The 72,089-nt window shown below is 36.3% G+C and overlaps 1 protein-coding gene and 1 pseudogene across 1 annotated transcript; both read left to right on the plus strand.

Annotated features, from left to right (window-relative positions):
* The first annotated feature begins 26,173 nt into the window (after positions 1-26,173).
* On the plus strand, positions 26,174-36,766 carry LOC114378864 (annotated as a pseudogene).
* A 5,633-nt stretch (positions 36,767-42,399) lies between these two features.
* On the plus strand, positions 42,400-46,708 carry LOC114378281 (receptor-like serine/threonine-protein kinase SD1-7). The gene is made up of 7 exons (XM_028336851.1): positions 42,400-43,825; positions 44,405-44,557; positions 44,634-44,830; positions 44,997-45,207; positions 45,301-45,538; positions 45,650-45,797; positions 45,991-46,708. The coding sequence occupies exons 1-7, from the start codon at positions 42,556-42,558 to the stop codon at positions 46,309-46,311; spliced, it is 2,538 nt and encodes an 845-aa protein (XP_028192652.1). The 5' UTR covers positions 42,400-42,555; the 3' UTR covers positions 46,312-46,708.
* The last annotated feature ends 25,381 nt before the right edge of the window (positions 46,709-72,089 follow it).

Consider the following 72,089-nt stretch of genomic DNA (forward strand, 5'->3'; position numbering starts at 1 on the left):
CAGACCTACGTAGTTCTTGCAAAAGCAGTAAAGTTACATGTTGATTTTATGCTTTTGAACGGTCCATGTTAACCGATAAAAGCAAACAAGACCGTTTAAGGCGTTGGACCTTAAAATGGTTTTTGGTGATTTTTGTGGACAAAGCTTGATTTGTGAGTTGATTTTAGCCTTAGTTTCACTTTGGTTATTAGTCAATTCATTCAAGGAAACTTCCAAAGAAAAACGTCCGATTGATTTTTTTTGATTATTTTATTCAAAGATATTTCGATTATTTTATTATTATTTTGCCTTTTTTGGTTTTAAACGTGGTTACGGCGTGAATGATCAGTTGGATTTTATTTTAATAGAGATTAAACGATATTACAACTCAAATAATCGGTAGAAATTCATTTTATTATTTATTAGGAGAGAAAATGACTTAAATAAATGGTTTAAAGCACGTCAAAAGGGGATACGGAAAACAAACGAAATAAAAATAAAAGCACGCGAAACAAGTGGGGACCACTAAGGGTACATAGAATGAATTGAAAGATCAGTTTTCAAGAACTTACTGGTTGAAGACCGAAGAATAAACGAAGAACGGTGAAGAATCTTCACGAAATCGCTCACAGAAACGTCTCGGAAGCGTTATGGAAGCGCCTCGGCTTGAATATTTTCCATGGAAACATTTTTCGTCACTAATTTTGAGAGAATCCTAAATACCAGAAGGGCTGAACATTTTTATTCTGCCCTCTTTCCCCTATTTATAAGGGAAAAGAGGGAGGTGGTTGCCACCCAGCTGGCCCAGGCGAGCTGGGTTATTTCCACCAGAAGTCACCGCCTTCTGTTGGAACCCCCTGGAAGGCCCAAGTGGGCCTGGTCGCTATTTGCACCCCCTTTTGCTTTTTTTTTGCTGATTCCTTTTCCGAAACGTTACTGAACTTTACAGATTACGTAACGACACCTATTTTCTTTTCGTAGTGTCGCGAAACTTTATGGATTATGCAACAATGCCCTTTTTGACTTCCAGAATGTTGCGGAACTTTACAGATTACATAACGATGCTTCCTTTCGACTTCCGGCATGTTGCGGAACTTCACGAATTGCCTAACGATGGGTGTCAAGTACCTCGAGGCGGTCAAGCGAAGGTTGCATGCCACCAAACAATGGTCCCCAAACGAAATTAGGGTATGACGGTTGCCCCTCTTTACTTATCTTTTATCGGAGATAAAAGCGAAGTAAAGATAAGACACTAATTTCGTTCGAGCGAAACATTGTTCGGCCGATCAATATCCCCACCAGCGGAACCTATCATTCAAAAATAAAAGAAAAGGCATTAGAAGCGTCAACAAAACTTCAGTGTCTTGAAAGCGATAAAGTTCGACAACCACGACACTTCCCCATGCCATCGAACTTGATCGCCCGCCGCCCAGCAGAGAAGAATCTTGTGCGTGATCAAGCTTGAATGTCTCTGGACGACGAGAGTAAAAACCTGCAAAAATTTTGAGAATAATCGGAATCGGACGACCAACATCATCCTGATACCGTCAAACTCATTCGCCTCGGTTGACGAAAGGTGCGGATGACCATATGGTATCTCCGCCTGCCACCTGACTCCGTGGGTCAGGATGACAAAAGGTGCAGAAGACGATGTTAGTCTCTGTGTGTGAATAGGCTCGTTTGCCCCTGATTGACGAAAGGTGCGGATAACCATAAGGTATTCCCCGCATGTCACCAGACTTGTTGTCTCTGGATGACAAAAGGCGTAGAAGACGACGTGGGTCTTTACGCGTCAACGGGCTCGTTTGCCCCTGGTTGACGAAAGGTGTGGATAACCATAAGGTATTCCCTGCATGTCACCTGACTTCATGGGTCAAGACGATAGAAACCATTTGTACAGATAACTGCTTGGGTATCTCCGCACTTCACCTGACTTCACGGGTCAGGATGACAGAAACCGTTTGTATGGATAACCGCTTGGGGTATCTTCGTACGTCACCTGACTTCACGGGTCAGGATGACAGAAACCGTTTGTATGGATAAACGCTTTGGGTATCTCCGTACGTCACCTGACTTCACGGGTCAGGATGACAGAAACCGTTTGTACGGATAACCGCTTGGGGTATCTCCGTACGTCACCTGACTTCACGGGTCAGGATGACAAAAACCATTTGCACGGATAACTGCTTGGGGTATATCCACATCACCTGACTTCACGAGTCAGGATGACAAAAAGCGCGGAAGAAGACGTAAATCTCCGTGTGTCAATGGGCTCGTTGGCCCCGATTGACAAAGGGTGCAGAAGACGATGCTAGTCTCTGCATGCTACCGGACTTTGAGTCTGACGGATAGCGAAAGAGTGTTTATACGGATAACCACTTGGGTATCTCTGCCTGCCACCTAACTTCACGAGTTAGGATTAACAGAAATCATTTATACGAACAATCACTTGTTTATCTCTGCACGTCATCTAACTTCACGATTCAGGATGATGGAAACCGTTTGTACAGATAACCGCTTGGGTATCTCCGTACATCCCCTGACTTCACGGGTCAGGATGACAGAAATCGTTTGTACGGATAACCGCTTTGGGTATCTCCGTATGTCACCTGACTTCACGGGTTAGGATGACAGAAAGCATGGAAGATGATGTAAATCTCCGTGTGTCAACGGGCTCGTTGGCCCTGATTGACAAAGGGTGCAGAAAACGACGTTAGTCTCTACATGCTACCAGACTCTGAGTCTGATGAATAACGAAAGAGTGTTTATATGGATAACCACTTGGGTATCTCCACCTGCCACCTAACTTCACGGGTTAGGATTAACAGAAATCGTTTATGCAGATAATCACTTGTGTATCTCCGCATGTCACCTAACTTCATGGGTCAGGATGACAGAAACCGTTTGTACGGATAACCGCTTGGGTATCTCCGTACGTCACCTGACTTCACGGGTCACGATAACAAAAGGTGGGGTGGTCGACAAAAGCGGGGCTTTTGCTCCTACGTATCCTCCATTTGTGATGAGGAACTTAGACCTACGTAGTTCTTGCTCTTGTGATGTGCGAGACTAAAATAGTCTCTACCGGGAGACGCTGACATCTCCGGAAAGGGTGTAGATGACCACATTGGCCTCTGCTTGTCAATCAAACTTGGGGTCTCCGAATGACGAGGTGCAGATAACCGGAAGGTGTTTCTGCATGCTACTAGACTCTTGGGTCATGATAGCAAAAGGTGGGGTGGTCGACAAAAGCGGGGCTTTTACTCCTACGTATCCTCAATTTGTGATGAGGAACTCAGACCTACGTAGTTGTTTCAAAAGTGAGACTAAAATAGTCTCGGTGTTCCTTCACTAAAATGCGAACATGCTTTAGTAAAGAAACAAATCTTCCAACTGATCAGAGCAACACATGATTTTTGGTGAAAAACAATGTGTCTATTGGGGAAAGAGAGTATGCTGATGAAATTTTCTCATAACCATAAATGAGATTTTGGATGTTAGCGTTTCGTTTCCAAATGATCATTTAGAGGAAACACTGGATCCAAAAAAATAGAAGAAAATCACTCAAAGTGTATCAATCTCACACAGGTAAGTGTTTCATCCTAATTCTGAACCATAGATATGTCATGACTTGATTTTGCAAATCATTTCCTATCAAATGAAAGATTACATGCATGATCATCGATCAATACGACTTTTTCTTGGGGAATAGTGTTTTTGGAGGGGAATTTGACTCTGAGTGTTTTGGCCTTTTCCTTTTTTGTTTAGTGCGAGGCGAAAAAATCACCGACGCACAGGATTTTGGTTGGCAATCAAAGGGAGAGGACCACTTCAGGTCGTGGTTTCCTTTCTTTCCTTATTTGGTGGTGACAATTCTGTATTGTTCAGATATTGTCTGGTCCAAAGATCTTTCTGCGTATTTCTTCTATTTTCTTCCGATCTTTGATCAGGAATTTTCTTTCTTTTTTGCTTTCTCCCAATATTTGATTGGGAATTTTCTTCTTTTGCTTTCTTCCGATCCTTGATCGGGAACTCTCTTTTTTTCTTTTTGTTTTCTTTTGAGGGCAAGGATGGGCATTCTCACCCTGGGTCAAGGTTTATGGTGAGTTGGCATTTTGGCTCAAGGCTTGTAGAACGACTAGACATGATATATGTTAGAGTGTTGGTTTGGCCAGTGGTTTAGGGATAAAGGGGATGTCCCACATTATTTCCATGACACACATGCAACAATGATGATTAGGAAATTTTATGCAAAACTGGTCATGCATGCACCCATGTGGACACTCAAGCATCAAGTTTTTATGGTCATGTGACACTAGGGCTCAAGATTCATTTTCCCTATTTAAGTCAACCCAGTGTTTCCAAAACATGTTCTTTTATCAATTCATGCATTCATCCGAGTCCATTTTGGGGATTTTGGGAAAATTTTCACAGCATTCACCCTTCAGGTGCGTACACATTTTTTTCCAACAAAGCCTTTGTTTTGATCGGTGAATCTTTTTCAAAGAAAAGTTGGAAGTTATTTCTTTTCAAAAGTGTGTTGGCTTTTCAGCCGAAAGATATCTTTTTTGTTTGTTTTTGTTGTTTTTTTTCTTCAAAAGATTAAAAAAAGCTTGTAACCTGGGCATGGCTGATGCCCGAGATCACATCTTTTTGAAAAAGGCATGCGAACGAAAGTGCACAAGACCTACACACACATTTTTTTTTGTGTTTCAGACAAATCATCGTAAAGTAAGTACGACCATATGCCCAAAGCGATAAATTACTCGCAATGCGACAGATAACTACATGTTCAGTTTAATCACAATGGACATACTAATTGAAAGAAGATAATGTCAGATCACAAGAGAAATAACAAAATAATAGAAGAACTGAAAACATTAATGAAGGATAAATCACAAGTTTGGCGATCCCTGTTGTCTAGCTCCGCCTCCTCCAAGGAAGTGCGAAAATTATCATCTCTCAGCTGCCCCTGTCTCTGTCTGAGGAATGAGTATCCTTTGATGGCCTCGAAATGCTATTGATGTTCCACGCTCCAGAATTGGTGTTTGTCAAAGCCTGTGCCAGCTTGTGGGGACACACTGGAATCCTCTTTAATGGTGCCCTTCCTAGACCACTTCGCAGGGAGCTTCTTCGTAGAAAATTCTTGGTTGCCTCCTAGTAGCGCTTCTTTAACGTCTGGAGCCGAACGCATGATTACTTGTTGATCACAAGCTTAGTACTTTTTCTTACCTTTGGCTTTGGACTTGGTCGCCTGCTGGTCGGCCACGGGTCGTAGGCAATGCTCCAGCCTTTGTAGATGGGCTGAGGGGCTCTGGAGGTGGCGGCGGTGCATCTGTTGCCCGCTGTTGGCCATTCCCTGGCTGCTGTTGTGTCTCGCCATGCGCCTGCCTGGGGGCGCAATACTTCTTGATGAAAGCTTGGTTAGCAGGAGGCCTGATGACCTTACTGGGGGCGACGGGCACTCCGTAGAACTGACAAAGGCCTATAATCAGAGCTGGAAACCCCAGGACCCTGTTGGAATTCTTCGGGTCCACTGGGTGTCTTGTGGGCACGATCCCGGCAAATAGTGGATGGCATCAGAAATCAATTGAGCCATGTGCATACTTACCTATGTCATGACGGCACAGACCAACTGATAATTCTGTAGGGGGAGATCGACAAATTGGTCATTGGGCATAATATTGCTAAGTAGCAATGTCATCCATATTTGTGTAAGAGTGTTCATGTTGGTGCTCGCATAGTTGGTCACCCTCCAATATCAGGGGGTGGCCCAGGAACTAATAAAAGGAAACTACTGGCCCCTTAACCGGGAGCGCAAGTCTCGGTTAAGCATTAAGGCAGAGTACCTTAAATTCTCTTAAGGTGCGAATGTAGAGCCCACTAAAAGTGAGGATGCGTAACCCTCTAAAGGCGAGGGTGTGCATCCCTCTGAAGTCAAAGATGTGTCGCCCTTTGAAGTCGAGGGCGTGCAGCCCTCTAAAGGTGAGGACGTGTAGCCCTCTAAAGGCGAGGGCGTGTAGCCCTCAGAAGGAGAGGACGTGTAGTCCTCTGAAGGTGAGGGCATGTAGCCCTATGAAGGCGAGCACGTGCAGCCCAATGAAGGAGAGGACATGTAGTCCTCTAAAGGTGAGGGCGTGCAGCCCTTTGAAGGTGAGGACGTGTAGTCTTCTAAACGCGAGGACGTGTAGTCCTCTAAAGGTGAGGACGTGCTGCCCTCTGAAGACGAAGGCGTGTAGCCCTGTGAAGGTGAGACCGTGTGTAGAAGCAAGCTTCATGATGAATCAAGATTGATTCAAAGAAGTTTTGATGATAACAAAGGTGATGACAAAAAGCTCAAAAGTCAAGAACACTTCATGATAACAAAGATGACGATCTCAAGAATCAAAGAATGAGTTCAAGATTTAATCAAGAACACTTCAAGGTTCAAGAGGAAATTTGATTTCAAGAATCAAGAATCAAGTTTCAAGATTCAAGTTCCAAGAATCAAGATCAAGATTCAAGACTAAAGTGTCAAGAATCAAGAGAAGACTCAATCAACATAAGTATTAAAAAGTTTTTTCAAAAATGAGTAGCACATAATTTTTCTCAAAAACCTTTTACCAAAGAGTTTTTACTCTCTGGTAATCGATTACAAGGTAATCGATTACCAGTAGCAAAATAGTTTTCAAAAAGCTTTCAACTGAATTTACAACGTTCCAATTGATTTCAAAATATTGTAATCGATTACAATGATTTGGTAATCGATTACCAGTGTGTTTGAACGTTGAAATTCAAATTCAAATGTGAAGAGTCACACCCTTTCACAAAAAAGCTATGTGTAATCGATTACACTGATTTGGTAATCGATTACCAGTGGTAGTTTTTGAACAAAATCAAAAGTTGTAACTCTTCCAAAGGTTTTCAAGTTTGTCTAAAGGTTATAACTCTTCTAATGGTTCTCTTGACCAGACATGAAGAGTCTATAAAAGCAAGACCTTGATTTGCATTTGAAGAACACTTACAACCTTTACAAGCAATTTTTCCACATTGATTTCTGAGTCTCTTGGAACTTCTTCTTCTTCTTCCTTTGTCAAAAGCTTTCTAAAGTTTTCTGGTTTTCCAAACCTTGAAAACAAAACTTGTGCTATTCATCCTTTTCATTCTCTTCTCCCTTTGCCAAAAAGAATTCGCCAAGGACTAATCGCCTAAATTCTTTTTGTGTCTCTCTTCCCCCTTTTCCAAAAGAACAAAGGACTAACCGCCTAAATTATTTTGTGTCTCCCTTATCCCTCGTCAAAGATTTCAAAACGACACAGTCTGAGAATTCTTTTGATTCTTCCCTTTCCCATATACAAAAGATTTCAAAGGACTAATCGCCTGAGAATTCTTTTGTATCCCCATTCACAAAGTTTCAAAGGTTTAACCGCCTGAGAACTTTGTCTTAACACATTGGAGGGTACATCCTTTGTGGTACAAGCAGAGGGTACATCTACTTGGGTTTGACTGAAAACAAGAGAGGGTACATCTCTTGTGGATCAGTTCTAGTGGAGGGTACATCCACTAGGTTGTTCAAAGAGAACAAGGGAGGGTACATCCCTTGTGGATCTTGTAAAAGGATTTTTACAAGGTTGAAAAGAAATCTCAAGGATTGCAGGTCGCTTGGGGACTTGATGTAGGCACGGGTTGTTGCCGAACCAGTATAAAACTCTTGTGTGTTTGTCTCCTTCATCCCTACTCTTTTAATTTCCGCTGTGAACTTCAATTCTTGCTTTTACTTTTGGTTAAGTTTCATTTCTATTCTTTATTTTCTTAACAACATAGTTAAAGCCTAAGAAGGGTAATTTTTAATTAGTAAAGGTCTAGTAATAATTAATTCAACCCCCCCCCCCTTCTTAATTATTCGGAGGCTACTTGATCCAACAAGTGGTATCAGAGCAGGTATCTTGTAGAAAGTTTAACCACTTCAAGATTAATGGCCTCTTCAAATCCTTTGTTTCCTGAAGAAAATTCCATTCATAGACCACCCATTTTAAATGGAGAGGGTTACCATTATTGGGAAACCCGTATGCAGATTTTTATTGAAGCCATAGATCTAAACATTTGGGAAGCAATAGAAATAGGACCATACATACCCACTGTAGTAGATGTAAGTACAACCACTACAACACAAAAACCTAGAGATAAGTGGACAGAAGAAGATAGAAGAAGAATCTAGTATGATCTCAAAGCCAAAAACATTATTACTTTAGCCCTAGGAATAGATGAGTATTTTAGAGTGTCAAATTTTACAAATGCCAAGGAGATGTGGGATACTCTCCAACTAACACATGAAGGAACCACTGATGTAAAAAGATCTAGAGTCAATACCCTTACCCATGAATATGAATTATTTAGGATGAACCCTAATGAAAATATCCATAGCATGCAAAAAAGATTTACACATATAGTAAACCACCTTGCCTCTTTAGGAAAAATCTTTCCTAATGAACATTTAATTAAAAAAGTTTTAAGATGTTTAAGTAAGGAATGGCAGCCCAAGGTAATTGCTATTTCTGAAAGCAAAGATCTCTCTTCCATGTCTCTTGCTACTCTATTTGGAAAATTGTAGGAACATGAGATGGAACTCCAACGTCTTAATCAAAATGAAGAAAATGACAAAAAGAAGAGAAGTATAGCCCTTAAAGCCTTATCATCAATGCAAGAAGAAAATGAAGAAGAAGATTCAGATGATGAAGAAGATTTTTCATTCTTTGTGAAGAAATTTCAGAAATTTATCAAGAAAAGAAGAATTGACAGGCGTCAGAACTTCAACAATGGAAGAACATCACAAGAAGATTCTCAAGTCCTTAGGTGTTACAAATGTAACCAAATTGGTCACATCAAGGCCAATTATCCTTCAAATGAATAATGGCCTGAGAAAAGTGAAAAGAAAAGGTATGATGAAAGAAGGACCAAGAAAGCCTACATTGCATGGGATGACAATGATTCATCCGATGGTTCAGAAAAGGAGATTAATCTTGTAACCAAGGATTATGAAAGTGATGAGAACATTTCTCAAGAATGATAAACAAAGAGAAAAAGTAAGATCCTCATCTTTGAAGATCTAGACACCCTAATCATGAAAAAGGTAATATCAAAACCATTCTCTTATTAAAAATTTTCTTAAGTTAAAATTTTTCTTCAATCAATTTGATTATGATGACTAACATTTTTATTTGTTTGTTTTGATTGTTTGAAATTATGAGTATGTGTTCTTGATTGATTTTATCTTATTTGCATGAAATTTTTATTCAAATATTTTAATAATATCTATAATCGTTATTCTTCAATACTTGTGTTTGATTGCTTTGATATAATTGAATATCTACATGTTTAATGTTTGTGTATGATATGATATGTGAATTCCATGATTAACAATCATTCATCAAGTATTTTTAATATATTTCTTCTTTAAAATGTATTTTGATAATTATTCAAAATTTCTTCTCTTCTAAAAAGTCTATCAGCTTTTGTTTTCTAGCTAAAATAGCCTCTAGTAATCGATTATCATAATAGTGTAATCAATTACAAGCAGTTATTTTTGGCTATGTTGCTCTCTGGTAATCACTTCAAATGGCGGATCCATCAAAGAAGCAAAAGGGTACTTCGAGTCGGAGTCAACGACATTCCGGGTCACAGGAAACGCCGATTCTTTCCTCTATTCCCTCTGGATCATTGTTTTCATCTGAGGAACAGCGGATACGGTACACAAATCTCTTTTCGTCTCATTCCATTATTGATCCAAAATTCATTGATATGGATTTCTTTTCAAATGAGAGATTTGAATGCATTCAAGCATTTGAAAATTCCAATCTTATTCCTTTCATGTCTTTAAAATTCCCTGTTTATTATGATCTAGTCAAAGCCTTCTATTCAAACTTAGAAATCCAAGAAGGCACCCTAATGTCTGAAGTTTATGGCATTAAGATGGTCATTGACCAATCCTTATTCTATGATTTAACCCAATTTCCAAGTGAAGGTGTACCATTTGAAGGTACACTGATTGACAATTGGAAGTTTGATTTTTTTGTGCATGATGCCTACCGGTTGGTTTGCACCAATCAAGCGGATATGATCGGAAGGCTTCTTGCCGGTTCATTGGCTTTTGAAAGCCGCATCCTTCAATATCTAATTGTTCGCATCTTGCTTCCGAGATCTTCAAACTTTGCACAGGTTTCTGAAGAAGATCTCATTGTTATGTGGGCCTTTCATAAAGGTCTACAAATTGATTGGGCACATCTTGTTAGATATCGCATGCATAAGCCATTGCGATTGAATGCTCCATTGCCATATCCACATCTAGTCACTCTTTTCCTTCAACACTTTAACATCCCTCTTGATTCTGAACCTTACGTTCCAATCAAGAGATCCTTCCTAATAGGAACTTTAGTCATTGCATCCTTTGGTTATCAAAAAGAGCATGATGGCTCTTGGGTGAAAAAGGGTGCTAGACTTGTTGGTTAAGAAGGACATGATGGAGAAGATTCATCTCTTCTTTCAAAGATTTTGGACAGGTTTGATGGTCTTTAAACCTTTGTTGGTGAAAGGTTTGACACTTTGGAATTACAAGTGGACATGCGCTTTAATGAGATGGAGTCAAGAATCACCAAGGTTGAAGAAGATGTTTCTTATATTCGTTCAAGCTTTGATCTACCACCACCGCCGCCACCATCATCTTAGTTTTCTATTATTTAATATTACTAGTACTTTGTTTTCCAGTTGTGTATTTGGCTATATTATTATGCTATTTGAACAATTTACTATTTCTTTATTTGCATGGTATGTTTGAACAAATATTAATTATGTTATTTGACTATGTGGTTTTTATATATTTGATCTATTCATGGTTCTTGCTTCATGATTTGGTTTATATTTTTCCATGAATGTTGTGTGGATGCTTAGTTGTATTTGAATGCTTCAAACTTGTTACGCACTTTGGTTTTTTGTCGATGCCAAAGGGGGAGAGAAATAGGGATTAAATCAAGAACTCACATGAGTAATCAACTTAATTTTAAGAGAAGCATAAATTCAAAAACAAAGGGGGAGAATGGAAATTTATGTGAGTGATCGACTAGGAAAAAGTGTGTGTGTGTGTTTCTTGATTTCAGAAGTTGTCATCATCAAAAAGGGGGAGATTGTAGAAGCAAGCTTCATGATGAATCAAGATTGATTCAAAGAAGTTTTGATGATAATAAAGGTGATGACAAAAAGCTCAAAAGTTAAGAACACTTCATGATAACAAAGATGATGATCTCAAGAATCAAAGAATGAGTTCAAGATTGAATCAAGAACACTTCAAGGTTCAAGAGGAAATTTGATTTCAAGAATCAAGAATCAAGTTCCAAGAATCAAGATCAAGATTCAATACTAAAGAGTCAAGAATCAAGAGAAGACTCAATCAAGATAAGTATTAAAAAGTTTTTTCAAAAACTAAGTAGCACATGAATTTTTCTCAAAAACCTTTTACCAAAGAGTTTTTACTCTCTGGTAATCGATTACCAAATTATTGTAATCGATTACCAGTAGCAAAATAGTTTTTCAAAAAGCTTTCAACTAAATTTACAACGTTCCAATTGATTTCAAAATGTTGTAATCGATTACAATGATTTGGTAATCGATTACCAGTGTGTTTGAATGTTGAAATTCAAATTCAAATGTGAAGAGTCACATCCTTTCATAAAAAAGCTTTGTGTAATCGATTACACTGATTTGGTAATCGATTACAAGTGATAGTTTTTGAACAAAATCAAAAGATGTAACTCTAGACCAGACATGAAGAGTCTATAAAAGCAAGACATTGATTTGCATTTGAAGAACACTTACAACCTTTACAAGCAATTTTTCCACATTGATTTCTGAGTCTCTTTCAACTTCTTCTTCTTTTTCTTCTTCCTTTGTCAAAAGCTTTCTAAAATTTTCTGGTTTTCCAAACCATGAAAACAAAACTTGTGCTATTCATCCTTTTCATTCTCTTCTCCCTTTGCCAAAAAGAATTCGCCAAGGACTAACCGCCTGAATTATTTTGTGTCTCTCTTCTCCCTTATCAAAGAATTCAAAACGACACAGTCAGAGAATTCTTTTGATTCTTCCCTTTCCCATATACAAAAGATTTCAAAGGACTAATTGCCTGAGAATTCTTTTGTATCCCCATTCACAAAGTTTCAAAGGTTTAACCGCCTGAGAACTTTGTCTTAACACATTGGAGGGTACATCCTTTGTGGTACAAGTAGAGGGTACATCTACTTGGGTTTGACTGAGAACAAGAGAGGGTACATCTCTTGTGGATCAGTTCTAGTGGAGGGTACATCTACTAGGTTGTTCAAAGAGAACAAGGGAGGGTACATCCCTTGTGGATCTTTGCTTGTAAAAGGATTTTTACAAGGTTGAAAAGAAATCTCAAGGATCGCAGGTCGCTTGGGGACTTGATGTAGGCACGGGTTGCTGCCGAACCAGTATAAAACTCTTGTGTGTTTGTCTCCTTCTTCCCTACTCTTTTAATTTCCGCTGTGCACTTTAATTCTTGCTTTTACTTTTGGTTAAGTTTCTTCTCTATTCTTTATTTTCTTAACAACATAGTAAAAGCCTAAGAAGGGTAATTTTTAATTAGTAAAGGTCTAGTAATAATTTATTCAACCCCCCACTTGATCGAACAACGTGAAGTCCTTTGAGGACGTGAAGTCCTCGGGTGGTGAGGACGTGTAGTCCTCTGATGGCAATGACGTGTAGTCCTCTGAAGGTGAGGACATGTAGTCCTCTGTTGGCGAGGACGTGTAGCCCTCTGAAGGTTAGGACGCGTAGTCCTCTGAAGGTGAGGGCATGTAGCCCTCTGAAGGCGAGGGTGTGTAGCCCTCTAAAGGTGAGGACGTGTAGTCCTCTATTGGCAAGGACGTGTAGTCCTCTAAAGGCGAGGACGTGTAGTCCTCTGAAGGTGAGGGCGTGCAGCCCTCTGATGGCAAGGACGTGTAGTTCTCTGATGGCAGGGGCGTGCAGCCCTCTAATGGCGAGGACGTGTACTCCTCTGATGGCGAGGACGTGTAGTCCTCCGATGGCGAGTGCGTGCAGCCCTCTGATGGCCAGGACGTGTAGTCCTCTGAAGGTGAAGGCATGCAGCCTTCTGAAGGCGGGGACATGTTGTCCTCTGAAGGCGAGGACGTACAGTCCTCTAAAGGTGAGGGCATGTAGCCCTCTAAAGGCGAGGACGTGTAGTCCTCTGAAGGTGAGGGCGTGTAACCCTACCAAGGCGAGGGCGTATAGCCCTCTGAAGGTGAGGACGTGAAGTCCTCAGAAGGCGAGGACGTGTAGTCCTCTAATGGTGAAGGCGTGCAGCCTTCTGAAGGCCGGGACATGTTGTCCTCTGAAGGCGAGGACGTATAGTCCTCTAAAGGTGAGGGCATGTAGCCCTCTGAAGGCGAGGATGTGTAGTCCTCTGAAGGTGAGGGTGTGTAACCCTATGAAGGCGAGGGCGTGTAGCCCTCTGAAGGTGAGGACGTGAAGTCCTCAGAAGGCGAGGACGTGTAGTCCTCTGAAGGCGAGGGCATGCAGCCCTCTGAAGGCAAGGACGTGTAGTCCTCTGATGGTGAGGATGTGTAGTCCTCCGATGGCGAGGGCGTGCAGCCCTCTGATGGCGAGGACGTGTAGTCCTCTGAAGGTGAGGGCGTGCAGCCCTCTGAAGCCGAGGACATGTTGTCCTCTGAAGGCGAGGACGTGTTGTCCTCTTAAGGTGAGGGCATGTAGCCCTCTGAAGGCAAGGACGTGTAGTGCTCTGAAGGTGAGGGCGTGTAGCCCTACGAAGGCGAGGGCGCATAGCCCTTTGAAGGTGAGGACATGAAGTTCTCTGAAGGCGAGGACATGTAGTCCTCTGAAGGCGAGGGTGTGTAGCCCTCTGAAGGAGAGGACGTGTAGTCCTCTGATGGTGAGGGCGTGTAGCCCTCTGAAGGTGAGGACGTGTAGTCCTCTAAAGGCAATAGGTTCTAGTACCTGAGGGTCCACCCCTATGAGAAAGCATGAGATTGAATCATTGAGAGAGCCGGTCATCCCAAATTCAAAAGATTGGACATTAGATGTAGGAAATCTATGCAGTTAACATGATCTTTAGGGATGCAGATGCATGCAACCTTTGTCGTGAAATTTGGTAAATGCGGACTTCATATGAAACAATGCAATGTAATGGAAAGTTGTACAATGTTCACGACATTCTTTCCCTATTTTATGATTTTGATTTTGATTTAATTTTTTTGGAAAACACATATTGACTGTCCTTTTGAAATAGGTGATAATTCATGCAACCTTATCCTATCTTTTGCAAATCTCTCCGGGAACTCCCTCAGAGTGTATGTTCTGTTTGATTTAGTCACCTGACCATTTTGGAGTGACGACAATAGAGTCATTTGATGTTTAATCAATCCATTGAAATTCCAGGATTTGTTCCCCTTTTTTGTTTAAAAACATCGACGGGTGAGAACTTTTGATCTGCCCCTATATTCACTTGAGGCTCATGCACGATGCCCCTCATTGCCCCAGTGTAAGGCTTTGAGGTACCAATCATTGTCTTTCGTCATGACCTTGTAGTAAGGAACCTATTGGGTGAGAACTTCTAATATGCCCTTATGTTCACTTGAGGCTCATGCACGATGACCCTCGTTGCCCCAGTGTAAGGCTTTGAGGTACCAATCGTTGTTTTTCGTCATGACCTTGTAGCAGGGAACCTATTGGGTGAGAACTTCTAATCTACCCCTAGGTTCACTTAAGGTTTATGCATGGTGCCTTTCATTGCCCCAGTGTAAGGCTTTGAGGTACCAATCGTTGTCTTGTTTTCATAACCTTGTAGCAAGGAAGAATGAAAGAAGCGGTTGATTCTCGCAAAAAGAATTTTTCAAGGACGAGAAATATTTGAAGGATTTTTTCAGTTGACGGGTTAAGTCAAATGAATCCTATTCTTGATAACTCACTTCTCTCTAAAAAAGACAAACTTTCCTGAATGACAAAATGAGGTCACATGAACGCCTATATTTTACTTGAAAACACAATCAATCAAATGCTTTTTTTCCTTTTCTTTTTGAACTTTTCTGCTTTACTCGTTGTTTACGACATCCTCACCAAATGTGCAGCACGAGTAATTTCTGATTGAACGGTTTTTGAAGTCCAAACTCAGGAGCGCAGTTCGCTTGAGTAAACAAACCAACGGCTCGCACCCATATTCCAGTGGAAGCAAAGATGTAATTACGAGAGGATGAGGGACAAAGATGTCAAATTTATCCATTCTATTTAGCATTGTAATTGTGGTTTACAATAATGACATAAACTTGAAAATCCTGATGAGTCATTAGAGACATCTAACAACAGCTTTCAAAATTGCCCCATGTGTGGTGTCGCTTGTCAATGTTAGGATTCACAAGCGATTCTCCTCAAATTTCAGCCAGCCTGCATCAATTAGACTTTGCACCTTACGCTTCGAGGTCATACAGTGCTTAATGGAATGCCCCGGGGCTTCTCCATGACAAGCACACATTGTGTTCGAGTCGTATCCTCAAAGAAATGGAGGTTGAGGAACCTTGGTTGGGGTTATGGCTACCTTTGAATTATCAAGTGGATATGGGAGCAAGTCATCATAGGACACCAGAATTAGGGTGAATTCTATAGGCTTTTTCGCTGCAAAATTCCTTTCTTGGTTGGTGTTTTGGGTTTGTGCTAAAGGTGGTGTTTATCATTGGAAGTGCGGTAGACAGGCTTTATGGTTGATTTAGGGATGGCCTTTGTGGATGACTGGGTGGTGGGTAATGAGAAGGGCTGATATTGGCTGAGTAATGATGTTGTTGAGCTAGTGGGGGATTTTCCATGTAGAGACGACAGTCGTAGCATGGGTTTCTCCTTCATTCTCACCCTCTTCATTTGCCTAGTTTTCTCATTTGTCTAAGCATGATGATTAAATTTGCCTGTTTTCAGACCCACTTTGATCCTTTCGCTGGTGAAGACCAAATCCGTAAAACTTGAAGGTGTGTAACCCACCATTTTTCATAGTAGAACACTGTTAATGTGTTTACTATCATTTTTATCATCTCCCTTTTCGTCATTGGGGGTGCCACCTGGGCTGCCAGATCCCTCCACCTTTGGGTGTATTCTTTGAAGGATTCATACTCCTTTTTGCACATGTTCTATAGTTGCATCCTATCTAGAGCCATATCAGAATTGTACTAACACTGCCTAACAAAGGCAACCATTAGGTCCTTCCCTAAATGGATTCAGGAAGGTTCCAAGTTAGTGTACTAGGTAACAGCTACCCCAGTAAGACTTTCTTGGAAAAATGTATCAGCAGTTCCTCATCTTTTGCGTATGCCCCCATCTTTCGACAATACATCTTTAGATGGTTCTTGGGGCAAGTAGTCCCCTTGTACTTGTCAAAGTCCAGCACCTTGAACTTGGGAAGGGTGATGATATTGGGTACTAGGAACAACTCTTCTAGGTTAGCAAAGGCATAATCTTTGCCTCCTTCAATGGCCCTGAGCCTTTCCTCTAGATGATCCAACTTTCCCATTTCTACCATAGCATGAGGTTTTTTACCCGTTGTGGAATGCAAGAGGTGTGGTTGTGGGTGATACTGAGGGCCCTCCAAAGTGTTTTGCAGAGGTATATCACCAACTGCTTGCCCTTCAGTGGCATATCCGAGGCAAGGCTCGAAGTCGGCTAGATTGTGGTAGGGCATTTCATGTGTCTCCCCCATGGGTCAAGAGACATGTGCATGATCAGATTGAGGTTGTTGGCTCTCAATGAGTATAGGAGTGGAGTTATTGACATTCTCTTTGGGAGTGTATGCCACATTGGGTGGTGTATAGTTAGGAGGCAAGCCATATGGTGGGAAGGCATGCTTGTTTTTCGCACTGGATGAGGGCTGCCCGTACCTCCTAACTCTTTGCCTTCCAGACCTACCATATCTGAGGTTGGATGATTTATTTGGTTGAAGCCATATGGGAGGTCAGGTCCACCTCCACAATGGTGCTGATAGCGGCTATTGCAGCCACATTGACCTCTATTATCTCTTTTATGCTCATCATGGCCTCCATCATTGTGGCCATTTGCTCTTTCAAGGCCTCTGTGTCAGCCTTCATCTGCTCTTGCACCTCCTCTACTTCACCTATTACTCTAGCTCTAGCACAGGTTCGGTAAGGGCACCCTAAAGCGTGTTCTTTCCTTTTGATAACAATGATTAAGTTCGTTTCTTTTCAAGGAAAGAATGCAATGAGCAATGCAACCAATGAAAAGCATAGATGTATGCGAATGATGATTCAATTTAGATTTTCAACATGGTCCATGACATCTTTGTCAAGGTGAAACTGGAAGTAACAAGGACATCAACAGTTCTAAATGTGTTTGGCAGTAGACGAAGCAGCGATGTAACCCAATCCATCTTTTGCCCCAATTTGCAAGTTGGTTACTTCCATACTTGACCTTGACTCAATGAACCTTTTTCGTAAAAGCATGAGCTTGGTTCAACTCCCATAACCCAAGGAATGGCAATTTTGATCGCCAATACTTCGACAACATTTCATAGAGATGAATGACTAGGGAATACTTAAGCAATGCATGGCAAATGTAATTATGAGATTGAGATGCCCGAAGAAACATCTTTTCTTAGTTAACCATGCATTAGGTACCATGTTCAATCATTTTGTTTTTAAGTGAAACGGGCTTATGACCCCAACATGGTTGGCTCATGGTACCGAACATATGCAACTAAGAATGCATCATGAATTTTCATGCTTCCTTTTTTTGTTTTTGTTTTGCAGAGGAAAATGCAAGTATTATGCATGAGTAAACATGAAAATAACTGGTATGCAAAAAAACATGTTAGATGCAGATGCATGATGATGAAATGACTTATGCAAAATGCAATGCATGAATATGGTAAGTGACAAATGCAGGAACGATATGTCCATTACGATGCCATGAAGAGATGCTTATGCGGTGCATGATATGAATGCATTTACAGTTACGAGAGCCCGGAAAATCATCTCTTCTTACTTGCTATTCGAGGGCGCAGTGCCCCATGTGTGCAGTTAAGAAGGTGATATGGACCTTTCGGCTTCCCGTGTCAAAAGACGAGATCAACATACAATGCATGCGTGATGACAAGATCAGATGCGCAAAAGCGCAACAAGGGGAGGTACACAACATGGCAATATCCTCAAATAATCATACAACAAAGGCGTACATGACATTTAGGTTATATGCATGGCAGTGTCTAAAAGGCACACAACGTGTTCACTTCGTGCCCCTATTTTAGGGACCTAAACGGGAGGAACTAAAAAGGCTTTTAGTGATAATTCCCAAGGTGTTCATATCTCTCTTGATGGTTTCTAGAGGTATCATCCCATTCGAAAAAACATATTGTGGCTGTAGGGACTACCAGCAACAATATGTTATCAAAGAGAAAAACTCTAGATGAGGGTTCACTATCATCAAGCAAGTCAGAGACCCAGCATGACCACAGATTCACCTCCACTCCTTATGTTCCCATGGACCCAGGTATAGGGCCCCTTTTCAACTCACCATGTGTACAAATAGTGTTGGTGTTTGTGTTCATCAAATGAATAAATATCTATCTCATGCATATATTTCAAAAACGCACTAAAAGCATCAAAGAGTTATATACAAGAACGTAAGAGAAATAAAAGGAAAATGACAAAAGAGGAAGTCATGATATTGCAAGAGATTAGAAGGCCTAACTCTCTAAAAACAATCCCCAGTGGAGTCGCCAACTGTCGCAACCTACCCTTCGGCGGGAGGGCGACGCGGGGCTCACGGGTGCGTCTTCCAAGGGAGGAAAATACGCGGAGTCGCCACCAACGTTTATTCGAGGAAAACGTCGGAAAAATCGGAAAAGGTGTGGTCTACGAACTTTAAGTGTGAAAGGTTCGAGAGTTGTATTTACGCACGGGGAAGGTATTAGCACTCCACGCGTCCGTCACAAAGGACGGCAACCTTTAATCAAGTGTGCAATATCATGTCTTCGATTTGTTTTATTTTCCCTTTTTTACGTTTTTATGTGTTTTTATGCTTTTTATATTTTTTATCTTTTTGTGGTTGACAAGGGTGTTTCCCTCGCTCCTACGTATCCTCGATTGCGATGAGGAAATCAGACCTACTTAGTTCTTTGAGAATTAAACGTTGGTTAAGTTGTTTTTATCTTTTTTAGCAAGATATATTTTAATTGAACAAAGGTCATTTAAGGTGTTGGACGATTAAACGATCTCTTTGTTTTTGAAAGGAGAGAAACGTTAATGTGTTGGACCATTAACAATCTCTTGGTTTTGAAAGGAGAGAAACGTTAAGGCGTTGGACCATTAACGATCTCTTGGGGTGGTCGACAAAAGCGGGGCTTTTGCTCCTTCGTATCCTCAATTGTGATGAGGAAATCAGACATATGTAGTTCTTGCAAAAGCGGTAAAGTTACATGTTGATTTTATGCTTTTGAACGGTCCATGTTAACCGATAAAAGCAAAGAGGACCGTTTAAGGCGTTGGACCTTAAAACGGTTTTTGGTGATTTTTGCGGACAAAGCTTGATTTGTGAGTTGATTTTAGCTTTAGTTTCACTTTGGTTATTAGTCAATTCATTCAAGGAAACTTCCAAAGAAAAACGTCGGCTTGATTTTTTTTTTATTTTATTCAAAGATATTTTGATTATTTTATTATTATTTTTCCTTTTTTGGTTTTAAACGTGGTTACGGCGTGAATGATCGGTTGGATTTTATTTTAATAGAGATTAAACGATATTACAACTCAAATGATCGGTGGAAATTCATTTTATTATTTATTAGGCAAGAAAACGGCTTAAATAAATGGTTTAAAGCACGTCAAAAGGGGATACGGAAAACAAACGAAATAAAAATAAAAGCACGCGAAATAAGTGGGGACCACTATGGCTACATAGAATGAATTGAAAGATCGGATTTCGAGAACTTACCGGTTGAAGACCGAAGAATGATGACGAATGGTGGAGAATCTTCACGAAATCGCTCATGGAAACATCTCAGAAGCGTCTCAGCTTGGATTTTTTCCACGGAAACAATTTTCCTCACTAATTTCGAGAGAATCCTAAATACCAGAAGGGCTGAACATTTTTACTCTGCCCTCTTTCCCCTATTTATAAGGGAAAATAGGGAGGTGGTTATCGCCCAGCTCGCCCAGGCGAGCTGGGTTGCTTCCACCAGAAGGCAGCGCCTTCTGTTGGAACCCCCTGGAAGGCCCAAGTGGGCCTGGTTGCTATTTGCACCCCCCTTTTTACTAAATAGATCCCCTTTTGCTTCTTTTTTTGCTGATTCCTTTTCGAAACATTACGAAACTTTACGGATTACGTAACGACACCTATTTTCTTTTCGGAATGTTGTGAAACTTTACAGATTATGCAACAATGCCCTTTTTGACTTCCGGAATATTGCGGAACTTTACGGATTACGTAACGATGCTTCCTTTTGACTTGTGGCATGTTGCAGAATTTCACGGATTGCCTAACGATGGGTGTCAAGTACCTCGAGGCGGTCAAGCAAAGGTTGCATGCCACCCAATAATGGTCCCTGGACGAAATTAGGGTATGACACCGCTTCTACTGCAGTAGGTGGCATGGTAACATAACTGTCGAAATTCACAACACTTTGCAATTTACACTAGACTGTTTCAAAAAATTAAATGTCTCACCAACAAAACTAACATAAAATGGACAACTCATAATCTCTTTTTTCACTCTGAAAATTATAATGGATGTCTGCTGCATTAGTTACAAGGGAAAAATCACAGTCCAAATTGACAAGACTCTACAATTTGCACAAGTCTCTAAAAAATTAAATGTCTCACCAGCAAAACTAACATGAAATGGATAACTCAAAATCTCTTTTTTCACTCAGAAAATTATAATGGACGTCTGCTGCATCAGTTACCAGGGAAAAAGAAACATTGGATTTCAGAGAAGCCTTAGCAGGAACATGATTCTAACCTTATGAGATTCCAATACACACCAATAGGAAAACATGCTCATAGAACTAAAAATAACACAAAACACCCTCAATAAAAACGCACAATTTCACACAACATACCTACACAAACCAAATTCAATCTTATTACTATGTCATTTTTGGGAGAAACAAGCAGCCAAACCATTGCTAACTTGAGATTAGCCTTCATTTTTCCAAATGGATCAATCACTCAACCAAACTGGTGTTTATTTTCATTCCCACTCCAGCACCAATGAGAGTTCCTAATAATTATTCTTTTGATACACTCAAGAGTAGAATGCATAACATCCTTTAGCTAACCAATGATCAATTAGTGGATGAAATCTACTACCGACAATCATTCATAGATGCGGGTTGGCAATATTTCTTTTCAATCTCCACAATTGAAAAATGATGATGATGTTTACACATTGTTAATCTGCAATGAACAATACTTGTGTGTTGGCCCTATAGAATTATTATGTACCATCAATAGAACACTTAATGGTATACTCAACCTGCTTCAATCCACTATCACTCCTACTTATGATGCAATTATGTATTACAACAGGAAGTGGAACATACCTCGCCAAGGTGGGTTTTTGGGTTACTCCTTCACTGGAACAAATTGATACAATCCTACCTTGCAAGGGAATTGGATAAAAGACTCAAAGAAGATTGGACCAGAGATGCAAGAGAAGGCCTTAGGGTTCTCATGAGCCTTAGGATAGATTTTAGGCCCATGGGATAAGTATGAGCCCACTTATCTTTGTACATATTATATTAAGGATTCATTATTCTTGGGCTTTGTATTTAGGGCTCCATGGTGTAGGGAGGGTACCTTAGTTAGGATTTTTCAGCCCTTGTATTTTAGGGAACCTAAACTAGTTTTTGTATTAGGGGTAATTTTGTAATTTCACATGCATTAAGTGCACTATTTGATGTGTGGGTTGGGAGATAAATTTAATTGAATTGGGAGAAGCTCGATCCAATTAAATTTTGCATCATCTTAAGGGGGAGGTGATCATTTGCTTGCTATACCCCATTGCCACATCATATAGTCACACTTTGTGCATGTCCTTCATGTTTTACATGCCTCATGACACCTAAACACACTTAGTGGATAATCTTGGACTTGATCTTGGATTAGTGGGCTGAACCATAACTAAAATTCATTAATCATAATTACTGAAATTTTGGCTCCATAAATTCAATTTCAAATTCAAGTGAAATTGGAATAGAAATTCCAATTTTCCTCTAATTTTCGGTGACACTTAGGCTATAAATAGAGGCTATGTGTGTGTATTTTTTCAACTTTGATCATTTGATAATTACATTTCAAAGTTCATACCTCATTTGAGTCACAAAATTTTGTACTCCTTCTCTCCTTCTCCCTCCACTCATCTTCTCCTACCTTCAAGCTCTTATCCATGGCTTCCTATGGTTATGAGCTTGTTCTTGACTCATCTTCTCCTTGAAGTGGCATCTTCAATCATCTTTCTTCCTTATCCATTCCGCTACCATTGATTTTCAAGAAGCAAAGGACTCCATTAATGAAGAAGATCTGAGGCCTACAAGCTCCACATGGAGCTACATCACAAATCCAAAAAGATTTGATATTCCTTCGGGATATAGTATGGACAAACTCAAGGATTTAATCTAGTAAGTTGCACCTATGGGGGTTCCCACTTATGGAATTCACGAATCACAATTGGTCAGACAATTATTCTTTCAATAACCAAGTAATGCTAAGTATTCATAAAATTTAATAGAATATGAAATAATAGAATTGAAAAATGATGAAGATGTGCTAAAGGTGTTAGTACAATCCAACTATTGGAAACAATTCTACCCAATAGAAATTTTAGCTATTTTTAGCAAACCAGTAACCGAAATAGAAGAAGACATGTCTTCTGCACAACATATTTTAGATTATCATTAGTTTTGTCATATTTGTGTTGCAATTGTATTTTTAAATATATTTTGTTATTCTCTACTATCATTTTAGTTACTACACTTTTAAATTTTATGTCTATTGTATAAGAAAGATGTATAAATTATTTTTTCACTCTATAGACATGGTCTACCTTAGGTAATTGTGACAAATAATGGAAAACAATTCAATGAAAAAGGGTATGAATATTTCCTCAAATAACTCATCATCAAATACCTCGTCTCGTCAATTAAGCATCCTCAAACAAATGGACCAAGTTGAAGCAGCCAACAAAGTCATTTTGACCGAGATGAGGAAATGATACTAAAAGAATGCATAAAGGTCTATGGATTGAAGAGCTTCCAAGCATATTTCGGGGTTATCACTGTACTCCACAATCAACCACTAAGGAAATGCCTTTTAGGTTGACCAATTGCCTTGACACCAAGATTCTGCTTGAGGTCTGTGAACCCTCATATAGAAAAATGATGTTTGATGCACAACAAAATTTCAAAGCTTTATTTGTGGAATTAGACTTGGTGGAAGAAATTAGAAAGGAAGCAAGAATTCAAGTGGAAGCAAGTAAAAGAATAGTTACTAGAAAATACAACTCAAAGTTGAAGAGAAGAAATTTCATGGCTAGTTTTGAGAATAAGAGGTGAAACTAGAAAATACTACTCAAAAGGAAAACTCACACCAAATTAGGAAGGGTCATTTTGAGTAGTTGAATCCTTGCAAAATGGGGTATACAAATTTGAAGATTTAGTAGGAAAGGTCATCCCTAGGACCTAGAATGCATGTCACTTTATGCTCTATTACAGTTAAAAACCAGGTAGTATACTTTATTTCTTACTTAAGTCTTTTTTCTCAACTGTAAAAATAAAAAAGGATTTTAGCTGAAGAGGTTTCAACGAGGCACACATACGTAACAATGTAAAAGGATGATCTTGCATGTACATGTTGGCTATGTTCAAAACTATTGATGAAATCCTTTTATAATCTAGATCACATCTGAGAGTTATGATTACATTATATTGCATTTTCTATAAGTTTTCTTTAATTGATGTTCTACCATATACTTCGTCATATTAAATTACCACAGGTCGTATCCAAACATTAAGCTTTTTCAAGCAACTTCCCAAAGGTCATATCCGAACCTTAATTAAGCTTTTCAAGCAGATTTCCAAAGGTTGAATCTGAAGCTTAAACTCTTTCAAGCAACGAAGATAGCATCTGAACCTTACTTAAGGTTTTTGAAGCAACTCTCCAAAAGGTCGTATTCGAACCTTATTTAAGCTTTTTGCTGGAAACTCTCCAAAGGTCACATCCGAACCTTACTTGAGGTCGTATCCGAACCCTATTAAGAAACTTACGTTAACTTAATTTATTTTGCAATTTATTTAAACTTACATCTTACTTTTAGTGTAACTCAGCAAACTCAGAAAGTTGTACTAAGTAACTCGTCGTTTCATTTATAGGTAAGTTCATATGTTAACTTAATTAGTAGAGTTAGTTACATAAACATTAAACCCAACCTACACTTAGGAAAAAATACAAAACACAATGAAAAGACAAATAAACAACAAACAAGGGAGACTAACTAGCCATAGTTGAATCCACTTCATTGTTTTGTCCCTCTTTTTCTTCTTCATCAGAACTAAGTTGAGATTCTCTAACAAACACACCATCAACCACAATTTATTTAAGTCCACTAGTCAAGTCTATAGAACTCTTTCGAGTCCATATAAACTCTCGAATTTGATATCCTTAATTGATACATTAATAGATGATTTATTTAATTAAAACTAATGACTAATTCTTAAGCAAAATAGTAACGAAAACTAAGTCTTACAAAAAATAAAGAAAATTTTTCCTGTAGCAAAATTCAAACTTTATCGACCTAAAAAGTTCATATCATTGTACTGATCTTTAGGCCATCCCAACTACCCAAAAAAAATTATCACTTTACCAAATTAACCAATAATAGAATATATATATATATATATATATATATATATATATATATATATATATATATATATATATATATTAATAACTAATTATTTCTTGAAAGTCTAAAACAAATCCATAGATAGATAACAAAATCTCTTATCTGGCAGATTACTTGCTTGCTTCGGTTGAGTCTCAATTTTAGTAAAAGCATTTTGTATTGAGAACAGAACATCAATAAGCCATTGTTATCAAGCATAAACTGAAATAGGTAAGATCCTAACCCAAATTCAGATTTTCTTACACTCTTTGTGATGGAAGCTTGCTTGTGGGGCTTCTATGGAGGCTGGATCTTTGAGCTTCAATGAGGTCCTTTAATGGTGATTTTTCACCATGGAGATGCAGCGGAAGACAAAGGAGAAGAGGTGAGAGGAGGCGCCATCCACTAGGGAATAAGCCACGGAAGAAGGAGCTTCACCACCAAGATGAACCTTGGATAAGAAGCTCGGAAGGATGCTTCAATGGAGGAAAAGAAAGAAGGAGAGAAAGAGAGAGGGGGGAGCACGAAATTGAAGGAATAAAAGAAGGAGAGAAGTGAAACTTTGAAGTATGTCTCACAAGACTCTCATTCATCAAAGTTACAACAAGTGTTACACATGTTTCTATTTATAGACTAGGTAGCTTCCTTGAGAAGTTTTCTTGAGAAAACTTCCTTGAGAAGCTTCTTTGAGAAAACTTCCTTGAGAAGCTAGAGCTTAGCTACACACACCCCTCTAATAACTAAGCTCACCTCCTTGAGAAGCTTCCTTGAAAAGATTCCTAAAGAAGCTAGAGCTTAGTTACACACACCTCTCTAATACCTAAGCTCACCTCCTTGAGATGAGAAGCTAGAACTTAGCTACACACCCACTATAATAGCTAAGCTCACCCCCATGACAAAATACATGAAAATACAAAAAAAAAGTCCCTACTACAAAGACTACTCAAAATGCCTCGAAATACAAGGGTAAAACCCTATACTACTAGAATGGCCAAAATACAAGGCCTAAATGAAGGAAAAAACCTATTCTAATATTTACAAAGATAAGCGGGCTCATACTAAGCCCATGGGCTCAAAATATACCCTAAGGCTCATGAGAACCCTAGGGCCTTCCCTTGGATCTCTGGCCCAATCTACTTGGAGTCTTCTATCCAATGCCCTTGCGGGGTAGGATTGCATCACTTTGGCTTCTCAATCAGATCAAGTATGAGTGAGAAGTCCTAGTCTTAGTTTTGTTCCATGCTTTGGCAGATAAACACAATCAACCATGGATGCTTTGGCAAGCATGGCATCAAACATGGTTGCACCTCTACTGAAGCATCTTACATATCTAATGATGTACAACACTTACCTAGATCAGCTATAAATAGAGATTCAAAGGCTGCAGCATGAGGAGAAGGAAGTGAGGCACATAGTTGAGGCTGGAAAGAGAGGTGGTGAGGAGATTGAGGACATTGTGCTTGACTAGTTTGGGAGAGTGCAGGCAATAGTGGAGGAGGGGAAAGCATTTCTTCATGGCGAGGACCACAAGAGACTCGGATGCCTAGACGTGTACTCGGGGTACATGAAGAGCCAGAGAGCTAAGAATTTGGTGGACCTTATGAGGGAGATAAGAAAGGAAACTTTCAACCGGATTTCGTACCGATGTGCATTGAGATGCAATGTTAGTCCTGCTATTAGGGAGTACGTGGCATTGGAGTCTAAAACATTGATGTTGAATGAAATTATGCAAGTACTGGAGGATGGCAGGATGGACATTGTTCAACTTTATGGGATGGTTGGCCTAGGGAGGACGACGTTGGTGAAGGAATTGGTGTGGTAGGCTGAGAAGGATGTTTGTTTGATGCCATGGTGATAGGTTGGGATTTTAGTTCGATCAGTTGACAAAGCTTGGACGGGCGAGTAGGTGTGGAAGCAATGTCTGCCAAGATTATTTTGATGATGCCAAAGAATCAAGAGTCAAACAAGTTTCAAGAATGAAGATCAAGATTCAAGATTCAAGAATAATCAAGATCAAGATTCAAGTAAAGAATCAAGACTCAAGATTCAAGAATCAAGAGAAGACTTAATCAAGATAAGTATTAAAAGAGTTTTGCAAAACATTGAATAGCACAAGATTTTTTCAAAAAGAAAAATCTTTTACCAAAGAGTTTTACTCTCCGGTAATCGATTACCAGAAGGCAATAATCGATTACTAATAGCCAGCATTCTTTTCAAAATTGATTTACAAAGTTGTAATCAATTACCATAATCATGTAATCGATTACCAATGTTTTAAAATGTTATATTTCAAATTTCATGAGTCACAACTTGTGATAAAAAAATTTTAAATCATTTTAAACTTGTGTAATCAATTACACAATACTTGTAATCGACTACAAGTGTTTCTAAACGTTTTGATTTTCATATTTAAACATGAAGAGTCACATCTGTTGATGTGTAATCGATTACACTATGATAGTAAGCGATTACTAGTGACTGGTTTCGAAAAATAAATTACCAAAAGTCGCAATTCTTAAAGTGACTAGTTTCTGAAGACTTTTTCAAAAGTCATAACTTTTTAATTGACTAGTTTTCACAAAAGTCACATCTCTTAAAGTGACTAGTTTTAAAGAAATTGCCAAGAGTCACAAACTTTAATTTGAGTCATCAAATGATTATAAATATGTGACCATGGCACGAATTTCAAGAGACTGATTTCCTTTTATGCATAACAGATTTATTTCATTCAATTCTCTTCATCATTCTAAAAGTTTTTGTTCAATACTTTCTCTTTCAAGAAAAGTTCATTGACCAAAAACTTGTGCTATTCTTTTTCTTCATTCCTTCTCTCTTGTCAAAAGATTCAAAGGACTAACCACCTGAGAATTCTTTTGTTTCTTCCCTTCTCCTTCTTGACAAAATATTTCAAAGGACTAACCGCATGAGATATCTTTTGTTTCTTACAAAAGATTTCATAGGACTAACCGCCTGAGATATCTTTTGTTTCCCCTTTTCAAGGGACTAACCACCTTAGAATTCTTTGTCTTAACACATTGGAGCATACATCCTTTGTGGTACAAGTAGAGCGTACATCTACTTGGGTTGTGATATTGAGAACAAGAGAGGGTACATCTCTTGTGGATCATTTCAAGTGGAGCGTACATCCACTTGGTTGTTCAAAGAGAACAAGGGAGGGTACAACCCTTGTAGAACTTTGCTTGTAAAGGATTTTACAAGGTTATTGGAAATCTCAAGAACCGATGGTTTCTTGGGGACTGGATGTAGGCACGGGTTGTGGCCGAACCAGTATAAATCTTGTGTTTGTCTTCTTCTTCCCTACACTCTTTAATTTCCGCTGTGTACTTTTCATTTTCGCTTTACTTTTGTCTAACTTATTGTTTATGTTCTTTACTTTCTCATAACTTAGTAGTAAAGCCTAATTGAATCTAGTAATATTAAGAAGGATATTTTTTTGTCGGATCAAGTCGCCTCGGAATAATTAAGAAGGGGGGGCTGAATTAATTATTAATGAACCCTTACTAATTAAAAATCTATCCTTCTTAGGCTTCTACTATAATGTTAAGAAAGTGAAGAACAGAAATAGAAACTTAACCAAAAGTAAAATTGATAATTAAAGTGCACAGCGGAAATTAAAGAGTGTAGGGAAGAAGAAGACAAACACAAGAATTTATAATGGTTCGGCAACAACCCATGCCTACATCCAGTCCCCAAGTGGCCTGCGGTCCTTGAGATTTATTTTCAACCTTGTAAAATCCTTTACAAGCAAAGATCCACAGGGGATGTACCCTCCCTTATTCTCATTGAACAACCAAGTGGATGTACCCTCCACTTGAACTGATCCACAAGAGATGTACCCTCTCTTGTTCTCAGTTACAACAACCCAAGTAGATGTACCCTCTACTTGTACCACAAAGGATGTACCCTCCAATGCGTTAAGACAAAGTTCTTAGGTGGTTAGTCCCTCGAAACCTTGTGAAGGGAAAACAAAAGATATGTCAGGCGGTTAGTTCTTTGAAATCTTTTGTTTTTGGGAAAGGGAAGAACTAAAAGAATTCTCAGACTGTGTCTTATTGAATTCTTTGAAAAGGGAGAAGGGAGACACAAAAGAATTCAGGCGGTTAGTCCTTTGTTCTTTTGGAAAAGGGAGAAGATTGACACAAAAAGAATTCAGACGGTTAGTCCTTGGCGAATTCTTTTTGGCAAAGGAAGAAGAGAATGAAAAAGATGAATAACACACTTTTGTTTTCAAGGTTTGGAAAACCAGAAAACTTTAGAAAGCTTTTTGCAAAGAAGGAAGAATAAGAAATTCAAGAAGATGTTCAAAGAGATTCGAAGGTTGTAAAAGAATATGTGGAAAAGTTGTTTGTGAAGGTTGTAAGTGTTATTCAAATGAAAATAAAGATCTTGCTTTTATAGACTCTTTAAGTCTGGTCAAGAAAACCATTGAAAGAGTAATAACCTTTAGAAAAACCTGAAAACCATTGGAAGAGTTACATCTTTTGATTTTTGTTCAAAACTTCTCACTAGTAATCGATTACCAAATCCTTGTAATCGATTACACAAAGCTTTTTGTGAAAGGATGTGACTCTTCACAATTGAATTTGAATTTCAACGTTCAAATACACTAGTAATCGATTACCAATATCTTGTAATTGATTCCACCATTTTGAAATCAATTGGAACATTGTAAATTCAGTTAAAAGCTTTTGAAATCAAACTTTGCCACTGGTAATCGATTACAGGAAATGGGTAATCGATTACCAAAGAGTAAAAGCTCTGGTAACTTAGAAAATTTTGAGAAAAAACTATTTTAAAAAACAAAACTGTGCTATGTTTGTTTTTTGAAAAAATCTTTTCAATACTTCCCCTATGAAGTCTTCTTGATTTCTTCTCTTGAAACTTGAATTCTTCTTCTCTTATCTTGAACTTGTTGACTTAATCTTGAAATCATTCTTTGGGCTTTTTGTCATTATCAAAACTTCTTGAATCAACTTGATTCATCATCATGAAGCTTGCTTCTACAATCTCTCCCTTTTTGGTGATGACAACCCTGAAATCAAGAAACACATACACATACTTTTTCCTAGTCGATCACTCACTTAATTCTCCATATTCTCCCCTTTTTTTTTCGAGTTTAAGCTTCACTTGAAATTAAGTTTTTTTATTATGTGAGTTTCTTGATTTAATCCTTACTTTCTCTCCTCCTTTGGCATCAACAAAAAGCCAAAGTGCATAACAAATATAAAACATACACAAATGACTAATCACTCACAAGACATTCATTGAAAAATCTAAACCAATCATGAAGCAAGAAACATGAATAGATCAAATATAAAAACCACATAGTCATATAACATAATTCATAATTGTTCAGTCATACTATGCAAATAAAAGAAATACTAAATGTTCAAATTTCATAATAATATAGATTATTTGGATAAGTCACTAGCATCTAACAGTCCTAATTCTCTTCTAATGTTGTAGAAGGAATCTTTATTTAGTGGTTTTGTGAAGATGCCTGCAAGTTGATTTTTAGTATCTACAAATTCTAAAAAAACATCACCTTTTAGAACATGATCTCTAATAAAATGATGCCTAATTTCTATATGCTTGGTTCTAGAGTGAAGGACTGAATTTTTAGATATGTTTATGGCACTTGTGTTATCACATTTTATGGGAATGTGATCTAATACAATTCCATAATCAGATAGTTGTTGTTTCATCCACAAAATCAGTGCACAACAACTACCAGTAGAAATATATTCTGCTTTTGCTGTGGATAATGCTACACTATTTTGCTTCTTGCTATTCCAAGAAACAAGAGCAGATCCTATGAATTGACATGTGCCACTAGTGCTTTTCCTATCTATTTTTGATCCAGCAAAATCCGAATCTGAGTATCCTACTAAATTGCATAAAAAATTCTTAGGGTACCATAATCCTATGTTAACTGTTCCTAATAGATATCTTATGATTCTTTTTACTGCCATTAAATGTGAAAACTTCGGATTTGATTGAAATCTTACACACATGCATACACTAAAAATAATATCTGGCCTACTTGCAAATAAGTAAAGTAGATATCCAATCATACCTCTGTATTGCTTTGCATCATCGGGTTGACCGGATTCATCTTTGTCAAGATAACAACTGGTGTTCATAGGAGTAGCCAAGTGTTTTGAGTTTTCCATTCCAAATCTCTTAATGAGTTCCTTGCAATAATTTGCTTGGTTAACAAAGATCCCATCATTTGTTTGTTTGATTTGTAGTCCAAGAAAGTAATTTAACTCACCCATCATGGACATCTCAAACTCACTTTGCATATCCATAGAAAACTCCTTGCACAAAGATTCATTAGTAGATCCAAAAATTATATCATCAACATAAATTTTTACCAATAAGATATCATTATCCATCTTTTTTATGAATAAGGTAGTATCTACCTTCCCTCGAGTGAAATTCTTTTCTAATTGGAATTTACTTAATCTTTCATACCAAGCCTTAGGTGCTTGTTTTAAACCATAGAGTGCTTTCTTTAATCTATAGACATGGTATAATTTTTGTGAGTCTTCAAACGCAGGAGGTTGTTCTACATATACCTCCTCTTGAATTAGACCATTTAAGAAAGCACTCTTGACATCCATTTGATGTAGTTTAAAATTCATAATAGAGGCATAGGCTAATAGCATCCTAATGTCTTCTAATCTGGTTACGGGTGCAAAGGTTTCTTCATAGTCTATACCTTCTTCTTGGTTATATCCTTTTGCTACAAGTCTAGCTTTATTTCTAATTACAATACCATTTTCATCCAATTTATTTCTAAATACCCACTTAGTTCCTATGATTGGATAATTTGAAGGTTTCTCTACTAATTCCCATACATCATTTCTATCAAATTGATTTAATTCTTCTTGCATAGCTACTATCCAATGATCATCTATAATGGCTTCCTTAAAGTTTTTAGGTTCTATTAACGAAACAAAAGTCATATTATTGCATAAATCTTTGAGAGAGTGTCTAGTTGTTACCCCTTTTGAGATATCTCCGATGATGTTGTCAAGAGTATGATTTCTTGACGTTTTCCATTCTTTGGGAAGATTATCATTTTCTTGGGTTGTGTCAACTTGATCATCCTTGTTTCCGTCATCTCTCTTTCTTTTTAGATTTCTTTCTTCATTTTGTGTGTCTTCCAAAGAATCTGCAATATCATCAAGAAACTCCTTTCTCGGAGAGGTAATATTAGTCTCATCAAAAGTAACATGTATTGATTCCTCAATTGTCATGGTTCTCTTGTTGTATATCCTAAAGGCTTTGCTATGTAAGGAATACCCAAGAAATATGCCCTCATATGCCTTAGCATCAAATTTTCCTAGGCTTTCTTTACCATTGTTTAGGACAAAACATTTACATCCAAAAACATGTAAATGAGAAATGTTTAGTTCTCTATTGTTAAAAAGTTCATATGGGGTTTTCTTAAGAATGGGTCTTATTAAGGCTCTATTCATATTATAACATGTGTTGACTGCTTCTGCCCAAAAATATTTTGGAAGTGGTGTGTCATTTAAAAGAGTTCTAGCAATTTATTCTAAGGCTCTATTTTTCCTTTCTACTACTCCATTTTGTTGGAGTGTCCTAGGTGCAGAAAAGTTATGATCTATGCCATGTTCATCACAAAACATTTCAAAATCATTGTTTTCAAATTCACCTCCATGATCACTTCTGATGGAGATAATTTTGTGGTTCTTCTTGTTTTGGATGACTTTGGAAAGTCTTCTAAATGCATGAAATGCATCATTTTTATGAGTAAGAAATAAAGTCCAAGTATACCTAGAATAGTCATCAACAATTACTAATGCATAGTAACTTCCACCAAAACTCATGACTCTAGATGGGCCAAACAAATCCATGTGAAATAATTGTAATGGTTGAGTGGTAGAAACAACATTTTTAGATTTAAAAGATACTTTTTGTTTGTTTACCTTTTTGGCATGCATCACATAACTTATCTTTTTCAAATTTTAATTTTGGTAAACCAATAACTAGATCTTTTGAAATTAATCTATTTAGATGATCCATGTTAATATGAGCAATTCTCTTATGCCATAACCATGGATCGCAATCTTTGCTTAGAAAACATCTATCATTTTCAGATTTTTGTTTTAAATCAATCATGTAAACATTATTTTCTCTGAAACATATATGTTCAATATCTTTGTCATGCTAATGCTTGATAACACATTTTTCATAATCAAAAGATACTTTATATCCTCTATCACATAATTGAGCAACACTTAATAGGCTATGCTTTAAACCTTCTACAAGTAACACATTTTCAATAGGAGCAGAGGAATTCGTACCTATTTTACCGACTCCAATAATTTTGCCTTTGTTGTTGTTGCCATACGTAACGTGTCCACTTTTCATAGGGGAAATGGTTATAAATTTTGATACATCTCCTGTCATATGCTTGGAACATCCACTGTCGATGTACCACTTCTTCCTTACAGATTCTTCATTGTTGTTCTCATGAGATTTTGACATGAGACACAAGTTTACTTGGTCTTCATCATGATCTTGGAATGACCTATTCCTAAAATTACTTTTGAAAAACAAAGAATTTAAAGAGGCCATGAATCTCGAAGAGGTTAAACTTTCTACAAGATACCTGCTCTGATACCACTTGTTGGATCAAGTGGCCTCAGAATAATTAAGAAGGGGGGAAGAAGAAGACAAACATAAGAATTTATACTGGTTTGGCAACAACCCGTGCCTACATCCAGTACCCAAGCGACCTGCGGTCCTTGAGATTTCTTTTCAACCTTGTAAAATCCTTTACAAGCAAAGATCCACAAGGGATGTACCCTCCCTTGTTCTCTTTAAACAACCAAGTGGATGTACCCTCCACTTGAACTGATCCACAAGAGATGTACCCTCTCTTGTTCTCAGTTACAACAACCCAAGTAGATGTACCCTCTACTTGTACCATAAAGGATGTACCCTCCAATGTGTTAAGACAAAGTTCTCAGGCGGTTAGTCCCTTGAAACTTTGTGAAGGGGAAATAAAAGATATCTCAGGCGGTTAGTCCTTTGAAATATTTTGTTTTTGGGAAAGGGAAGAATCAAAAGAATTCTCAGACTGTGTCTTATTGAATTCTTTGAAAAGGGAGAAGGGAGACACAAAAGAATTCTGGCGGTTAGTCCTTTGTTCTTTTGGAAAAGGGAGAAGAGAGACATAAAAAGAATTCAGGCGGTTAGTCCTTGGCGAATTCTTTTTGGCAAAGGAAGAAGAGAATGAAAAAGATGGAATAGCACACTTTTGTTTTCAAGGTTTGGAAAACCAGAAAACTTTAGAAAGCTTTTTGCAAAGAAGGAAGAAGAAGAAATTCAAGAAGATGTTCAAAGACATTCAAAGGTTGTAAAGAATATGTGGAAAAGTTGTTTGTAAAGGTTGTAAGTGTTATTCAAATGCAAATCAAGATCTTGCTTTTATAGACTCTTCAAGTCTGGTCAAGAAAACCATTGGAAGAGTTACATCTTTTGATTTTTGTTCAAAACCTGTGACTGGTAATCGATTACCAAATCCTTGTAATCGATTACACAAAGCTTTTTGTGAAAGGATGTGACTCTTTACAATTGAATTTGAATTTCAACATTCAAATACACTATTAATCGATTGCCAATATCATGTAATCGATTACACCATTTTGAAATCAATTGGAACGCTGTAAATTCAGTTAAAAGCTTTTGAAATCAAACTTTGCCACTGGTAATCGATTACAGGAAACTGGTAATCGATTACCAGAGAGTAAAAACTGTGGTAACTTAGAAAATTTTGAGAAAAAATTCTTTTGAAAAAACAAAATTGTGCTATGTTTGTTTTTTGAAAAATCTTTTCAATACTTCCCTTGTGAAGTCTTCTTGATTTCTTCTCTTGAAACTTGAATTCTTCTTCTCTTATCTTGAACTTGTTGACCTAATCTTGAAATCATTCTTTGGTCTTTTTGTCATCATCTTTGTCATTATCAAAACTTCTTGAATCAACTTGATTCATCATCATGAAGCTTGCTTCTACACTTTTTAATTAGTCAAGACACATTCATCCTTAATTCAACCCCCCTTCTTAATTATTCTGAGGCCACTTGATCCAACAGTAGGCTGCGCCAGAGGATTAGGCAAGAGCAAAGGATTCTTGTGATATTGGATGATGTGTGGGGGAAACTTAAGTTGACTCAAGTTGATGTTCCTTTTGGTGAGAACAAGAGAGGCTGAAAATGCCAATTGTTGGTCACATCTAGAGATCTTAATGTGTTGAATACTAACTTTGAGGTGGGCAAGGTTTATAGGCATGAGGTTTTGTAGGAGGATGATAGTTGGGAGTTGTTTGAAAAGAAGGGAGGGGATTCGGTTAAGTATCCCAGAGTTCAACCAGTGGCCAAAAAAGTCGCGAAAAGCTATGATGGTTTGTCGCTTTTGATAGTGAATGTGGTGGAGGCAATGAAGAACCAGGATTTAAATGCTTGGAAGGATGCACTTGAGCAGGTAACAAGTTTTGAACTTGAAGGGTATTTTTATTCTTCGGTACGTTATGCCATTGAGTTGAGTTGTGACCATTTGGAAAATCATGAACTGAAAATTTTCTTCCTCCTTTTGGGATCCATGGGAAAGGATTGTACCACAAGAGATTCATTGGTGTCTGGTTGGTGCCTGGGATTGCACAAACATGTTGATACATTGGCAAATGGGAGAAACAGGCTTTACATATTGATAGACAACCTGAGAGCTACTTCGTTGTTAGTTGATGAAGGGCAAAGAGATTTGGTTGTGGCGCTTGATGTGGTTCGACAAGTAGCTGCCTCCATTTCATCCAGGGATAAACCTTTCTTTACTGTGTAGAGAAACAAGGAATTGAAAGAATGGCCGAGAATAGATCTACTTAGAACTTGTCATCATATTTTCTTGGACTAGTGTTTTATCCGTGAAATTCCTGAGATTTTAGAATGTCCCAAGTTAAAGATACTCCAACTTAATAGTCAAGGTAACTATTTGAAAATACCTGATAATTTCTTTGTCCAGATGCAAGAACTGAAGGTGCTGAATTTAGGAGGTGTAAATTGTACTCCTTCCCTTGTTGCATCTCTCAGTCTCTTGAAAAAAACTCCAAGCATTGTATCTGTGTAAATGCATTTTGGAAGACATAGCCATTATTGGGGAAATCACAAGTCTAGATATTCTCAACCTTGAAAAATCTGAGCTTAGAGAGCTCCTTGCAGAAATTGGAGGATTGAGTAATCTACGGTTGCTAGATTTAACTTATTGCTCAACACTAGGAGTGATTCCTCACAACTTGATATCGAGCTTGACAAGCTTGGAAGAGCTCTACATGGGAAACAATAATGTTCAAGAGAAGGTCAAGAGAAGCAAAAGCCAAAGCATGGGTTCATGTTTAAGTGAGTTAAGGCATTTGAATCAACTAACAACTTTGAACATGCAGATAGAAGATACTTCAGATTTTCTGAGAGACTATCTTGGCTATGGGAGACTAGAAAGCTACAAGATTTTGATTGGGGATGGATGGAAATGGTCTGGGGTGGAGTCTGGGAATTATGTAACTTCAAGACTTCTTAAGCTGAATTTGGGTGCGGATCTAGGCATTGTAATGGATTATGGGATAAAGATGTTGATGGCAAAAGCTTAAAATATTTATTTGGGTGAATTGAAGGGTGTCCATGAAGTACTTTATGAATTGAATGATGAAGGGTTTTCGCGATTAAAACATCTTAGCATCCTAAATTGTGTTGAAATGGAGAGCATTATTGGTTCAACAAAGTGGGCTTATCGTGATCATCAATGTAGATGAAGAGGCGGTCCTAGTTGTCCCTCTCAAGGAGGGTGAGGTTGAAGTACTCGTGTGCAACCTGGATGATGGTGGGGTTGATCTCCCAACAATGAAGGAGGACAGAGGGGTGGTGGTGGAGGAGGAGACCGGAGGCGGTACCTGCATCGAAGCCGAGGAGGATAAAGGGGAATGATGGGAGGGAGCATGGTGAAGACGTCGAAGTAAGTATTGGTAAGGGACTTGAAAAGGAAAGATATGTTTTCGGGGGTGTCAAGAAGAAGGAGCCTGTAGCCGCAAAAGGGGTGGTTTGCTTTACTAGAAACATCTGGAATGTGGATGTAGTTGTGGATCCTTCAATAGCTTCTTTCAAGAAATAGGGCACGCAAGAGAGAAGAAACATTACAAAACAAAGGGAATTGCTTTTGATAGATTGCACATGATTCCAAAATTAATTCAATCAACACATCGGTTTTTAATAAAATCGATGTTAAGCGTAAAATAACAACATCGGCTTTATAAAATCGATGCTAACTTAGCAATTATACCATCGATTTTAAAATAATCGATGCTAACTTAGCAATTATACCATCAATTTTAAAATAATCGATGTTAAGGAAACCTCACAACATCGGTTATTTTATAACCGATGTTAACAAAGACACTTTATTTACAAAAATGCCATTGTGTTTTTTTAACATCGGTTTTCATTAGAACCGATGTTAACTAGCCAACATTAAATCCATATTTTCTAGTGATGACTTCTTCATGCATGAAAACCACTCTTCTTTGCTAGCATGTTGAACACTTTAGCAGGAAACCACTTCCTTTTGCACAAGACACAAAGTATTAAATAACATTTTTAACGTCGTATCAAATCATATGATTCAGTTTGATATCATCTATGTAACAACTCATTTCCTTTGTTGTTTTTTTTTAAATAATAAATAAATAAAAAATAAGAAATAGGTCATTATATTTATCACTATATAAAGGAACTTTTAACCCAGAGCATCTTTACAAAACATTTTTTGTTCCTTTATCTATGACACTCAAGACTCCTAACAGAACAATTGGAAGACGAGATCTAAAGAGTACCAGAGATGTCACCATTGCTAACAGAGAACGATTGAGCAACTACATCGAGGTAAGGGATGAGTTATTTAAAATGAACATGTGTAGCGATCCCTAGAGGATTAATTTTGGGTTATTCTGAGTTGTTTTATGAATATTCAATTCATAAATCATTTCTAATCAAAGATTTCATACGCTAAATTGAGTGTAATATCTACCACCATAAACATTTATGATTATGTTTTACTGTATATTGACATAATATTTTTTATTGAAGCGGTGTGGTGTTATCAAGATTTTTTTTTTGTTTTTGAATTGTCAAATTATTATCACCGAATTTTTTTTATGTATATTAGCATATAAGATTTTTGTTTTACACTTGTATGTTGACCAATGTTTTCAAATTGTCACCCAATTGTTATCACTCGAACTAAATGTTTGGCACAAACGTATTCTATTCTCGTGGCTTGCAATCTAAATTCTATGTGCCATTGTATCAGTTCTTTTAAATATATATATATATATATATATATATATATATATATATATATATATATATATATATATATATATCCTAGATATATTGCTTTATGAAATTGATCCACGGTGGTTCAGTTTCTGACTATTGCATGGCTTATTATCCTTTCCCCATCAATTTGGTAGCAACCATGCTCCTTTTAGAGTGTAGAGGAGTTTTACCTTGGCTTAATGGTAGGTGCCAAAATGTACCTGTACGAGGGTAGTCAAGCAACTTTCTTTTTGATCTCTTCTTCTTATGGGTCTTCTTTCTTCGTAATTTGGTACTCGACAATCTGGAGGGTGTGGTACCTTCAAAAGGGACTATACCGCTCAAGTAAGGTCTTGGTTGAGAGAAAGAACCGAGGGTATTAAATGAGACAGAGTCGTGTCTTACTTAGATATTCTCGTAGCTATTTATACATACCTTAGTGGGCCTTAGATCCATGGGCCCTTATAAATTGTTATAGCATTAGGTAATGTGCCCCAAATCATCATTATGGGGTTAAAGGCAACCTCCAATGGTTGTCATTAGGATAGCCTTGATAATCTATCAGGGGTTTAATGAGAATTACTTTGGATATTCGGCTAGGTCAAATACTCGGACACTTATATGATCATACCCTTAGTGACAAAAATAATAAGAGTATTCTGGTATTGGGCTAGGATGAATACCTAAACACTACTAGAAGGACTACCATTTGTGTCACAATAATGAGGGTAATAAGATATTTGGCTAGGTCGGCTACCTAAATACTACTAGGAAGATCACCTATAGTGTCAAGGTTATGAGGGTAATAAAGTATCTGACTTGGCCGACTACTAGAATACTACTAGGAAGATTACCTTTAGTGTTAAGGTGATGAGGGTACTCAGGTATTTGATTAGGCTGACTACCTAAGCACTACTAGGAAGACCACACTTAGCGTTAAGGTGATGAAGGTACTTAGGTATCCAACTAGGCCAACTACCTGAGTACTACTAGGAAAATTACCTTTAGTGTCAAGGTGATATAGGTACTTAGGTATTTGGCTAGGTGAAATACCTAAGCACTTGTACTCAGGTATCTAGCTAGGTCGAATACTTGAGTGCTCCATAAAGGGATTATCTTGGGTGGTAAGGTGATGAAGACACTTGGTTATTTGGCTAGATTGAATACCTGAGTACTTTGTGGAGGACACACTTCAATATTTTAAAGGTTTAATGAAGGAGTATTTATGGGTATTTGATCTAACTAAACATTCGTATTGTATACGTCTCATTCTCATTAAAGTGTCTCTAATTGGAAATTAGATAACTATCTTTCTCTCATTATGGCAAATTTGATGTTTTTTTCTCTTGTATTTTTACTTTTGTAGCTTCTCTCTAATAGTGTATGTGAGTTTTATCAACATTCTTCCCCTTAACATTTAGTAAAAATGTTGCTAAATTATATTTAATTTTTTTTGCTAAATATAAATAAATATTACTAATTTGTTTTTGCACCATTTTATCAATTATTGTGTATAGCTTGTGTTGCGAAAGGCTTGAGCAACATGGACAATACACAATATTAAATAAAATGTCCCGAAAATATATTAGTAACATTTATCATAATTGACGATATTTTTTAAATATTGTCAAAAGCATTTAGCAATATTTTTACTAATTAAGTGTTAAAAAAAAGTGTTGTAAAAGATCACATGTATAGTGGTGGTAGGTTTAAGTTATTTAAGTTCTCTCATCTTTTACAGAAACTATATACAGGAATTTTTAAAAATTAACTTAGTTAATGTTAAATTATGGAGAAGATTATGTTATTTTTTCCTCTTCTTAATTACTTTCCTCTCCGTTGTAATCTACCTCACGACGGGACGACGAAAAAGCACGTTCGTCTCCTAGGGAGAAAACTAGTGGAGTCTCCACCAACATTTATCCGAGGAAAAAGTTAGAAAAAACAAAAAGAGGTCTACAAATTTGAAAATAAGGATTCGGGAGTTGTTTACGCATGGGGAAGGTATTAGCACCCCACGCCCCATCACCATGGACGACAACCTTTAATTGAGTGTGTGCAACGTGACTTCAAAATTATTTACTTTTCCCTTTTTATGTTTTTTTTTTATTTTTTTGGGGTCGACAAGAGTGTTGCCCTTGCTCCTACATATCCTCAAGAGCGATGAGGAATTCAGACCTACATAGTTCTTTAAGTCTGAATGTTTTGTGTGTTATATTGATTTTATGTTTTTGAAAGATTTATTTTGATCGCGAACAAAAAGTCGTTTAAGGTGTTGGACCTTGAAATGATGTTTTAAGTTCTTAAAAGCGGAAAGAATCATTAAGGCGTTTGACCTTGAAATGATCTCAAGTGATATTTGATAAAAATAAGAAGTTTGGTTGTGGTGATTTTATCTTGGTTTTGTTTATTAACTTTCAATCTTTTTAAAGACAACTTTACAACACTAGTGATCGGTTAAGATTGAAATTTACAAAGAAAAATGAGATCGTCGATGATAGATGGAGAAGATGAATGTGCATATAATAACAAGGGGAACCCCTAAGGGTAGATAGATCACATTCCAATCCCTAAAATAAAACTAATCAATGGTCGCACGAAGAACATAAAATAAGAAAACAACGTAGGGAATGATCACGGTCATGATTCGGTTGCACCTCGATCTCGTTTCCTCTTCTTTCTTTTTCTTTCTCTTTTCTCTCAATTCCCTCAATTTCTAAACCTTGGAACCCCTTAAAACACCCCTAGGACGCCTATTTATAGGCAAAGGATCATTTTGGGGCAGTTGTGGCTCGCCCAAGCGAGCTGAAACTTAACCTTGCAGCATTGAGCTCGCCTAGGCGAGCTCGTTCCTTAACCATGAAGTTATTTGGTGGCCCAGAAGAGCCAGATGCTAGCCTGGGCGAGCTGGGATCCAGAAAAATAAAAAAAAAGAGCATTTTGCCCCCTTCGTTGGTATCCTTTTGTATTCTTGATCAAAACATTGAGCGATCCTCTACTGCATCCGGTAACTGGTGTCGAACACTGCAATTCGGCTAGTGAGAATCAAAACATCAGTGAATGATAGTTCTCGAACGAAATTAGGGTCTGACACTCTCCTAAAAAGGCTTCAACCAAACAAAAATTATATGAACTTTTTGTATGGAATGAAGATATGAAAATAAAAGAAAATATACTTTGAAGAATTCAAAAATAGTTTTTATACTGTGAAAAGGATCGATGATAAAATAATTTTAAAATATTATATTTATAAATTTTATTCAGAGCAACTAAAAATATAAATAATTCTTCAAGTTGTTTATTTGTTTAATGAGAAAAGGGTTATACATTCACAGGGTAAAAAATTTTACAAAATCATCTAATCATAATTCATCATGTATAATAAGTTTATTAACTTTTAAAATAATTATCTTTATGTAATTCAAATAGTGATTTATAATGAAAATAACAGTACAATTTTTTTGAACTGACATTAGATAACATTAAACTCTTGTTTAATTTCAGAAATTTTCAAGGATCAAAAATAAAATTTTGTTTAATTAGGAATTTAATCAAAAGAAAAAATTCATTAGGAAAAAAACATAAAATTTAAATATTTATTTATGATCAAAACATATTTTATCCTAAAATAGAAATGCAAACAACTAACAACATACTACCTTTCCAACACGGTTTCTCGTATTTGTTTAAATTCGTATGAATCCCTCGAGTTTTTGAGAGAGGAAATTACAAATGGAGAATGCAACCTACATATTTAGTGAGATCTATGGTGAGTTCCACCAAATAAGAAAAAGTATGTCAGGTAGTGTGCATGTGCTTTGTTAACATTTCTCAATAAAAAAAATATATATATATATATATATAATAAACAGGCAATCACCTCATGACTTTACAATAATACAATGCAGCACACGGTATTGAATTAGTCCATTGTCCACTTAGCAAATGGCCTCTCTAATTTTCTGTGGTCTGATTGGACTATTATACTACACTGGGAGATAGACTTTTCTGATTTTGAAGTCAAGTCAAATACGTCCACTTAGGAAATGGCCTGTTTAATTTTCTGTGGTCTGATTGGACTATTATACTACACTTGGAGATAGACTTTTCTGATTCTGAAGTCAAGTCAAATACATATCAACAAAATTGGGCACCAATGGTGTTTGGCGAACCATTTGCAAACACCATGTAATATTGTGTTAGATTATGCAAATCAATCTTGTGAACCAATATGACATTGACTTTTAGGCTCACATCCTTAACAACATTGCTTTTCCTATGTATGTTTTGCGTGAATGCAACTACCTACAAAGAATATCTGTGGATGGATCAATCACTGGGAACCTCAGACACCATTCTTTCTCGCAGTGGGAACTTCGAACTCGGGTTTTTCCCGGCAGTCAGAGAGAACTCCACCAACTACTATATAGGCATATGGAATAAAAAGGGTGGAAGTGACAAAAACAAGATTATGTGGGTTGCAAATAGAGACTATGCAGTTCAAGCATCTTCAGCAGCTCTTACTATTCAAGAAACTGAAGGAAATATTATAATCATAGATAGACAAATGACGTACCACGTGAGCCAGATTTCAAACAATTCTATTACCTATGCCAAGCTCTTGGATTCCGGAAACTTGTTACTGCTGAACAACTTCACCCAAGAGATTTTGTGGCAGAGTTTTGATTATCCTACGGATACCCTTTTACCCGGAATGAACCTAGGGTATGATACTGACTCAGGTTACACTTGGTCATTGAGCTCATGGAAAAGTGCAGACGACCCTGCCCCGGGAGCTTTTTCCCTCAAGTATGATTTTGGCAGGGCCACTCTAATCATCAACAACGGTTCTAACGTGTTCTGGATTGATGACCGTTCCAATGATACTATTGACAATGTTATTAGCCGAAGTGGTGTGCATAAAGAAAGATACAGGAGATATTTCACTTGGCCAGTTGATTATAACTCTATGCTGGTGCTAGAAGTGTCTGGGGAGCTGAACCAGAAATATTGGTCAGAGGAAGAAAAAGGTTGGATTTCTATTCAGTCATCAAAGTGTGGAACCAACAATTTGTGTGGAGCTTTTTCCATTTGTAACCCTCAAGCTCTTGACCCTTGTGACTGTCTCCATGGTTTCAAGCCCTTTGATGCTAATTCCTGGAGTAAAGGGATCAAATCCGCTGGCTGTGTCAGGAAAAAAGAGTTATCCTGCCGTAACGGTGTTCATTCCAATGATGTATTCATGCCACTCAACAAAACGCAATTACCATCAACTTTGAAGGGAGACAGCAAGATAAAGATTGATACGGAAAGAGGGTGTGAAAGTGCTTGTTCTAGAAAGTGTTCTTGTGTTGCTTATGCTTATAATTTGAATGGTTACTGCCACTTGTGGCTTGGTCAGATATTGAATCTAAAGAACATCTCAACATATGTGGACAATTCTGATAATACCAATCCAATTTTTAACCTCAGACTTGATGCCTCAGAATTGGTTCCCGCTGGTAGGTTGAAGAAAACCTGTCTTTTCCTTGGTGTAGATTTCTTTCTTTTGATTAACGAAATAGAATAGTGAGTACCATAATCGATGCAGTCATTGAAGTTTTAAAGAGGTGTGTGTATAATTGTGTTAGTTATGTAATTATGTTAACTGTAACTGAAAGTTGTGTGTCAAACACCCAATGGTTTAGATTCTTTAGAAAAATATGTTGTTTTATGGATCATGAATCATCCAATAAAAATATAGATCCATGCCCTTTAACCAATTAAATTTTGATTTTATAATTGATTGGATGAATAGATATATGTTTGGATCAGTTGGGTGATTAATGGATAAATGAGCTGGGCTTAATTTCCACCCGTAGCAAAATGTTTGCTTGTATTGAATTGTGCTTAGAACGTGATGCAGCTACTTAAGTTAGACTTTGTGTTCTCCCCAAAGAGAAGAAGTTAGAATCCTGAGTTGTTTTTCATTCAACTGCAATTTCTCTCTCGTTCCCGTATAGTCTCTTTTCTTCATTTCACAGATTTGATACATTTATGGGTCAATACATGTGTTTTCACAATTGAATTATTCTTTGCAGATTCAAACACAGCCAATGCCAAAGAACCAGCAAATGATTTTCGCAAACATGAAAACTGGCTGAGGATACTTCTGATTGTTATACTGATCACACTTCTAACGTTTCTTATATTTGGCCTATTTGTTTACTGGATTAGAAAGCAAAGGAGGAAAGGTAAGAAAGAAATAACATGTTTTTACAGTAACTTATGAGTATTTTAACTTGTCAACTAATTCTCCTCACTTACTAGGGGAAGATTTGCTACATTTTAATGTGAGCATGAGCATGAAAGCTGAAGATTCTGAACTTACTGAAGCAAGGAGAGCAAAAGTTAAGAAGAAGGAAGTCAAATTGCCATTATTCAGTTTTGTGAGTGTTGCAGCAGCAACTAATAATTTTTCAGATGATAATAAACTTGGTGAGGGTGGCTTTGGACCTGTATACAAGGTAATACTTTTTTTATTACAAGTGAACTTTGATTCTTTTGGACTGTAATCAATATAGCTATGTCTAATCAACAAACACTGGCTACTATACTTTATTCTCTTGTCACTTATCTGCATGTTTGCCTTTGCTACTACCTGTATGTTACTTTATACAAAAAAAATTTCAGGGCATATTATTGAATGGGGATGAGGTTGCAGTAAAAAGGCTATCGCGAAGATCTGGTCAAGGATGGGAAGAGCTGAGAAATGAAGCCTTATTAATTGCAAAACTCCAACACAACAATCTTGTTAGACTTCTAGGGTGCTGCATTGATCAAGAAGAAAAGATGCTTATTTATGAATTTATGCCTAATAGAAGCTTGGATGTTTTTCTCTTTGGTTTGTACCTTGCAGTCTCAAAACTCTCCTAAATATGCTCCTTTCAATTAAACTCTCAAAACATTGGTTGTTACATCTTTTAATGCGAAACAGATGCAACAAAAAGAAGGATGCTAGATTGGGGATCACGAGTTAGGATAATTGATGGAATTGCCCAAGGAGTCCTTTATCTTCACCAATATTCCAGGTTCCGGATCATTCACCGAGATTTAAAAGCTAGCAACATATTGTTAGACACCAACATGAATCCTAAAATATCAGATTTTGGAATGGCAAGAATATTTGGTGAGAATGAACTTCAAGCAAGTACAAAAAGAATAGTTGGAACATAGTAAGTCAGATAAAAGAATATTATTAATGGTATAAGTAATCATATAGTTGTCATCAAGAGCTTAGTCACATGATCAATCATCTACTAATTAATCTTCCTAATGGTTTTCAGTGGATACATGTCCCCAGAATATGCAATGGAAGGTGTTTTCTCAATAAAATCAGACGTGTTTAGCTTTGGGGTTCTTTTGTTGGAGATTATAAGTGGCAAGAAGAATACTGGCTTTTATCAAACAAATTCCTTATGTCTTCTAGGATATGTAAGTTTCTAGATTCCATTCTTTTAATCTTAACTTGCAAGAATGAAATTCTTATTGATTTCATGACTTGTTGACATTCTAAGACATTTTTACAAAGGTGCATTAATGGGATGGAGTGTGTAGTTTTATAGAGCATACCAAAATATTTTCCAAACATTTTAATTTTGAGTTTCTTTTCGGCTGTATCTTGAAGGCTTGGGATCTATGGACAAACAATTCCGTAATGGACCTAATGGATCCGACATTGGATGATAGTGATAGCACTAGTAGTCGAAATCATACAGTGCCAAGATATGTGAACATAGGACTTCTCTGTGTTCAAGAAAGTCCAGCAGATAGGCCAACCATGTCTGATGCTGTATCAATGATTGGGAATGACAATGTGGCCCTTCCTTCTCCTAAACCACCTGCATTTCTAAATGTGAGAGGTAATCAAAATTCAATATTGCCCAATAGCATACCAGAAAGTTTTTCTCTAAATGTCATCACAAACACAATCGTGGAACCAAGATGAGTGACTATGAGACTGTTATCATTTTTTTTATAAGCAAATGCTAGTAGTTTATTGTCAGTTTTTACTAGCAGGGGAATTCGAACCCATGACCTTTCCCTCAGTCCCTTCTCCTTTTACTACCAAACCAACCTTATAACTCCCGATAGCATGCACTGTTAATGTTTCTACTACCTTCCATTTCTCCTTCTGTAACATATTGCTCACGAAATCAAATGATGAAAATCTGAGTTTGATTTCATGGTTAAAGAATGCTCAAAATAATGTATGTTGTATTTTTAGTTTAATCAAATAGTCTTTTGGTCTAGCAAAATAGCCTTTTTCATTTTAGTCCTTGCAGAATTTCTTGAGCACTTGTTGTTCTTACATTTTTAGTCCCAATAAAAGCATATAAGTATAATTTAAATGGTTTTAAGGAAGCAATTGGGGTATTTGGGGAGATACATACCAAAGTTTTCAAACCAAATGATTTCATTACAGTTACTCTCTTTATGGGTTGTGCTCAATTGGGAGTTCAGGAGCTAGGCAAGTGGATTCATAATTAGATAGTTGAAAATAAATTTGTGGTTGGTAGTTTGTATTGCATGCTTTAAATGTATGGTAAGCGTGGTTGCATAGAGAAGTCTTTGGAAATTTTTAATGGATTGAAGGAAAAGGATACTACCACATGGACATCAATTATGTGTGGGCTGCCATAAATGCTAAAATAAGTAAAGCACTTAAGTTGTTTGAAACAATGCAAACATGTGGATTAAAACTTGATGATGTTACCTTTATTAATTGTTGTTTTCAATGCTTGTAGTCATTCAGGGTTGTTTGAAGAATGCCACAATTTATGATCATTCCATATTGGTTATATATCGATTTGAGCCAAATTTTGAGAACTATGGGTGTAATTGACCTTCTTGGTCGAGCCAAACTGTTACAATAGGATGAGTTGGTAAGGAAGTTATCAAATCAAAACAATGAAATAATAATTTCACTTTGTAGATGTGACACCCTCTACTCCACACATACATGTACTAATAATAAAAAAAATAAGAATGTAGAATTAATTAAAAGTTTTTAAAACACATTTAAATAAAAACATTTCAAAAGGGTAAAAGACTCAGATTCACTTTTCTAACATCATAATAGAAAGTGTCCAAATAAATAATAAAATCATCTCGGCTCAAAACAAGGTCGTCCAGGACTTCCTGCAATTAATATAAAAACCTATGCCCCTACTACTAAAAAATAGAGTTTCAACATCGGTTATTAAGAACTTTCAACATCGGTTATTTACCGATGTTGAAAGTAATACCGTTAACATTGGTTTTCCAAAACCAATGCTAACATTAAATTACAACATCGGTTTTTTAAATAACTGATGTTATATAGTAAGAATTATAAAAAAAAGTCATATATCTTCATACAAAATCGATGTTAATATATTCAGACAACATCGGTTTTTAGTAAAAACCAATGTTCTGTCTATATTAACATCGGTTTTTAGATGTTGTTTTCTGATAACAAACATCGATTTTTGGTAAGAACCGATGTTGTTTTATTACCAGCAACATCGATTTTTGAACCGATGTTGTTGATGAAGCTTAACATTGATTTTTTAAAAAACTGATGTTAATATGTACATACATCAGGTTTTTGTTAAAACTAGTGTTAGATTTTAGGATTTTTTTAAATATGTTGTCTATTTTTTTAATAACCCCAAATTAATCTATAAATTTAAAAGCAGAACCACATCATATAATTTTCATTTTGTTTTGAAATAGTTTTTACCAGAAATTCCATCCAAAATTGCCTAAACACTAATTGTTTCATTTTTAACTTTCAAATAATAGGTTGCCCACTGGATGGGAAGCGTCTTCAATCTCCCTACTTCTAATGGTCTAGTATCATTGAAATATTGCATGATATAATAAAACATAAGTCAATAATATATAATACCAATTATAACAAAATGAAATATGTTTGAATTAAACAATTATCGTTTTCCAATCATTCTTGAACCTGTGGAAGCAATGCCTTCCAAGATTAATTTGATGATGCCAAAGAATCAATAGTCAAACAAGTTTCAAGAATCAAGATCAAGATTCAAGATTCAAGATTCAAGTCAAGAGAAGAATCAATCAAGATAAGTATTAAAAGAGGTTTTCAAAACATTGAATAGCACAAGAATTTTTCAGAAAGAAAAATCTTTTACCAGAGAGTTTTACTCTTTGGTAATCGATTACCAAAAGGAAGTAATCGATTACTAGTAGCCAACATTCTTTTCAAAACTATTTACAAAGTTGTAATCAATTACCATAATCATGTCATCGATTACCAATGTTTTAAAACGTTAGATTTCAAATTTCAAGAGTCACAACTTGTGATAAAACTTTTTCAAATCATTTCAAACTTGTCTAATCGATTACACAATACTTGTAATCGATTACCAGTGTTTCTAAACATTTTGATTTTCAAATTTAAACATGAAGAGTCACATATGTTGATGTCTAATCGATTACACTATCATGGTAATTGATTACCAGTGACTGCTTTCGAAAAATAAATTACCAAAAGTCACAATTCTTAAAGTGATTTGTTTCTGAAGAGTTTTTCAAAAGTCACAACTTTTAAAGTGACTAGTTTTCAAAAGAGTCACAACTTTTAAAAAGTGACTAGTTTTAAAGAAATTGCCAAGAGTCACAAGCTTTAACTTGAGTCATCAAATGATTATAAATATGTGACCATGGCACGAATTTCAAGAGACTGATTTCCTTTTATGCATAACAAATTTCTTTCATTCAATTCTCTTCATCTTTCTAAAAGTTTTTGTTCAATACTTTCTCTTTCAAGAAAAGTTCCTTGACCAAAAACTTGTGCTATTCTTTTTCTTTATTCCTTCTCTCTTGTCAAAAGATTGAAAGGACTAACCGCCTGAGAATTCTTTTGTTTCTTCCTTTCTCCCTCTTAACAAAAGATTTCAAATGACTAACCACTTGAAATATCTTTTGTTTCTTACAAAAGATTTCAAAGGAATAACCATCTGAGATATCTTTTTTCCTTTTCCCTTAAACAAAAGATTTCAAAGGACTAACCGCTTGAGATATCTTTTGTTTCCCCATACAAAGATTCAAGGGACTAACCGCCTAAGAATTCTTTGTCTTAACACATTTAAGCGTACATCCTTTGTGGTACAAGTAGAGCGTACATCTACTTGGGTTGTGATATAGAGAACAAGAGAGGGTAAATCTCTTGTGGATCAGTTCAAGTGGAGCGTACATCCACTTGGTTGTTCAAAGAGAACAAGGGAGGGTACATCCCTTGTGGATCTTTGCTTGTAAAGGATTTTACAAGGTTATTGGAAATCTCAAGAACCGGTGGTTGCTTGGGGACTGGATGTAGGCACGGGTTGTTGCCGAACCAGTATAAATCTTGCGTTTGTCTCCTTTTTCCCTACACTCTTTACTTTTCCGCTGTGTACTTTTTATTTCCGCTTTACTTTTGTCTAAGTTATTGTTTCTGTTCTTTACTTTCTCATAACTTAGTAGTAAAACCTAATTGAATCTTGTAACATGAAGAAGGATGGTTTTTTAATTAGTCAAGTCACATTCATAATTAATTCAACCCCTCCCCCTTCTTAATTATTCTAAGGCCACTTGATCCAACAGAAACTTCCTAAGATTGTTGTTGACATCCAGTGCATGACGTAATACCCACAGACAGTGCTTCCTTTCTGTCTATTACACTAAATACATTATGAAGTTTAGATATTCAATGTCAAGTACAAATTAGTCCACACAGTATTAAAATATAGCTAGAAGCATTGTTTAAATGGTTATTTTAACAAACAACCACTTAGCAGCAACCTTGGATTTACTTTGTGGAGTATCGTCAAGTCTTTTCAAAGCACTATTCAATTCAAACATGGATGCGTATTGTACAATTTATATATTGATGTTCCCGATTAATGTTAATGCAAATGTATTGAAAAATAGAACTAACCTGTTAATAATTCCCTTGAGGTAGTTGTCTGGCCTATTATGAAACAAACAAAGCCAGATGACAACATTTTCCTTAGGCAAAATGATGACCATTTGCCAATGTGCACTGCAGTGGAGAACAATATAAGTTATTATACTATTAGACATTATTTAAATTCATTTGTTCAGTTTAACTAACCCATTTGAGTAGGCTCCTAGGTACATATCCCTCTTCGAATTCTGCATCCAGTTCTTAATGTAACTTTCTTATTCAAATTGCGATTGTCCAGATCTTTGTATGGACTATGACTTGAGGAATCCATACACAGTGGCATTCCCCACTCGGATACTTGTCTCAGTCATATGCCTATTGTTAAAATAAAGTAAATTATGTATCAATTTAAAACAATTAGTGGCAATAAACAATAATGTAAACTAACTTACAAAATCCACAATTGTATAACAGAGATGCTGAGACATTGACTACCATGTGCTATTTTAGACAGATCTTCATGCTTTATGTACAAGGGGAAGTCTTGATTAAACACCCCGAACACAGTAGCATCCTACATAACCTGCAACGACTTCAAAAAAAGTTGTGGGATAGTCAATGTCATCAAATATAGGGGATCATCCACCTCATAATCCGGCCTATCTGCAGGTTTTGCTGGTCCCACAACTTCCTGTTTATCCAACATAGTTAATTAACATAATTCAATTGCAGTGAACAATTGAATTGAAAAAAAAAAGCATTTAATGACGGTAAAATACCTATTCTAATAAATGTTTCATCAGATGTGTCGGCCAAGCAACGAAGGTGTTAAGTGTCTGCCCTACTAAGTTAACCTCGTCAGTGGGTATAGGAACGGGAGCATTTGCATCTTTAACCTCATCAACACCAACCTTGAGTTGATCATGGTGCAAAGGCATGTTGTGAATGGTTGTGGACCCCTCATAAAGTCTTCCTAGGGAAACCAGATGGGGAGGATTTTCTTCGATGTAAAACCCGCATTTCTTTGAGTCACCCATGTCTGGGTCGTTCTCTAAGGGATCAACACAATTCTCCTCTGTGCTAACATGAGAAGCTGAAGGACCAACCTCTAGCTTAGGAGGCAGTGCGAGTCCCTGTGATTGCATCTGCGATTGAAATTGGGACTGCATCTGGCTTAAGGACATCATTAGTTGTTGAGTAACTTTTTCTGTGATCGAGTCCTCCAACTAGTCCCTAATCTTTTGCATCAGTTGCTCCAGTTCTTCGAGAGCCATGGACAAAGAAGTGTGGGAAGACCTTGGAGTCGGTCCAATGTATTTTTGATTGTGACATTGGCTCCCGTAGCACGCACATGATCAGGGTGTTCTGGTTGTCCAATGGAAGCATTTAATACATCCTAACGTCCATGGGTGACAAAGGAACCCTATGAGGCCTGCTCCTCGAATGAATCATGCATGGAACACATTTATTGGTTTACTTAATCACTCAATAAACATAAATAATTGCAATTAACAATTGAAAGTGACTTACAATCTTGTAAGCAATTTCCTTTGCTACCTCAGACGTCATTTGCCCAATTTTCTTGGTGCAACCATCTTTCCCTTCACGTGTCGTTTGATGGGAGATGGAGGATCAACCACATGTCAGTGCTTCTGGATTGAGCAACTTCCTTCATTTGTTTCTTTTTCTTCTCATCCATCAACTTCTTTTAACGAAACTCATAACCCCCAAGAGACAACACTTGAGGGGCAATGTTTTGTTTCTGAATGACCTGTGCCTTCTTTCGCACATACTGTACAAATTAAAGATTATCAAAAGTTATTATTACTGACAATAATAACTAAATTTAAAGTTTAAAACAATGAAAATCAGAAAGTTACCTCCCACGAAGGGTCTTTGCGAATCTGACAAAATTGGGTCCACTTCTCCTTGCCAATGTCGTACTTTTTGCATACAGTGTCATCGACACTGTCCTTGTCGGCTGCAAGTGCCCATTTGGGCGTCAAATAAAACTTCAATTGTCTCCACCGCTCCCCTACAATCTAAAGTATTTTCTTTTTTGTCCTTAGATATCAAATTTAGCTCGACAAACGAAAATTAAATATTAATTTATTGTTACTAAATTACAATTTTTATTGTTAATCATCCACATGCAACATTTAAGTAAAATACCTGAATATCCTCCCATATCAAATCCTTCTGCGTAGTAGGGACTTGTTTCCAATTCTCGTATGTCACATCCACCTTATCACAGTGACAATCCCTAAATATGTTCTTAACTTCTTTTGGTGGGGATCATTGGCTTTCCCGGTCGTAGGATCCACGTGGACCAGGGGTCTCTCTACCAATTGGTCTAGTAGCCAATGATCTCAGGCATGTGGCTTTTCTTGTTTGCTTCAAGTTAGCAGGGGAATGTGATGTTGCATCAGTAAGAGGAGGAGGAGGAGGAGGAGACCTGGGTGGTGTAGTCATTTGCCTGTAAAGAAAAAAACCTTAATTAATTTTCAACATTATCGCAAAAATTACATCAGGCAATATTAATTAATTCTCCTCCATCATGATCATTACGATTAGCATGAACTTCATCAGCTTCTTCCTTTCTGACGATGTTAGGTGACATTTGTGTGAACAAAGGACTAACATAAGTATCAATGTGTGAATCATCACCTTCAACATTATCATCAATTGTTTTCCCATGTAGTACCACTAACCACCTTTCATCATAAGGGTCTTGAACATAAAATACATGTTTAGTTTGTTCTGCCATGATGGAAGGATCATTCTAGTAAGTGATTTTCTTAAGAACCACCAACATAAATCATACATCATCGGTCCGCACACCAGTATTATTGTCAACCCACTTACATTTGAAAACACATACAATAAATTTGACATAGTTAAGCTCCCAAATTTATTCTATGAAACCAAAGTAAGGGATGAAAGTTACACAGGGATTGTCATCATGTACACTAGCGAATTGTTGAGATTCAGCCCTTAGGGTAACCCCACTATTTTGCATTGTACTTTTCTCGTCTTGTGCTTTTGTATAAAAAGAATACTTGTTTATATCATATCCTTGCCAAGTGATAACATTTCTTTTAGGCCCATCTACTAGCTTTCTTAACGTTTCAGAAGCATTATCATAACCAAAGATTGTATCCCTAAACCAATCTAGGAAAGGTTTGTTATGCTCCTTCAAGACCCTGTTCTTTGACATTTTTGGATTACTTTCCTTCACTAAACCTTCATGGTGAAGTATGTATGGAAAAACTTCATTACTATTATTCAATACATACAAATAAGCTTGTTGTAAATCTTCTACACTTGGAGTGATAACATGCAGTCCTCTTGAACCCTTACCTCTCACTCTTTCATCATGCCGAGACTCGAGAAGCCCAACAAGTTTTGCTTTCTCAATGTACTATGAATAAAATTCCGTCGCTTCTTCTGCAATGTACATTTCCACAATAAATGCTTCCAGACGGTGTAGATTTTGGGTATACCATTTTAAGATCTTCATGTATCGCTCAACCGGATACATCCACCACAAAGAAACAAAACCACAACATTTGATTTCTCTGACCCTAGGGCCTTCTTTAGCAGCTCTAGCCTAATCCCCTTGGAGTCTTCTATCCATTACCCTTAGGGGGTAGGATTGCATCACCCCCTCCCCCTTGAAAAGGATTGGACCTCAAATCAAGAGGTTCTTGAAACTCTGGGCTTCTTCGCTCAACACTCGTAAAAAGAATGAAAAAATATATATTGGTGGTGTTGGGTATATTAGAGTAGGGTAAGATCTAAAAACCCCTTTCTCGAGCATCTTCCCACGAGGGAACATAATTCTTAACCAACTCAATGACTAATGCTAAAAGTATAGAAAAATATGGGATAAATCTTTTGTAAAAGTTTGTTAAGTCATGGAAGCCCCAAATTTCCCTTATAATTGGTGTAGTGGGTCACTCATGAATCTCCTTTATTCTCTTAGGATCTGCGGGAATCCCTTGATCACTATTTAAAAAATTAAGGAAACTAATGCAATAAAACATACCCTTTTCTATATTTTCATGTTTATTACTCCTACAAAAAATTATGACAAACCTAAAGTGTCTCATATGAGAACCTAGGTTTGTATTGAAACCAGAAATAAGAACAAACCTACCTAAAGAGTCCCTATGTACATGAATCATGAAGATGTTGGATGCATAAGTGATTTTACAAAAGAAGGTTGCACCACTCAACACACATTCATCATACCACCTATTTTGGGCACCAATAAGGCACATGGATTCAAGCTCTTACGAACCAAACCTTCATCCAACAACTTCTTTACTTGAAGAATAACTAATCAAACCCGACAAGTGCACCAGATCGCGCAAGTAGTATAAAATGGTAAGAACCGAATATCGAACTCTCGGGGAACTTCTGTTACTTGGTAAATCTATATTCAGTGAATAGGTGTCTTGTATGAAAACATATGTGTGGACTATGAACATGTATGTAAACTAACTATTAAAAAGGAAAATCACATGAGTAATGATGTGTAAAGACAAGTAGACAACGTGTTGGTCTTCCTATTAGGTGCCTGATGTTATAAGGATATTCTCTACTTAACAATGCTCATGTGTTCTATGGTGTCTCCTAAAATGCTAAACCCTGATCCCTCGTGATAGTCTAGCCTAATCCTGATCAAACATCATTAAAATGACGTACTGATAGCACAGAGAACACATAAAACATCATTAAATAGATATAAAGGTATTTACATCAGGTACCTACAAGGAAGAACCAATAGAGGATTTAGCTCTCCATATCTGGTGATGCAATCCTACCCCCCAAGGGTATTGGATAGAAGATTCCAAGAGGAATGAACTAGAGCTGCTAAAGAAGGCCCTGGGGTTCTCATGAACCTCAGGGTAGATTTTTGAGCCCATGGACCAATGTTGGGTCCACTTCTCTTTGTAAATATTAGAATATGTTTTTCCTTTTGTTGGGCCTTGTATTTTGGTCATTCTAGTAGTATAGGGTTTTAGCCTTGTATTTCAGGGCATTTTGAGTAGTCTTTGTAGTAGGGACTTTTTTTTTATATTTTCATGTATTTTTGGAATGGGGGTGAGCTTAGCTATTATAGGGGGTGTGTAGCTAAGCTCTAGCTTCTCATCTCAACGAGGTGAGCTTAGCTATTAAAGTGGTGTGTGTAGCTAAGCTCTAGCTTCTTTAGCAATCTTCTCAAGGATGTGAACTTAGTTATTAAAGGGGTGTGTGTAGCTAAGCTCTAGCTTCTCAAGGAAGTTTTCTCAAGAAAGCTTCTCAAGGAAGCTACCTAGTCTATAAATAGAAGCATGTGCAACACTTGTTGTAACTTTGATGAATGAAAGTCTTATGAGACATACTTCAAAGTTCCACTTCTCTCCCTCTTTTATTCCTTCAATTCCGTGCTCCCCCCTTCTCTCTTTCTTTTCCTCCATTAAAGCATCCTCTTCAAACTTCTTATCCAAGGCATATTCTTGGTGGTGAAGCTCCTTCTTCCATGTCTTATTCCCTAGTGGATGGTGTCTCCCCTCTCCTCTATCCTTTGCCTTCCGCTGCATCTCCATGGTGGAAAATCACCATTGAAGGACCTCATTGATGGAAGCTTGCTTGTGGAGCTTCTATGGAGGTCGGATCTTTGAGCTTCAATGAGGTCCTTCAATGGTGATTTTCCACCATGAAGATGCAGCGGAAGGCAAAGGAGAAAATGAGATTTTCCACCATGGGGGGTAGGATTGCATCATCCTTTCCACCTTGGAAATGATTTGACCTCAAATCCCGAGGTTCTTCATACTCTGGGCTCCTTCCCTTGACACCTATAAAAAGAATAAAAACATATGTATTAGTGGTGTTGGGTATGTTAGAGTAGGTAAGGTCTGAAAACCCCTTTCATAGAGATTTTCCCATGAGGAAACATGGTTCCTCACCAACTCAATGAGTGGTGCTACAAGTATAGAAAAATATGGGACAAATCTTTTGTAAAAGTTTGTTAAGTCATGGCAGCCCCAAATTTCCCTTATACTTGGTGGAGAGGGCCAATCAGGAATGGTCTTTATTCTCTTAGGGTCCGCGGGAGCCCCTTGATCACTATTTAAAAAATTAAAGAAAGTAATGCAATAAAGCATACCTTTTTCTGTATTTTCATGTTGATTATTCCTACAAAAAAAATACGACAAACCTAAGGTGTCCCATATGAGCACCTATGTTTGTAGTAAAACCAAAAATAAGAGCAAACCTACCTAATGAGTCCCTATGTACATGAATCATGAAGATGTTGGGTACGTGATTGATTTTACAAAAAAGGGTTGCAACACTCAACACATTCATCATATCACTTATTTTATGGATTTGGTGCCTATTAATACCTATTTTGGGCACCAACAAAACACTAGGATTTAAGCTCTTATGAACCAAGAGGTGTGGCAGTGCTAACAAGTGTCTTTTTAGAAATGATAAGATGTAGAGGTTGTCTAAGAGGGAAAGTTTCTTTAATATTTGTCTTTATTTCAAAATGACTTTCCTTCTTAGCTAACCTCTTGGAGGAGACACTTACCTCCTTACATTCCTCCTTAACCATTAAAGGTTGTCCTTCTTCTTAGGGGTAGATTTCTTCACTAGATTCTTCCCCTTTTACTTCTTCACTTTCACTAGAGGAAGGTGAAGTAGTAGCCTCATCTTGGCTACTATAAATGTCTTGGCCCCTCATAATCATGGTTTTCTTGATGGGGCATTGAGAAGTAATGTGTCCTCTTCCAAGACATTTAAAGCACTTTATGGAGCTAGTCTTCTCTTGCATACTAGCCTTAAGGGGTTGCTTTTCTATTGTCTTCCCCTTATCATCTTTGGGCTTAGATGGTGTCACCGCTAAGATGCCTTGACCTTGGTCTTTCTTTGAATAAGAGTGAGAGCCATAAGATTTTGAAGTAAACTTCATTTTAAGTTGTTGCTCTATCCTTATTTCCCAATCTAAGTTAGCCTTTATATTGTCCTTCCCATGAAAGTATGGGAGGTTAATGTTAGCCGCTTGAGGCTTTCTTTCCTTTTCTCTCCAATAGGAGTGAGGTCTAAGATGTGTCATATGCCTTTCTTCATAATAGTCATGAAGTTCTTCACTTAGGCTCTTGCAAGAGTTATGACTACTATATGAGACATGTTTTTCTTTTCTTAACTCTTTTAGTATTTTCCTTCTTTCTTCTTTCCTTATTTTTTCTTTTTCATCTTGACTTATTTGTTCCACTCTTTTTTTCCTTTTTCTTTTCTCTCTTGTTTTTCTTTCCATAACTTGAGGGAACTCAACTCATCTAAGATTCTAGATAAAGGGTCCTTATGACTAGTACCCTGACCATTAACACTAGTTGAATGATGACTCATGTTGGTTCCTAAGTTGTGGTTCTTTCTTGTTGGGGGTTTGATACCAAAAGGTAAAAGAAACTATGTTGAAACTAGCCAAAATAAACACTAAAAGAGGTGTGGAAGATAAGGTAAAATCTAATTGGTAGAAGGCAAGCTATCTAGGCGGTTTAACAATGGAAGGTAAAGGAAATAAGCTATGAAAGTAAGCAAGAAAATGTAAACTAGGCGAATCCTAAGAGTGTTTGGATGACCACATTTATGGTTTCCAACAAAACACTCACAATTCTAAGGGAAAATTGCCTAAAATTATTACACACATATGGAAGTTTGGTAACCTATTGGAGGCTCCCAACACACTTCCAATAAAAGGCCTTTTTTATTACAAAACTTGAAAGCAATGAAGGTAAGTAAATTGCAAATTACAAAATTACAAAACGGTCCTCAATTTTGGTGGTTGTTCTCTCTTTGGTGATTCACTCAATTTAGAATGTTTCTTAGTCTAATCTCTTAAGGTGGTTGGCCTTTTGCTTCTAGACTGAAATTCTTCAAGGGATGACACCAATCCTCTTTTCCAATTCCCTATATGGCAACTCACAAACAAGAAACAAAGAGACAAACAATAAGCAAAGACCAAAAAAATGAAATGAAAGTTAAACCAATGGAGTTTTAGCAAGACAATTTTTCAAGGATTATTCAACAATGATAGCAATGAGAAGGACATAGAAGCAAACTAGGACTCAGAGAAAAACTTAGAATGACTATAGAGTAGAATAAAAAAAAAACTAAAAAAAATTCAACAAACCTCTAACTTTGACACTTGTTTTCACACTAATTATCCTTTAGAATTAATCATTACACATTTTCTATTTTAGTAAATAATTAATTCAATATTTTAACATAATTTTTTTAATCATCATTCAAATGTTTTTTTTTCATAATAAAAGTCTTATTTTTTTTTTTACGTGTGCAACGCGCAAATCACTATCGGGTGACTTATTAAACCTGTCACATTACACAGGCCAATATGTAGTGACTTATTAATCCTAAAACTAACAATTAAAAACCACGCATGAATAGAATACCATATTTGAAATAATTCTGTCATTATTTTACGATAATAATTCAGCACATGATGTTGAATAAGTCCATATCATCTAATTAGCAAACTGACACTCTTGCTGCTTTGGCTGCACATTATTGTTTGGAATATTACAGTGCACGGGGGCAGACTCATTTTTTCTGAAGTCAAGCACACCACTATCATAATTTAATTTGATATCAATCTTGCTTTGAATACCATTTCCAGCCTTGCTCTCCGACAGTTCCATATAGATTGGTTGTTATAAAGATCATGTAAAATTGTGCTAGATTACGGAAATCAATCTTGCGAACTAATATGGCATTCACTTCCACCCTCACAACCTTGACAACATTGGTTTGCCTCTATATGTTTTACGTTAATGCAACTACCCACAAAGAAATTCTGCAAATGGGGCAATCATTGGGAACCTCAGACACCATTCTTTCTTATTGTGGAAACTTCGAATTGGGCTTTTTCTCCAGAGGTTATTCCACCAAGTACTATGTAGGCATATGGTATAAAAGTGTTCCAAACGACAAGATTGTGTGAGTTGCTGAGAGAGACTACTCGGTCTCAGCAGTTCTTATAATTCAACCTGACGGAAACGTTATGATCATTGATGGACCACAGGCATACCATGTGAACAAGACCTCAAACAATTTTACTTTAAAATTAATATCTTAGTGAGAGGCATGAGACTTAAATAGAGAAGTTTTTAAAGGTAACTACTACTTGATGTAAGTAGTGGTTTAATATCCACTAACATGAAATCTTTAGCTGTAGAGAAACAAAAAAGAGTAGTAAAGGGAGTGAAATGTTTCTCTTCTTTTCTATAAAATCAAAGTACACCGAATAGAAATCTCAGTATAGAGAAAGATACGCATTTTTACTTACTATTTGAGAGAATAATAGGTTTTAAGATTCTATTGGTTTCTTATAATTGTTAATTTAAAAAATCCTTAAAATTTTACATGTAGGATCAAAGCCAGATTTTAAAATTTATGATCCTTCAAGAATTTCAATTATGAAAGCTAAAACACTATTTTCTCACCTTTCTTTCTGGAGGTATTTCCTAACCTCGAATATAGGATGCCATTATCAAATGAGCTCCATCACTCTTATATTTTATTCTGCTCTACTTAAATATATTTTGGATCCCTGATAAATTAAAAAATTTTATTTTTGGTTCTTAATAATTTTTTCTTTTGCGCAGAATCCCTTATATAATAAGTTTTGTCTTTGTTATTTATTTTTAGGCCTTCTAATATATCTATTTTTTTTATTCCTATATTATGTAAATCATTTGATATACGTCGCTATCAAATATTTTTCAAGGGAACTAGTACAAAATGAACAAAATTTATTGGGAACTCAAAACAAAATTTTCTAATTTATGAAGTACTAAAATTAAAATATCAAGGACCAAAAATAATTTTTTTTATTAAGGATTCAATAAAAAAAATATTAGGGGCCTAAGATAAAATTTACTAATTTATTAGGACCTAAAAAATTATTTTATCATTTAGAATTAATCATTACACATTTTCTATTTCAGTAAATAATTATTTTAATATTTTAACATAATTTTTTTAATCATCATTCAAATGTTATTTTTTTCAAAATAAAAGTCTTTTTTTTACGTGTGCAACGCGCAGATCAGTATCCGGTGACTTATTAAACCTGTCACATTACACAGGCCCATGTAGTGACTTATTAATCCTAAAACTAACTACTAAAAACAACCCATGAATACAATATCATATTTGAAATAATTCTGTCATTATTTTACGATAATAATTCAGCACATGATGTTGAATAAGTCCATTATCATCTAATTAGCAAACTGACACTTTTGCTGCTTTGGCTGCACATTATTGTTTGGAATATTACAGTGCACGGGGGCAGACTCATTGTTTCTGAAGTCAAGCACACCACTATCATTATTTAATTTGATATCAATCTTGCTTTGAATACCATTTCCAGCCTTGCTCTCCGACAGTTCCATATAGATTGGTTGTTGTAAAGATCATGTAAAATTGTGCTAGATTACGGAAATCAATCTTGCGAACCAATATGGCATTCACTTCCACCCTCACAACCTTGACAACATTGGTTTGCCTCTATATGTTTTACGTAAATGCAACTACCCACAAAGAAATTCCGCAAATGGGGCAATCATTGGGAACCTCAGACACCATTCTTTCTTGTGGTGGAAACTTCGAATTGGGCTTTTTCTCCAGAGATTATTCCACCAAGTACTATGTAGGCATATGGTATAAAAGGGTTCCAAACGACAAGATTGTGTGAGTTGCTGAGAGAGACTACTCGGTCTCAACTGTTCTTATAATTCAACCTGACAGAAACGTTATGATCATTGATGGACAACAGGCATACCATGTGAACAAGGCTTTAAACAATTTTACTTAAAAATTAATATCTTAGTGAGAGGCATGGTACTTAAATAGAAACTAATAAATAAATAATTAATAATTAGGAATTAAATTGTAATTGAATTAAATAAGAGAAGTTTCTAGAGGTAACTACTACTTAATGTAAATAGTGGTTATAAAAGAAGTTAATACTCACTAACGTGAAATTTTTAGCTGTAGAGAGACAGAAAAGAGTAACAAAGGGAGTGAAATTTTGTTTCTCTTATTTTTTAGGAAATCAAAGTATACTGAATAAAAGTCTCACTATAAAGAAAGATATGCATTGTTTATTTATTATTTGAAAAAATCATAGGTTTTACGATTCTATTGGTTTCCTATAATTGTTAATCTAGAAAACTCTTAAAATTTTACATGTGGGATCAGAACGAGGTTTTAAAATTTATGATCCTTCAAGAATCTCAATTATGAATGAATCCTAATGATAAAATTTAAGAATTTTATTTTTCCCATATCTATGATATTTTATTATTGTTGAATTTTTGAAATGAACGTAAGAAGTGGTGTTGTTACATTGCATGAACGAAAGCTTTTGGCAGCCACAACCCTTTTCCTTTTGCCATGCACGTTAACGACAAAAAAAAAAAAGATTCTTTTTATTTTTTGTGATGAAAATCTGCATGTTGCAATGGTCTCTTCCAATTATGGAGAAAGAAAGCCGAAGACCTCTCAGCCCAATGCACGTCCATTCAAGGAATTCTTTTTGCAATTTTTATTCAAACCCACTTTTTCTATTATAAATTCCACATGCTCATTCTTTTTTTTGAATATTATTGTTGAATGTCATTAAAGGATTTAAAGTTTATGTCGTGCAATTAAATTAACGTTAATGCTTTGAAATTGTCGATAACAGTAAATATGTATATGTTATATATTTGCTTGAACGTGTTTGAATGCAAAATGCAAATAAATGTAAATATTATTTTATGACCTCAAATGAAATTAATAAAATGACTATAAATTGTTAATAGCAATAAGGATGTGTAGGCCATGTATTTGATTGGAATTAACTGTATGATGGATTTATTAGTCATCAAAGTGACCAAATTTATAAGGTTATTTAATTCTAAATAATGATTATTACAATTACTCATAGAATAAGGCATGTTAAATTATATGATTATTGGCTTATGGGTAATTGACATTCATTGTTATAAAGCATTTATGTGTCGCCCAAAGGTTGATTAGTTGTTCTTATATTTAATGAATATAATTGTAGGCGATTTGTGTGTATCATTAGTTTTGTTTATATACTCAAAGGTAATAGGTACTACTAATTAGTGCATATTTAATTGTCAAATAATGTTAAGAATTTTATCAGCATCATCATGTTTGTATGTTGTGTGTTGGTGTATCACCCAAATGAGAACATCAATAAACATTGATTGTTATCTAAATGAATTATATGTATGACTTATGTTTTATGTCTCAAAATGCTTATGTGAATTTTTATTATGCAGTATTTGTTCCCAATTTATTGAATTCTCATGTATCATCTATGCCAATTTTTAATGGGCTTAATTTCTTTGACTGGAATGAGCAAGTCCAATTTCATCTCAGTGTTTTGGATCTTGATCTTTCTATATTGAAAGAGAAGTCTACTACCATTATTGATGCTAGTAGCAACGAAGAGAAAACCCATTAAAAAGTTTAGAAAAGATCTAACAGACTCAGTCTAGAATGACTATTGCAAATAGTATTAAGACAGTTGTCCCTAAGACCGATAATACTAAAAGGTTTAGGGGTTAGTGGAAGAGCGCTCTCAAGCAATTAATAAGTCTCTTGCTAGGACATTAATGAGTACATTAACCACCATGAAGTTTGATGGTTCATGTACTATGCATGAATATGTCATCGAGATGACAAATATTGTAGCAAGACTTAAGACCTTGGGAATGACTTTGAATGAGAACTTCCTTCTTTAATTTATTTTGAATTCATTACCGTTTGAGTATGGCCTGTTCCAAATGAGATATAATACGACGAAAAATAAATGGGATGTGCATGAATTGCACATTATGTTAGTTAAGGAAGAAATGAGGCTTAAGAATCAAGGAAGTCACTCAGTCCATTATGTAAGCCACCGAAGGAGTTAAGGAGATGGAAAGAAATTTGTGATGAAACATGATAAAGGAAAAGAGCCATTAAAGATCAATAACGACTCTTTGCAAATCCAGAAGAAGGTATCAAAGGGCAATAATTGCCAATTTAGCGGGAAATCTGGACACTTCTAGAAGAATTGCCTAAAGCATAAGTCTTGGTTTGAAAAGAAAGGTGAGCTTAATGTCCATGTATGTTTTGAATCAAACTTAACTGAAGTTTCCCATAATACATGGTAGATTGATTATGGATGTATGGCTCATGTTTATAACATTATGTAGGGATTCCTTACAATCCACACCATAAGCCCAAATGAGAAGTTCGTCTTCATAGGGAATAGAGTGAAAGCTCCAGTGGAAGTAGTCGAGACTTATCGTTTAAAACTTGACACTGGACATCATTTGGATTTACTGGAAACTCTTTATGCACCTAGTATATCTAGGAATTTAGTTTCATTATCTAAACTTGATGTTACTAGATACTCTTTTAATTTTGATAATAGATGTTTCAGTTTATTTAAGCATAATCATCTCATTGGTATTGGTGTGCTTTGTGATATTTTAACCCTGCATCATAATCCTGACACTAAATGCAGTTTAATGAATGAATGATCTATTATTTTGTGGCATAAATATTTAGGTCACATTTCTAGAGAAAGGATGGAAAGATTAATAAAGAATGAAATTCTTCCTGATCTAGATTTTACATATCTAAATATTTGTGTGCATTATACTAAGGGAAAACAAACAAAACATACAAAGAAAGGAGCTACAAGAAGCACCCAGTTTCTTGAAATTGTGCAACCGATATTTGTGGACTATTTGATGTTAATTCTTTCGGAAAGGAAAAGCACTTTATCACCTTTATTGATGACTATTCATGTTATGGTTGTGTCTACTTATTACAAGAGAAATCTTAGGCAATGAATGCCTTAGAAATTTATTTGAATAAAGTAGAAAGTCAATTAGATAGAAAGGTGAAAATTATTAGATCTAATAGAGGTGGTGAGTATTATAAAAGATATGATGAAACTGGGAAACACCAAGGTCCATTTGCTAAACTTCTTCAGAAACATGACATTTATGCCCAATACACAATGCCCGGTACACCACAACAAAATGGTGTATTAGAAATGTGTAATAGAACTTTAATGGATATAGTTAGGAGTATGTTAAGCAATTCAACATTACTTGTATCTTTGTGAATGTATGACTTGAAAACTGTCATGTATTTGTTGAATAGGGTTCTTAGTAAGGTAGTTCGAAAGACACCTTTTGAACCGTGGACGAATAGGACACCCAATATAAGGAATCTGCATGTTTGTGGTTGCCAGGCATAAATAAGGATTTATAATTCGCAAGAAAGAAAATTAGATGCAAGAACAATTAATGGATATTTGATTGGTTATCCAGAAAAGTCAAAGGGGTATATGTTTTATTGTCATAATCATAGTATTAAAATTGTCAAAACTTGAAATGCAAGGTTCACTAAAAATGGTGAAACCAATGGGAGTATAGTTCCATGAAAAGTGAAAATTAAAGAAGTTAGAGTGCAAGTCCCTTTAGCTTGTGCCTCTAGCAGTAAGGTGATTGCTCCTTTAGTTGTTGTTAAACACAATAATGAAGAAGCACAATGCAATAATGAGCCCATAATACATAATGAACCTATTGTGGAAGAATCGCAAGAAGTAGCGTTAAGGAGGTCTCAAAGAGAAAGGAGACCAACTATTTCAAATGACTATATGGCATACCTTTATGAAATAGAAATAGACTTAAGTATTAATGATAATAATCAAGTTTCATTTTCACAAGCAATAAGCTATGGTAATTCTAAGAAGTGATTAAATGCCATGAAAGAAAAAATAAATTCCATGGAACATAATGGTGTTTGGGACCTTGTAGAATTACAAAGGGTTGTAAGAGAGTTGGTTGTAAGTTGGTGTTCAAGACTAAATGTGACTCTCATGGCAACCTTGAATGTTACAAGGCTAGACTTGTTGTTAAGGGATTTACTCAGAAAGATGACATTGATTATAAAGAGATGTTTTTACTGGTCTCACGAAAGGATTCTTTCAGGATTATCATGACATTATTAGCCCATTATGACTTGGAGCTACATCAGATGAATGTGAAAACTACCTTTATTAATAGAAATTTAGAGGAGAATGTTTATATGGACCAACCAATGGGGTTCTCAGTTGTAGGAAAGGAACACATGGTGTGCAAATTAAAGAAATCATTATACGGTCTTAAGCAAGTTTCCTGCCAATGATATTTTAAGTTTAATGATACCATTATTTCCTTTGGATTTAAGTAAAATACTGTTGATCGGTGTATATATCTGAAGGTCAGTGGGAGTAAGTTTATTTTTCTAATCTTGTATGCTGATGATATATTGCTTGCAACTAATGATCATTTTCTTCTTCATGAGACTAAGAAGTTTTTCTCTAGTAACTTTGAAATGAAGGATGTGGGTGAGGCAAGTTATGTGATAGGGATAGAAATATTCAGAAATAGATCACAAGGATTATTAAGCTTGTCTTAGAAAGCATATATCAATAAAGTACTAGAGAGATTTAGGATGGAAAAGTGCTTAGCATCACCTGTTCCAATTCATAAATGAGACAAATTTAGTCTCACACAATATCATAGAAATGATTTGGAACAAGCACAAATGGAAGCAATTCCGTATGCATCAGTTGTTGGAAGTATTATGTATGGTCAGATCTGTACTCGACCAGACATAAGCTTTGCAACTAGAATATTAGGAAGATATCAAAGTAACCCAAGAATGGAATATTGGAAATCTAAAAAGAAAGTTCTGAGATACTTATAGGGAATGAAAGATCACATGCTTACATATAAGAGGTATGATCTAGCATGGAAGCTGAATTTGTAGCATGTTTTGAGGCTACAATTTAGGCTAATTGGCTACGAAACTTTATTCCAGGGTTTGGAATTATTGACAGTATTGCTAGGCCATTGAAAGTGTATTGTGATAACTCCGCAACAGTATTTTTCTCTAAGACCGACAAGTACTCTAAGGGTGTTAAGCATATGGAATTGAAGTACTTTGTCGCGAAAGAAGAAGTTCAAAAACAAAGAGTGTCAATAGAACATATTAGCACAAATCTTATGATAGCAAAACCTTTGACAAAGGGATTATCGCTTAAGACATTTATGGAACATGTTGAAAGTATGAACATTATTCTTATTGATGATCACTAAGTGTAATTTACCCTATGTATTTTTATTCACACTCCGAGCTCATTTATGATACGTTTCCGATTACTTGTTCTTTATGTTTGCATGCATGTTTGTGCTAGAATAATGTTAACAGGTTTGTCTTGAATAAAGAAATTATGTTGGAACAATTATGTGCTCCTAACTAATGGTCATATTAAGGAGAAGACTCATTTGTAGTACATGGAATGGACTATGTCGATTAAGTGATGTACAACTGTCATAACTCGAATTGGTTTTTATTCTTAATCATAAAATAATGATGTACCCAATGTATAGAACGGTTTAGTCATTTTAATGCGCATTATGTTAGTTTAATCTATGTATTTATTTAGTTCTTAATGTTTATTAATGTTATATGAGTCAAGTGGGAGAATGTTAGAATTAATGTCTCATGTGAAAGGCATGTAAATTATGTAGGGGCTAATAAATAAATAAATAATAATTAAAGACTAAATTGTAACTGGGTGGGTTAAATAAGAGAAGTTTCTAGAGGTAACTACTACTTGATGAGAGTATTGGTTATAAAATAGATTAATACACACTAACATGAAACTATGTTTCCTTCCTGTCAGAAAAGTGTTCTCTCTAATCTCTAGCCATCACAAATGTAGAGAGACAAAAATAATAGTCAAGGGAGTGAAATCTTATTTCTCTTCTTTTCCAAGAAATCAAAGTACACTGGAGAGAAACACTACTAGAAAAAATAGATTTAACATGGTTACTTTAACATTGGTTTTCTGAAAAACCGATGTTAATTAACTGACGTTAACATCGGTTGTTAAAAAACTGATGTTAACATTAAATATGTAACCGATGTTAACGTCAGTTAATTAACATCGGTTTTTTAGAAAACTGATGTTAATGTAAAATTGGTTAACATCGGTTTCTTCTAGAAAACCGATGTTAAAGTTGACATCATTTAGTTAACATCGGTTTTGTATTGATAACTGATGTTGGACTTACATTTTAAAATATCAGAACGCGAGCCCTATTTTGCTTGCACTTTGTTCTTCTCCATTGAAGGTTCTTCTTCGTGACTGTTTGTCTTTGCTTAACATCTAGGTACGTTTCACCACTCTATCTTCTCTTTACCATGTTGTATTCAGTACCATGGGTGAGTTTGGGGAACTCATGCTCACTACAATTATTTTTCAATATTTCTGCTACAAGGGTTTGGTTTGGGAAACTCGTGGTCACTGCAAGGTCTGTTTGGGGTGCTCACTTTGCACTTCAATTAGACAGCTCACATGGTCTCACGGCAAGGTAATTCACGGTGTCCTTTGTATGCTTCATGGGTAGCTAGGTAGGTGTTCTGCATTTTCTTTTATTGTTGTGTGTTTCTGCCAAGGTCCAACAATGAGTGAATGTCAACATTCATGTTTGTAAGGTATTATGTGTGGTTGACAAGTCTGGAACTAGGAGAGTTCCAATGGGCTAACACAATTTTAACATTGGTGATGTTAAACACTATGTGTCTATTCAGGCAGAAACACTTGGAATTATCAAGTACTGAATGAGAGTGGGACATCACCCACCCATCATAGTCATGGAATTTGATTCCTTGCCTTTTTCTTTTTCCCAGCGAAATATACATTTAGAGTTGGACATATATAACAATAGTCCCACTCTGAGTTAACCAAGACATTGTTGGTTGATATGTCTCTGTGCATTATTGGAGGGGTGCAGCCATGATGAAGATATGACAGAGCATGTGTAGTGCTTGAGGTTGTGACTAAGTTTGAATGTTTGTTAGCCATGCACGGCTTGACAAGGGTTTTAGGGAACCAAATAGATTGTGGGATATGTCAAGCTTTTGTAATTTTGTGAGATTTGTAAGGTAAATGGGCAAGGTTGCATTGATTTTGTTGTGAGATAAATCTAAGATGGTAAGATTTTTCAAGGACACTAATTCACGAGGAATGGAACCTTGAACGATGTTGCTAGATATGACTAGGCTCTGTAACAGGATAAGATTTCCTAGTGAAAGAGGTATGGCACCATCAAGGTAATTTCTAGACAAATTGAGATGAGTGAGTTTGGGAAGTTACCGATTTCAATTGGGATTGTCCCTCTTAGTCCACTTCCTAAGACCTCTAGCCATTCTAAATTCTTGGAAGCATAGAGGATTAGTGTTTCAAATTAAATCCCTTGTGTAGAATTCGAGTCTGTGATTCTAGTTATGCTTCCAATATCATTGCAAGATACACCATCCCACAAATATTGCGGGTATCTGATTGCGATCTATTCCACCATCCATTCTTTAATATAGCATTTGCTTCCAATTGAAGCTTTGATGGTGTAGGCATGGCTTCTAAATCTAATACAATCCCTATAATAACCACACCCTAAATAACAAGAAAAGTTTGAACTCGGTTATGAGCTAACTAGCTAATGGGTAGTATTTCTTAGAGATGAAAAGTTTATTTCTAAGATGTATGAGAAACTGAACTTTTGTTAAGTTCTGTAGCTAACATGCTAGTTGTCCATCCTTTTATTCTTAATCACTAGGTTGACTACAACACTTACAAGGATAGAATTTGACACTTTGCCCCATTGAGAGTGCAACACATTTGTCACGGCATTGCTCGACTTAGAGTTCACTTTGGAATAGTCATATGTAGCATGTCACAAAATGTACATTAAAATTTATAGAACGAAATTCTTACTATATCTGTTTGTCTAGTTTTGATTTTAGTACTTTAGTTTTGAGCATGTTATATAGAAACTATTTGCTTTGGTGTAGCAGTTGCTTTGTTGTACCAATATACTAGTAGCATATTTATATAGATACATGTATATGTGCTGAAGACCAATGATGCATCATACTAGAAAACAAAGAAAAGGTATAATAACACCTTTGTCAGCCACAATTTAGAATATCATAGAAAATCTTGGTAGGGAAGAACCTTTAGCCTGATAGATCTATTATTTTATTTCCCTAAGATGTATTTCTCCTTGGATTCCCTATATCTAGCTTTTGTTGTGTTGGAAATATTCAAGTACTTGTAGTAGTTTATAGAATTTTTGTAATGTAATTTTTTTAATACACTGCAAAAAATGGTTTCTGTAATATAAACAAATATATTAGAGAAACTAGTTTTGTAATATATGAAAAATATAATACATAAAATAATTCCTATTATATTAATTTATACGTTACTGGAAGAAGCTTAAAACCTTCAGCTATCCTATAAGTAATTATATTACAGGTACAAGCCTAACAGATTCACGAGGTTAGCCAGTAGCTCATGGGCTTTCTTAGGTGAAATTCCATTTCTATCATTCTTTAGCCTTTTAAGTTGAGAAAAAAACGTAGCGCACACTCATTTGGTGTAGCTAAAGCATCAATTCAAATGGTTGGACCCCAAAATTAATATTGAACCCAGTTGCACCAAATGAATGAGTTCTTCCTTATTGCTTAATATATAAGACTAAACAAGAACAACAATGGCATTTAACCACAAAATAGGCGCGAACTAAGGTTGAGGTAGTAAACAGTGAAGCCTAATGGCATTGTAAAGTTAATTGTCAAGTTTTTTCAATTTTTTTTTATTTTGTAAATGCAAGGGAATTTTATGTTGATTTTCATAACAAAGGAGACATCAATGCAGCTGACACAAAATAGAAAGGATAGAGATTAAGTAACAACATGTGTATATGAGAGAGAGTGCCCGTGAGGAGAATTGGTTTCATTCTCACCTTTTGTGTATGAATAACATCTACTGAGGATGATAGAATGATGTCCAAGCCCCAACATGATAGGAGCAGTACTTGAACATCAATTGGAGCTGAGAAGGTGTGCTGCCAATTAGTTGACCATTGGCTTGTGTAACTAATATATAACTTATTTTTTAACTGCACCCCTTGTAATTCCTTGTAATTATAGGTCTTTGAAATATGAAAGGAGGTGCAGCAACAACTATTATGAAATTGCATTCCCGTCAGTTTTGTAAAAACCTTCTATGGTATAATGGTAAAATCCACAATTAGAATAGAACACTAGCTAGCTAGCTAGGTAATAAATACCCAGGGTGAACATGACATCCATATATTTATAGGAAAAATCTTCTATGAAATTGAATTTTGGGCAGTTTTGTAAAAACCTTCAATGAAATCAATGGCTAGTTCTGATTAGTTAGCTAGTTTCGATGTTGCTGCTCTGACACAACACAACAGATTAGGAAGAACCCTAAACAAACAAGAAACCAATGGTTATGGAGTTAGGGCAATAGACGGTGGAGCTCTCCACCCTCGTCACACGTGCCACTAACAATAAGTCCTCCAATTCGTTAGCACATTATTGTTAGCAGCGAGTGTGACAAGGGTGGAGAGCTCCACTATCTGTTGCCCTAACTCCCTAGCCATTGGTTTCTTGTTTGGTTAGGTTTCTTCCCGATCTATTGTGTTGTGTCAAAGCAGCAACATCGAAACTAGGGTTTTAAGCAAAACAAAATAGGGTTCTTCCCGATCTGTTGTGTTATATCTCACTTAGCATGGAAATATTTAATTTGTAGGAACTCTTTGTCCAGTTGTTTGTATCATGGTCACGACATTCGCTGCTGGACATGTACTGATCATCATCACAGGTATGAAAGTTTTTCATAAACTTTTGATGCTTAAGTTTTTTATGTTTGTTTTTGTACTTTGTTGTATGTCATTAATGTTATTTGCTTTAGATTCAATACAATGATTCTTGTGGATAGTTTGCATTAATCATTGTATTGAATCTTGAATTGTCCGTTTGAACAATTTGGGGAGACTCATATTTTTTTGGTAGATTCATGCGTTAAGGTTAACATTATTTTGTTTAATTTGATGAAATTATGGTACAATGATTTCTAGTTGTTCTCTGAGTGCATACTTGATTATCGGGGAATTAATGCCACCGATTTCATGTCATGTACTTGGAGACCAACACGAAATGCTACTAAAATTTCATAAAATTTAACAAAATAAGATTAACCTTGACACATGAATCTACCATAAAAAAATATTCTTCCTGAATGGGATAAGTCCACACCTTAAATGAAAAATGCGTGAAACAATTCCTACAATTTGCTTCAGAAAGAAGTCGACCAAATGAAAACCGGAATTATTTTGGTCTGTGCATAAATTGTTTGAATGGGAGACGACAAAAAGTCGATGACATACGGGAGCATCTATTGTATGATGGAATTAAGAAGAATTATACGAAATGGATATGGCATGGTGAATTGACAGACATACAAAATGGATCCCAATCTGAACCGTTTGATGTGGAAATGGGAGATCGCTTGGAGGATATGATTCGTGACCTTGGACAAGAGTCTTTTTAGCAAGCACATGCCCTTATGTATGATACATTGTAAAATGATTCAAAGAAACCTTTCTATTCGGGGTGCAACAATTCCTTGACGTTGTTGTCGACGGTGTTAAGTCTGGTTAATGCCAAGGCCAAATATGGGTGGAGTGACAAAATTTGTAGTTTGTTGCTTCAAGTAGTGCACGATATGTTTCCAGAGGAAAACACGTTGCCTAAAAGTTACTATCAGGCGAAGAACATACTTTGTCCGATAGGTATGAAGTATC

This window comes from Glycine soja, chromosome 12 (assembly GCF_004193775.1).
Source record: "Glycine soja cultivar W05 chromosome 12, ASM419377v2, whole genome shotgun sequence".
Classification (NCBI taxonomy): Eukaryota; Viridiplantae; Streptophyta; class Magnoliopsida; order Fabales; family Fabaceae; genus Glycine; species Glycine soja.

Bases quoted from the DNA above. Each gene is read 5' to 3' on its own strand.
- LOC114378281 (XM_028336851.1), top strand. From the start codon at position 42,556: ATGACATTGACTTTTAGGCTCACATCCTTAACAACATTGCTTTTCCTA. The intron at 45,208-45,300 runs GTTTGTACCTTG...AATGCGAAACAG, and splicing joins CTTGGATGTTTTTCTCTTTG to ATGCAACAAAAAGAAGGATG. The intron at 45,539-45,649 runs GTAAGTCAGATA...AATGGTTTTCAG, and splicing joins AAAAGAATAGTTGGAACATA to TGGATACATGTCCCCAGAAT.